This window comes from Monodelphis domestica, chromosome 4, assembly GCF_027887165.1.
Source record: "Monodelphis domestica isolate mMonDom1 chromosome 4, mMonDom1.pri, whole genome shotgun sequence".
NCBI lineage: Eukaryota > Metazoa > Chordata > Mammalia > Didelphimorphia > Didelphidae > Monodelphis > Monodelphis domestica.
This window is the reverse complement of record NC_077230.1, coordinates 226730512-226802600: the sequence shown is the minus strand read 5'-3', so window position 1 is coordinate 226802600 and position 72089 is coordinate 226730512.

Below are 72089 nucleotides of genomic sequence, written 5' to 3'. Positions count from 1 at the left end.
AGCACTGGGGATACATTATTTGTTGAGTTTCACAATTCCGTGAGGTAGGTGCTACACTTATTATCTGTGTTTGACAGATGGGAAAACTAAGGCTTAAAGAAGTGAAGAGATCTGTGAAGCAACATAATTTGTTGGATTTTAACTCAGTTCTTAATTTCAAGTCCAACTCTCCAGCCATCATGTCACACTGCTGTTCTCATCAAAATGAGTTAAGTCCATCAAATAACCCTGGGAAGCTATTCATTTATTCTAATATGGTACCCTCATTGCTCAAAACATTTCTGGAGCTTACCTTTTCCAATACCTGTGCAATAGAACACTCTCGATGTATATTCTGCCTCAGTCCTTTAGTTTCCCTGTGACTTTAGGGAAATCTCTTTACCTCTTACCTCAGTTGCTTCATCTGTGAAGTGAGGGTATGAACTAGATGGCATCTGGGATCAATTCAGGTCTAGCTATATTATCCTCCCACTTCCTCAACAAATGCAAATAAATAAAAAGCTACCTTCCCATATGAGTGGCTGTAAGCTTGATCCTGAAGAACATTTTGAAAGGGAAGCTTAGAAATATTATCGTTTTTACTTTGCTTCTATTTTATCTGCCATTCATATTGCTCTTTGTATTGGGCAGAATAGGAGAAATAATTAAGAGGGATTTGTAGGGAAGGAGAGGTAATGTTCAAAAATGACTATGATTTTTGTTTAAATATGCATGGCCGAAACTTTTTTTTTAATTGAAGAGGGACTTAAAAATTAAGGTAATGAATAGATGATTTAAAAAAAAGCACTTAGATGTTTTTTTGTCTCCTTCAAGTTTAGGGCATCCTATTCAGAGCAACTACATCCAAGGAATTCTTGAAAGAACTTGTGATGATGACTGCTGAGTTATTGTCAGTGAACTTTAATAATCATGGAGAATAAGAATGTTTCCATAGGACACAGACAAATGGGAGAGTCAGTTCTTTGCTCCCTCACTTATTAGTTCTGTACTTTCCTCTCCAGGCTGCATTCCTGGTTCTCCTGGACTTTCTATAGTCTATATATTATAAGGCCCCAGAAACCTCTTCCTCCTGGAAGCTCACATCACCCCTGGACCACATACATTAGAACTACTCTCTACCCCTGCTGCCTTTCCCTCGGATTGTCTAGTTCCTCTCAGAACCTTAATTTTAAGGAAGCCACTCAGGTCACTCATGTTTTTAATCTTCTCCAGGATGCACTCCTGACTCTCCCAGACATTTTCTACAATGTCATTGTCAGAGACCTTCATCTCTCTCTTTCTTTTCATCACATCTCCTCCTTTTTTTCAGCCTCCTTTTATGTGTTTACCTCCCCCATTATAACAGAAGCTCCTTGTGGACATGTATAATCTTTCTTTTTCCTTTTGTTTGTATTCCCAGAACTTAGCACAATGTCTGACACAATATGTAAGCATTTAACAGATGCTTCTTGACTTAATTTGACTCGATAATTTTAGGCCAAACACTTAACATCTCTGAGTTTGAGATTAAAATTTTAAGTGCCTACCATGTGTCAGGCCCTGTGCTAAGCACTAGGCACACAAATAAAAAGAAAAAATATTCCCTGACCTCAAAGAACTTACAATCTAACAGGGGAAGAAATACAGTAAAGGAAGTTGAAAAGAGGATATGCTGGAAAGGGAAATGACAGAGGGTAGCCTGCACAGGGGCATAATGAAGATCATGATAAAGTAAAAAACCAAACAGAGCACCTGGTGACAAGTGAAAAGATGGTTGGAATGTTGAGCTTCAATAGAGGGATCCTATAGGGGAGTTTTTTGCCCCACTTTCCAATCAGAGAAGCAGAAGCAGCTGAGGGTATTGATGAGGTATGAGTAGCAAAACTGAAGCAATATCTATGATGATGAATTTCCTAGTGGTGACTTTATCTGGCAGAAGTTTATCCTGAGTAGAACATGATGAAGATGATGATGGAATTGGAACCAAATATGGCAGATAGTGTGAAAAGAAGAGTGATGGTGATGATGATGATGATGATGATAATGATGATGATGATGATGATGCAATCCCTGGTGACATCTGGAACATAATTTTATAGTTACTTTGTAAGGAAAATGAGCAGTGTGATCATTAGAAACCAAGACAGGTTCAAAAAGAACAAGTTATGATACTTCCTTTCATTATTGAAAGTCTTACTAGATCCAAATAATATTATAGTTACAATACATCTAGATTTCAGCAAGACATTTGATAAATTTTCTCATAATATCCTTATGAATAAGATGTAAAGATATGAGCTAGATAATGTTTCAGATAAGAAGACACCCAATTAAATCAATGATGAGGATCAAAGTTTAGTCATTGATGAATAGACTTCAATCTGGAGGGAGGTCTCTAATGGAATATCATAGGAATCTATCCTTTGTCCTGTTTAGTTCAAAATTATTTTTCATTAATTTGGATGAAGTTTCATAAGTCATCTTCAAGAGACAACCAGATTCTTATATAGCTAATAAGGCTTAGAGTTCCTGCTTCTCTGACTCCATAACCATTTTCTTTTTCATTAGCACTAATTATTTTGCTAAGTCCTTATGGTAGACTTGCCAGGAGATGAAATCTATTTGTTTATCTTTCTATTTATCTTCATTCATTTATCTATTGACTTATTTTAAACATTCATTTTCTAAAATTTTGATTTCCAAATTTTCTACTTCCCTCCAGTGCTTCATCAACCCATTGTAAGGCAAACAATATGATACATATAAAGTCATGCAAAATGCATTTCCTTATTAGCCATGTTGCAAAAAAAAGAAAAAGAAAAGAAGAAAAATAAGGTAAAAAAGTATGCTTCAATATGCACTGAGTTCACCAAGTCTGTATCAGATCACAACTAAATCTTTCACAGTTAATCATTATTACAATATTGCTGTTGTGTACAATCTTCTCCTGGTTCTGCTCACTTCACTTTTCATCAGCTCATTTAAGTCTTTCCAGATTGTTAGAAAGCCATCTCCCTTGTCATTTCTTACAGCACCATAGTTTCCATCACAATTATATGCCATAATTTGTCCAGTCATTCTGAAATTGATGAGTATCCCTTCAATTTCCAATTCTTTGCCACCACAAAAAGGGCTTTTATAAATATTTTTGCACACATGGTCCTTTACTTTTTTCTTTGATCTTTTTGAAATAAATATCTGGGATACAAAGAACATGTAGAATTTAATAGTTTTCTGGACATAGTTCCAAATTGTTCTTTAGAATGATTCAACCAGTTCACAACCCCACCAACATTTGTTGGTAGGATTAGTTTATCCATTCCCCTCCCCCTCTAGCATTTGTCATTTTCTTTGTCTGTCATGTTAGTCAAACTAATAAGTGTGAGGTGGCATCTGAAATTTGTTTTCATCCGTATTTCTCTAATTATTAGTGACTTGGAACATTTTTTTTCATGACTATTGATAGCTTGGATTTTTTCTTGTGAAAATTTCTTGTTAATATTCTTTGACCATTTGTTAGTTGAGAAAGGTCAAATCTATTTGTATTGTTCATTCCAACTAATAAAGATCATGAGAGAAGAGACATTGGTGTAGGAAAGAGGAGAGTACTTTTCCTGAGCTAATATGTTTAAGTTTGCAAACAACAGGCAAAATTTAGAAGAATAACTAACAGGATGCATAACAGAATTAGGATCTTAAAAAAGGGATCTTATCTTAATAGTCTACAATAACAGTCTGACTCAAATAAGATAACACAAAAGATGGGTAAATATAAACTCAACATTTGCTTTAAAAATAAGAAATTTCAAAAATGAAATAAAGAGAAAAATAGATAAATTTTAAAAACAGCTAGATAGCAATTCATGAGAAAATGATCCAGGGAAGGTTGTGAACTACAAACAATATAAATCAAAAGTATAATATGACAGCCAAGACTTACGTAATATTGATCCATGTCATTTGAAATGCAGTGGCCAGAACAAAGCTTCAAGTCAGACCACATTTGGAGTACTGAGCTCAGTTATGGTTATCACATTTTTAGGTCATTGATAAACTGGCATGTAGCCAAAGGAGGATACATTGGAATGCATCCAGAATGAGGACAGGGAAACCATTATGTCTAAAAAATCAACTAAGGAAAATGGAGGTGCTTATTCTAGAGAAGAGATGAGTTAATGGAGATGTCAGGCTACCATGGAGAAGAGAGATTAGACTGGTTCAGCTAAGTTATGGAGAATAGGAGCAAGGAGTTGAAGTTATGGGGAGGTAGTTCAGCTTGATATAAGAAACGTCTCAGTAGAACTTTCCAAAAATCAGATGGCCTTTTGCAAGATACAATCCCTGATTTTTTTCAAGTGAAAGTTAGTTACTAGAGAAAGTATTTTTCCCAAACATAATAAAGGAGTTTCTTATTCAAGTACTTAGATGGTTTTTGAAATCCTTTCCAATGCCAAGACTGAATTTGCAAGTAGCAAAAGCACTACTTTTTAATTTTTTATTCTTGATTCATTTTCTTCCTTTCTGGTTGTCTATGTATTTTATTTATCCATGATACATATTTTAAATGACTAATTTGAAAGGTTGTTTGTTCATGTTCATGTCTTTATCTGGGCCAAATTAATTTTTCCTCTACTTTATTTTTCTAGTGTATATGGTTAGACTACAGATTTCATCAGGAAATATACTAGGGCTTAATGTGATTATTCTTTGTCACCTATGAATTCAAAGCATTGAGAGATCTTTCTCCCACTCCTTAAGTATATATGTTTTGGGATGGTAGAAGACTAGTTCATAGCATCTGGCTAACAGAAAACAACTTCTGCCAAGGTGAATGAGGTAAGAAATTTTTCTCACGTTTGTGATTTGCTTAATAATAAATCACTATGCTCCTCTTCAACCTCAAAAAACACAACTCACACATATATTTGGGTCCACTTTTGGTGACATCCACAAAGGTGCAATATCCATAACTAGATGGTTCTAGTTAGAGTGAGATATAGTTGTCTTTGGCCCCCTTCTACGTATGTAATTGGACTCTTCAGGTGTGTAGTTAGTTACATGATGGCATATAGTATCATTAACATTTGTATATAGAAACAACACAGGTCCAACTGGCTATCTCCAATATCTTATATTTTCTTCTGGAGTGCTATTAGTGAATTTTACTTCTCATTATCTACTTTGAATTTCCTGGCATTTTAATTGGTGGGGAGATAAAGTGCTATTTCTTGTTCTCCATTCTTCCTTTCAGGTGTTTTGGTTTTTTCACTAGTCTTAATCTTATTTAAGGAATGAACTCTTAGGATCTAGCCTGGGGTTTCATGGATTTGACACAATTTCTTATCTTATAGAATTTCATGTTTATTGAAGCAAGCAAGTGAAAATATATTTTACCTGTGTATATTTCTTTACCTGTAGATCAGGAAAAAATCTCTCAAATGTGGGTTTTGCCTTTGTGATTACATTAAGGGCCAGTGGATGTTGCTTACTGAAATGGAAGGTTAGAGTGGAGTTTTAAACAAGCAAGGTTTTATAAGAATCCTGAAGATTCACTGACTTAAGATTGCTCACCTATAATTACAGGTGAGCTAGTTATTCAAAACTTCTGTGACTTAGGGTAATGTAATAACCTCCTTTTGGGCCTTAAGTAGACATTCCAATACAAGTTTTATCTTGAGCTTTCTTTTCTCTCCTTATGCTCGTGCTTAATGATCTCATCAGCTCCTGTGGGGGCAATGATCATTTTTCATGCAGATGAATCCCAAATCTATACATCCTTTCATGTCTCTCATGTTCCAGTCAGTTCTATAATTGATATAGTCTCCTAGAATCTCCACCTAGATAGATATTATATTGCTCTCTCCAAAATAATTTATTGTCCCCCAAACCCACTACTCTTTAAAATATCTGTTTATATTGAGAGCATTCTCAATAGAATATATTGAGAGCATTATCCACAGATTCACAACATCATAGTTATCTTTGGCTATTCCCTTCTCCTCACCCTCTATAGTCAATCAGTTGCCAAGTCATACCAATTCTATCTTCACAAATCTCTCCATCCACTCTCTTCTTTTCTTTATTAAAGGATTTTTAACTGATGCATCTTGTTTTTTTTACATTACCATACTTTACCCCAGTATCTCTGCTCTCTATCTCACAGACAGAGAAGGACAAGAATGAAGAAGAAGAAGAAGAAGAAGAAGAAGAAGAAGAAGAAGAAGAAGAAGAAGAAGAAGAAGAAGAAGAAGAAGAAGAAGAAGAAGAAGAAGAAGAAGAAGAAGAAGAAGAAGAAGAAGAAGAAGAAGAAGAAGAAGAAGAAGAAGAAGAAGAAGAAGAAGAAGAAGAAGAAGAAGAAGAAGAAGAAGAAGAAGAAGGAGAAGAAGGAGAAGAAGGAGAAGAAGAAGAAGAAGAAGAAGAAGAAGAAGAAGAAGAAGGAGAAGAAGGAGAAGAAGGAGAAGAAGGAGAAGAAGGAGAAGAAGGAGAAGAAGGAGAAGAAGGAGAAGAAGAAGAAGAAGAAGAAGAAGAAGAAGAAGAAGAAGAAGAAGAAGAAGAAGAAGAAGGAGAAGAAGAAGAAGAAGAAGGAGAAGAAGGAGAAGAAGGAGAAGGAGAAGAAGGAGGAGGAGAAGGAGAAGAAGGAGAAGAAGGAGGAGGAGGAGGAGGAGGAGGAGGAGGAGGAGGAAAGAAGAAGGAGGAGGAGGAGGAGGAGAAATAAAAATCAGCACAACCAATTAATACATTGAGAAAGTCTAAAATCATAGGCAATGTGAAAGACCTGTAGGTTTCTCATCTCCTCAAAGGAGTTAATTGAGAGTGTTCTCTCATTTCTGCTTGTTTATAATTTGACAACATTCACTTTTGATAATTTTCTGGGTTTTTTGGCTCTGTACATTTCATTCTTTATCATTTTATGTAGATCTTCCCATGCTTCTCTGTATTCATCACATACGTCATTCCTTATAGCACAGTCACATTCCATTGCATTTAGGTATCATAATTTGTTTAGCACCACTTCCTCCTTCTTGCTCATACTACTCTAGCTCAGGATGTTATCACTTCTTACTTGTCTCACCTGGACTAATAGTCTTCTAATTACTGCTACTCCTGTTACTCTTTCTCCTTCCTAATACTTTACATAGCAACCAAATTAATTTTCTTAAAGCACAACTCAGACTAAGTTATTTTTCTCCTTAATAAACATTTATTAAGCACTTACTATATACCAGGGACTGAGCTATGTGCTAGCTCAAAAATCTGTAATGGCTCCTTCATGCCTCTAAGATAAAACAGGTGGTACAACCTACATTCAAATCCTGTCTCAGACAGTTTCTTGCTGTGTGATTCTGGGTAAGTCACTTAACCTTTTTCAATCTCCTTATCTATTTTTTCTAATTTTTATTTATTTTTATTTTCAGATGAAATGAGAGTTGGGGTCAGGACAGGGCACTACTATCACCCAGAGTAAGAAGAACCTGGTGTACCTGCTAGGGCCTCACACCACAAATTTATTCTTGGTGAAAGAGTTGCTCTTGGTGGCTGTGTCTACATGAGCCTAGTTGCCAATAACAACCTTTGGTGAGAGACTCAGCCTATATGGCTGACAATATGTGGATATAAGAACTAAATAAATTCAGTTCAACTTAAAACATTTCTTAAAGTGCCTACTATGTGCCAGGCATTGTGCTAGATGCTGGTGATACAAATATGTAGTTGTCTCTACATTCTTATATCTACATGATATTTAATTTTATTCTTAAAGTTACTTGGTACATATCTATTTTCATCCATTTGTGTCAATAATCTATGATCTATGTTCTAAATAATGAGGTGCGGGAAGGAATCAGTAACAACTGGGGAAATTTGGAAATATTCCTTAAGGAAGTTGGCACTTAAAACTGAGCCTTGAGGGAGCTAGAGGTTCTAAGAGAGTGAGGAGGGTGCAGGCATTGTTCCAAATATTGACATAAGCCTAGACAAAGGTAATAGAGGAGGAAGATGGAATATCATGTATAGAGAACAGCAACTAGTATGGTATTGCTGAAATAGCTGTTGCTAAAGGTGATATAAATTCCCACAAGCATCATTGTTTTCTCAAGATAAGCCCATCATTTAAAATCTCATCATCACATAGATTGACTAAACTCTGATACTCAACACCCCCCCCCAGCACCCCCAGTTGCCTCTCCCCTCTAATTGGAAGGCTGAACAATAAATTCTTCCAAAATTTTAGAGGGTTCAGAACTTTCTAGGTGACTCTTCATTTTCCATCAAGGGTCTGGGGTGGTGCCCCAACCCCTGTTTCTTCTGTATCATCTTCCCCAATACACTTTAAGTTCTTTGAGGTCAGAGACTGTCTTTCTTTTTCTTATTTGCATACCCAGGATTTCACACAGTGCCTGGCATATAGCACTTAAATATTTGTTGATTATTGAAATTATTGAGTACAGAACGGGGATTAAAATGTAATCAGGCTTCGAGTCAGATTGTAAAGGACTTTAAATACCAGATAGAGGAGCTTCTATTTTATCCTGAAGGCAAAGGAGCTTCTTAAACTTGAAAGTGAAATGGTCAGATCTTTGATTTGGGAATATAAGTTCTGTGTGGAAGACAAAATGGAGAGAAGAGAGGCAAGATGCAAGAATCTCCAATAAGCTGATGCAGACCTGGAGAAATTGAACAATATTCATTTTGACATTCTCATTATAAATGAAACCAGAAAACATAAAAAGGTGGCAGCATAATAGAAGGACACTTCACAGGTTCTTCTAACAGAGATGAATAGTGGAGTTGGCAGGGTTGGTTTCTTCTTAGGGCTAATGGTAATAGGAAATGTCGTTTCATGTGATACTTGGTCCTCTTGCCTTGTAGTGCTCATGGTGATCATCAGCAAAAAGGTTGTCATAGCCTATGCTCCATCATCTGCTGAGGAGGATGAAAAAAAACATAGCCATTCTCGAGAGAGCTCAATGAGATTGTCCTGACAAGTTGGGGATCCTTTGAATGTGCAAGTGGCAAACATGGTCAAAATTATACTGGAAAAGATATACACAGTGGATAGGAGTCAGAAAGAAACCTGGCCTAAGCTCCAGCCTCAGGAACTTAATCACTGCACGGATTTGAGGAAGTTATGTAACCTCTGCCTCAGTTTCCTTAAGTGTTAAATGAGAGCAATAGCAGCACCTACTATAAAACGACTATGGTGGTAAGGACAAAGTGACATAATATTTGTAAGGTACTTAGGGCAGGAACTGGAAGATAGTAAGTACAATATAAATGCAGGCTATTACTATTGTTCTTATTATCTAAGGAATGGAAGAAAACAGAGTTTCTATCTACTCAAAAGCAGATCACCTTATTTATCAAGTACAATCTTGTGTGCACTGACCACCAGGGAAAAGAATCCTCTTTTCAAAGACTCATAGAGCCTCTTTGCACACTTAAACAGCCAATCAAAAGACTTTGTCACCACGCAATCAGCTGACAAGAATCAGGTAATACTTATACTCACAATGAATTGAGGTAGAAAAGGACCCCTTCATTGCACACATTTCCTGATGAAAGTTCACCAAGAATCCACATAGATTGGTATCAAGCAAAAGAATATAGTGCATGGTTTAAAGACTGGGGCCAATTCTGCACCTCCTCCACCTCTTTCTCCTTTTCCTTCTCCTCCTCCTCCTCATTGCCAGCATTTGTATCACTCTTTAAGGTTTACAAGCATTTTACATGTATGGTTGTTTTTCATTTTACCTTCAGAACAATTTCATGAGATAAGTACTCTTATCATCCACATTTTATAAATGAGGAAACTGAGGCTGAGAGGTTAAACTTGTTCATGGTCACACATCTAGTGAGTATCTGAGGCAGGACTCAAACTCAAGGTCTTCCTAAATCTAAGTCCTGAACCCTCCTTACTATACCATCTAGCAGGCTCATTATCTCATCTTCTCATTACTTTGTTAAAAGCTAATGTTGCTGCTTTGTGGCTGCTGATAGATAAGTTTGGGTCTTCAGAGAGTTTATAATCCAGTGAGAAAGACCAGACATATGCTTAGGAAGTAGCTAGATGACAAGTCAATAGATGATGATTAAAAAAATAAAATACAAGTGCCCAAAGGACTGGCCCAGATGCTAAATATTATACCCTTTGTTCTCAGTTTCCCAGATCCTACATCATATTTTTTTATGTAAGATTTTATGATTTGAAGTCGACTTTACATATCATTTGATTTTTTCTGTTATTTTTTTATTTGGTCAATTTCAAACATTATTCCTTGGTTACAAAAATCATTTTCTATTCCTCACTCCTCTCCCCCCCACCCCTCCCATAGCCACTGGGTATTACCTGTGTCCTTGATCAGGACCCATTTCCATATTGTTGGTATTTGCACTAGGATGTTCATTTAGAGTTTACATCCCCAGCCATATCCCCTCAACCCATGTAATCAAGCAGTTGTTTTTCTTTGGTGTTTTTACTCCGACAGTTTTTCCTCTGAATGTGGATAGCATTCTTTCTCATATATCCCTCCAAGTTGTTCAGGATCACTGCATTGCCACTAATGGAGAAGTCCATTACATTTGATTGTACCACAGTGTATCAGTCTCTGTGTACTATGTTCTCCTGGTTCTGCTCCTCTCACTCTGCATCAGTTCCTGGAGTTCATTCCAGTTCACATGGAATTCCTCCAGTTCATTATTCCTTTGAGCACAATAGTATTCCATCACCAACAGATACCACAATTTGTTCAGCCATTCCCCAATTGAAGAGCATCCCCTCATTTTCCAATTTTTTTTGCCACCACAAAGAAAGCAGCTATGAATATTTTTGTACAAGTCTTTTTCCTTATTATCTCTTTGGGGTACAAACCCAGCAGTGCTATAGCTGGATCAAAGGGCAGACAGTCTTTTATCACCCTTTGGGCATAGTTCCAAATTGCCCTCCAGAATGGTTGGATCAATTCACTACTCCACCAGCAATGAATTAATGTCCCTACTTTGCCACATCCCCTTCAGCATTCATTACTTTCTGTTGCTGTCATGTTAGCCAATCTGCTAAGTGTGAGGTGATACCTCAGAGTCGTTTTGATTTGCATCTCTCTGATTATAAGAGATGTAGAGCACTTTTTCATGTGCTTATTAATAGTTTTGATTTCTTTGGCTGAGAGCTGCCTGTTTATGTCCCTTGCCCATTTATCAATTGGAGAATGGCTTGGGTTTTTGTACCATTGATTTAGCTCTTTGTAAATTTGAGTTATTAGACCTTTGTCAGAGGTTTTTGTTATGAAGATTGTTTCCAAGTTTGTTATTTCCCTTCTGATTTTGGTTACATTGGTTTTGTTTGTACAAAAACTTTTCAATTTGATGTAGTCAAAATTATTTATTTTACATTTTGTGACTCTTTCTAAGTCTTGCTTGGTTTTAAAGTCTTTCCCTTCCCAAAGGTCTGACATGTATACTATTCTGTGTTTGCCTAATTTACTTATAGTTTCCTTCTTTATGTTCAAGTCATTCACCCATTCTGAGTTTATCTTGGTGTAGGGTGTGAGGTGTTGATCCAAACCTAATCTCTCCCACACTGTCTTCCAATTTTCCCAGCAGTTTTTATCAAACAGTGAATTTTGGTCCCAAAAGCTGGAATCTTTGGGCTTTTCATATACTGTCTTGCTGAGGTCACTTACCCCAAGTGTATTCCACTGATCCTCCTTTCTGTCTCTTAGCCAGTACCAAATTGTTTTGATGACCACTGCTTTGTAATATAGTTTGAGATCTGGGACTGCAAGGCCACCTTCCTTTGTATTTTTTTTACATTATTTCCCTGGATATCCTTGACCTATGGCACTAAATAAATAGATAAGTTTGGGTAGGATGGTCATTTTTATTATGTTAGCTCATCCTACTCATAAGCAGTTAATGTTTTTCCAATTGCTCAAATCTAGTTTTAGTTGTGTGGAGAGTGTTTTGTAGTTGTGTTCATAGTTTCTATGTTTGTCTCAGCAGATAGATTCCTAAGTATTTTATATTGTCTATGGTGATTTTAAATGGAATTTCTCTTTCTAACTGTTGCTGCTGGGATGAGTTAGAAGTATATAGAAATGCTGATGACTTATGTGGGTTTATTTTGTATCCTGCGACTTTGCTAAAGTTGTTGATTATTTTGACTAGCTTTTTAGTTGATTCTCTAAGATTCTTTAAGTAGACCATCATATCATCCGCAAAGAGTCATTGCTTGGTCTCTTCGTTGCCAATTTTAATACCTTCAATTTCTTTTTCTTCTCTAATTGCTACTGCTAGTGTTTCTAGTACAATGTTAAATAATAAAGGTGATGATGGGCATCCTTATTTCACTCCTGATCTTATTGGGAATGCATCTAGTTTATCCCCATTGCAGATGATGTTGACCTATGGTTTTAGATAGATACTGTTTATTATTTTTAAGAAAGACCCTTCTATTCCTATACTTTCTAGTGTTTTCAATAAGAAGGAGTGTTGTATTTTGTCAAAGGCTTTTTCTGCGTCTATTGAGATAATCATGTGATTTTTGTTGGTTTGCTTGTTGATATGGTCAATTATGTGGATGGTTTTACTGATATTGAACCATCTTTGCATTCCTGGTATAAATCTCACCTGATCATAGTGAATAACCCTCTTGATCACTTGCTGGAGTCTTTTTACTAGTATCCTATTAAAGATTTTTGCATCTATATTCATTAAGGAGATTGGTCCGTAGTTTTCTTTCTCCATTTTTGACCTGCCTAGCTTTGGAATCAGTACCATATTTGTGTCATAAAAGGAATTTGGTAGAACTCCCTTTTTGCTTACTATGTCAAATAGATTGTATTGTATTGGGATTAGCTGTTCTTTGAATGTTTGATAGAATTCACTTGTGAATCCATCAGTCCCTGGGGATTTTTTCTTAGGGAGTTCTTTGATGGTCTTTTTGATTTTTCTGATATGGGATTATTTAAGAATTTCTGATATGGGATTATTTAAGAATTCTATTTCTTCTGTTAATCTAGGCAATTTATATTTTTGTAAATATTCATCCATATCACCTAGATTGGCAAATTTATTGTCATATAATTGGGTAAAATATTTTTAATGATTGCCTTAATTTCCTCTTCATTGGAGGTGAGGTCTTCCTTTTCATCTATGATACTGTTAATTTGGTTTTCTTCTTTCCTTTTTTATTAGATTGACCAGTACTTTGTCTATTTTTTTTTTCAAAATACCAGCTTCTAGTTTTATTGATTAGTTCAATAGTTCTATCACTTTTGATTTTGTTAATTTCTCCCTTAATTTTTAGGATCTCTAATTTGGTTTTCTTCTGGGGGGGGTTAATTTGTTTGCTTTCAAGTTTTTTGATTTGCATGTCCAAATCATTGACCTCTGCCCTCCATAATTTGTTAATATATGAGCTCAAGGATATAAATTTTCCCCTGAGTACTGCTTTGGCTGCATCCCCATAGAATTTAAAAGGATGCCTCATCATTGGCATTTTCTCCAATGAAATTATTGTTTCTATGATTGTTCTCTAACTAACTGATTTTGGAGAATCATGTTGTTTAATTTCCAATTAATTTTTGATTTGGCTCTCTCTGTACCCTTACTGATCATTATTTTTATTGCCTTATGATCTGAAAAGGTTGCATTTATTATTTTTTATTTTCTGCATGTGTATGCCATGTTTTTGTGACCTAGTATATGGTCAATCTTTGTGAATGTACCATGTGCTACTAAAAAGAAGATGTATTCCTTTTTGTACCTATTTATTTTTCTCCATATACCTATTAACTATTATTTTTCTAAGATTTCATTCACCTCTTTTACCTCTTTCTTATTTATTTTTTGATTTGACTTATATAAATTTGATAGTGATAGGTTCAGATCTCCCACTAGTATAGTTTTACTATCTATTTACTCATTCAATTCTACTAGTTTTTCCATTAGAAATCTGGGTGCTATACCATTTGGCGCATGCATGTTGATTAGTGATATTTCCTCATTGTCTATACTCCCTTTTATCAGAATGTATTTACCTTCCCTATCCCTTTTAATCAGATCTATTTTTACTTTGGCTTTGTCAGATATCATGATTCCAACTCCTGCCCTCTTTCTATCAGTTGAGGTCCAATAGGTCTTGCTCCAGCCTTTAATTCTGACCTTGTGAGTATCTACCCACCTCATGTGTGTTTCTTGTAGACCACATATGGTAGGATTTTGGATTCTAATCCACTCTCCTATTCGTCTACATTTTATGGGTGAGTTCATCCCATTCACATTCAAAGTTATGATTGTCATTTGTGTATTCACCAGCATTTTGATATCCTCTCCTAGTTCTGTCCTTTCTTCTTTTGCTATATCCTTTTAAACCAGTGGTTTACTTTTAATCAATCCCCCTAATCCCTCCCTTGATATGCTTCCCTTTCTGGTCCCTCCCTTTTTGTTCCCTTTTTGTTTTTTTTTAGGGTCTGTTAAGTTCCCTCCCCCCTCTCCTTCTCTCCCTTTTTGTACTCCTTTCCCCACACCCCCCCCTCAGTTTTCCCTTATCCTTTACCCTGTAGGATAAGATAGAATTCAAGATCCCAATGGATATAGATGTTCTTCCCTCTCAGAGTTGATTTCACTGAGAGTAAGGTTTAAGTATTGCCTATTAGCACTCTCTTCCTCTCCTTCTTATAAGAGTGTTTTTCCCTTCCCCTTCCCATGTGTATCTTTGTGTGAAAAACATTATTCTATTTATTTTATTTCTTCAAGTATCTCTTGGTACCATCTTTGATTTCCCCCCACCATTTTTCTTTTTTTGCATATCATCTTATAGCCCTTAATGCCCCAATTTTTTCCTATGAGTGATTCTTCTAATTTCTATAATAATGAATACGGTTTTTGAGAGTTACAAATAACATTTCCCCATATATTAACATATATAATTTTATCTAACTATAGCCCTTAAAGAAGAGAGTTTGAATTTAAAAAAAAAAAAACATTTTTCTCCTTTTCCCTCTCTTTCTTATTTACCTTTTCATGTTTCTCTTGATCTTTGTATTTAGATATCAAACTTTCCACTTAGTTCTGGTCTGGTCTTTTCTTTACAAACACTTGAAAATCTTCTATTTTGTTGAATGCCCATACGTGATGGATAGGTGATCCTTGGTTGAAGACCCAGTTCTCTTGCCTTTCTGAATATTATGTTCCAGGCCTTGTGGTCCTTTAGTGTGGAAGCTGCCAGGTCTTGTGTAATCCTGACTGGTGTTCCTTGGTATCTGAATTGTCTCTTCTTGGCTTCTTGTAGAATTTTCTCCTTAACTTGAAAGCTCTTAAATTTGTCAATTACATTCCTGGGAGTTGTCTTTTGAGGATTTAGTGTAGAGGGTGTCCTATGAACTCTTTCAATGTCTATTTTCTGCCCTTGTTCAAGAACATCAGGGCAATTTTCTTGGATGATTTCTTGTAGTATGATGTCAAGATTTCTGTTTATTTTGGGGTTTTCAGATAGACCAATGATTCTCAAATTGTCTCTCCTTCCTCTGTTTTCCTGATCTTTCACCTTGTCAGTGAGATATTTTATGTTTTCTTCTATTTTGTTAATCTTTTGACTTTGCTTTATTAATTCTTGCTGTTTTGCAAGATCATTGGTTTCCAGTTGCTCAATTCTGGTCTTTAAGGCCTGATTTTATGCTTTAACCTTTTGGTTTTCTGCTATAATATTTTTATTTTCTTTTTGAACCATTTCCCACTTCTCTTGCCAGAAGGCTTCCATTTTTTTTATAAGCTCCAATTTAAAGTCTTCCAGAGATTGTGGACAATTTCCATTTTTTTAGATGATTTTGTCTTTGTTTGAATTTCCTCCTGTATTTCCTCTGAAGCCTGGGCTTTTCCTCTATAAAAATTTTCAAGGGTCACTACCCTTTTTTTTTTTCTTGGAGGGTGTTTGTTGGTCCTGTGTGCAATTAGCCATCACTGTGGAGGTTTTACCTTCCCTTTTTAGTTAGAAATCTGAGTGAGCTGGGCAGGTTCTCTGTGTATGGAGTTAAGGAGCAAGGATTTTACCTGAGGTAAGCTCTCGAGTTTCCACAGCCATTTGCAGCTCTTCTCTGCATTACCCTACCTTCCTGGGGGCACCCACAGTCTGTATTCCCCCACTTGCTGAGATTTCAGGTGTAGCTACTCTCAGGGGTAGGTCTTTGGTGGTCTTAGTGGGCTCCCAAGGACTTAGAGGTGCCTCTTGTTCGCTCTAGAGGTGCCCCTCATTCACGCACCGATTCTGGCATGTGCTAGCTCTGACTCTGGCTCCATAGGTGGGGTGGGGGAGGGTAGATCAGCTCCCATTTGGGTGGGAGCTTTTTCACCCTCTTATAGTGTTGAAATGCCCAATCCCATGTACCTTCAATGCTGCACCCTACTGTAGGATCCCTCAGTTCTTATGAAAGTGTATTTTATGATCTTTTGAGGTAGTTTATATTTGTGGGTGCTGAGGAGAGGAAGCATCCTGCATCTAGACTGCCGCCATACTTACCCAGAAGTCTCTCATATTCAATTGAATATAACTTTACTGAACATATTCAGGCTCCCTCCTTCTTGCCATTCTGTCCTATATGACTGTTTCGGTACTGGAAAGATCTGTACGATGCCAGCTAGCGAATCATAGCTAAGCTTTTGACTTCTTCCTTTCTGCTTCTGGACTCCCCATGGGGCTGTTTGACTAGGAGAGAAGTGACCCATCATTTCAACTTTCCTAACCATCTCTTCAACTATTCTACTTTCTACCCCCTTTAAACCATAGCACAAAGGGCATGATTTATTAAAAATCCAATCATAAAAGGTTTATGTTGAGCTTGCAATTTAACAATGATAATCAGCCTTTATGTAGTACCTTAAGGTTTTTTAAGAGCTTAGACTTGTACTCAGGAAAACTGAAGTTCAAATCTTGCCTTCATTAATTTACGAGCCATGGGAACTTAGATCCAATTTAATCTGCAAATTGGAAATGAAAGTAACAACTTCAATAGGTTTTCATGTATATCAAATGAAATTATATGTGTATGTATATAAAGATAGAAAACTATGTATATATTCATATATACATATATTTGTGTACACATATCTATGTATGGATGTATATACACTCATATATTTCTCTGTATATATCCTATTCTATATATAGATATAGAGACATCTATATATCTATATATATAAGGTATATAGACATATACCTTATCTGGTAGATGGATAGACAGATGGACAAATGGACAAACAGGGATAAAATAGGAGATATAGGTCTCTATATGTGACAGGAATGTGTGTGTGTGTGTGTGTCTTTGCAAACTTTAAAGTGCTATATGGAAACTCTTACTATTGTTGCCTTCTCATCTTTTTTAAATGGGGCTTATAGAGAAGTAGTCCTTGGACAAGTCACAATTTTGCTATTATTCTTTCATATTCAGTGCTCTATAACTGGTGCGCAGGTGGATGAACTAATCACTTTTTTTGTAGTTGTATAAAATCATTACTATGCAATTTCATCTTCCACAGGCTCACTGAAAGCATCCTCAGTACAACCCTTGTAGTCTTCAGGACAATAGTGATAATATGCACCTTACTTTGTTTCCATGTGATATCAATGTCTTTGGCTAGTTCTCCACATAGTTTGCCAATTGTAAACATTTGGGGTGGCCACATCCAACAAAAACATTTCTCTTTAAGGATAATATTTCTGTAGTTTCTGGTGGTGATTACCTGGTCCTGAATTATGATCATAAATCTCTCTCTTTTCAAATATAAATCCATCCAACAGCCATTTGTTGCTTTTCATATTGTTGGCTGAATTTGTGTGCCTGTCACCCATGAAGGAACTTTTGATTTTAGACTTCTACCATTGTTTTTTTACAAGCTCCTACAGGAAGTAAGCCATTTTCAGATATATTTGACAAATCCAATAACATGTGCCTGTTATCAGCTTTCACTATTTTTCAGTGAAGTGATGTCTGCTTATTCTAATAGAATTTCTGTAGGTTTTTGACCCGGTTGTTATGTGCTTTACATTTTTATTTTATTTTATTTATATTTTATTTTATATTTTTATAAAATATTATATATTTTATTTATATTTATTTTATTATTATTCATTATCCACTTTGATCATCATAGCAACCCTGTGAGGTCATTACTCTACTACTCCAATTTTTCATATTAAAAAAAAAGAGTGGTTAAGTGACTTGCCCAGGAATTATACTTCTAGAAAGTAACAGAGTTCTTCCTGATTGTAAGTCCAGACCACCCACTACTGTGGGCTTCATCTCTCTGTGCCAAGTGAAGTTCAAAGAAATGTTAATTTAAGAAATACGCAGTGATATAGATAAATACCCAGAAGATATATGAATAGTTGAATGGATACATTCTATAACTAGTATTTGTTAAAGGTAGAATTTGAACTCAGAATTCTCCTGATTCAAAATCTAGCATTCTTTCTAACGCATCTAAGTTTCTTAAATCTCTTCCAAGATAAACTCATCCCTGCTCTAAAGCTTACATTTGAGTAATAATTCACCAGCATTTAGTGGTGATGACTGGCCTTTTCTCCCCAGTAGTAACTTCCTGGATAATATCTATGGATCTTTGGTTAAAGGCAGAACAAGTGGTCTAGAGATAGGGGGAAGGCACTGCCATTCCTGGGACTCTTGGGTTTGCCTGTCAGTCAGTAGTTGTGTTAACAATAGGTGGATCCCTTCTCCACAAAGATTTCTTCCCTCAATGGTGGTGTGGACCAGTCTGGTAGGAGTGCTAGTGACGTGGGAAGTATTGCTATTTCCAAGATTCTTGGATCCTAGGTCCTGACCTATCTCCATCAAACCTAGAACATGCTGCCTCTTGTCTTTCCTTAAGGTGCCTTGATATCCATAGAACTGCCTCACTGGCTATTTTCATTAGATGTCATTGCTTTAACCTTTGTGAAAATTTAGTATGTGAAGTATACTGCAAGTAATCCTTGGAATCATTCATAAACTGCCTATTTAAACTTGAACTAAAATGCATCCATTCTTTGTCACATGAGTGTAATAAAAAAAAGATCCTGATGTTGAGCAGCCATTCCATTTCCCAGCACTTCAGAGCCTAACTATAATATAGGGGAGACAGTTATTAGTTTGTTGGTACTGACAGACTCAACAATAATCATTCCAAGCACAGATGGGTTTCCCATGAGTAGTTGTCTACACTGGAGCCTGACTCACAATGATACAATCTATAAGAGCATGAAATTTGATATCAAATGACTCCATCTTATCACCCAGAGATGACTTTGCTAGGATGGAGTCTCCCCTATTACAGTTTTGTATGAGAAAAGCTAGTTGGCTTCCATGTTGTAGTGATGCATCTAAATTGGTTTCTTTTCATAGATTAGTAGATGTCAAGTTGGAAGGGATCTCAAATGTCATGTGGTCCAACTTTTACCTCATTCCTGAATTGTGCATATGACATCCTTGACAAAGTTTCATTCAGTCTCTGCTTGAAAAAATTTCTGCTGGCATGGAACTGGTCATGGGCTCTGGAACTGGAAAGACCTTGGAAGTCATCCAGTCCAATCCCCTTATGACAGTTACCTTCAAATATTGGTTCGAAGAGTTCCATGTGGAAGAGGGAATGATTTGTTCTTGGGGGGGGCAGAGGTCAGAATTAGGAGTAATAGGTCATAGGGAAGCAAATTTTCTCTTCTAGAATGTGTGAGTGTGTAAATTTTGTATTAGAGCTAATTGTATGTATGTGCTCCCTACCAGAATCTGTCAAATCTCATCTTTTAATCACCTCTCTTTCTCTCTTGCTACCCACATTATGTCAAGTGATTGAAATATTAGTTGGAATCCCTATTGACAATTTATTGGAACAAGGAAAAGAGCAACATGGGCATAGATGAGCAGTGCACTATTGGAAGGAATATCCGTATCCAGGCAATCATAGGCCCATTAAAGTATCTAAATATCTCCCACAGTGCCTATTACTATCTTCTCTGCATAGAGGATGCTTAATAATTTTGAATTGAATTGAATTGAATGAAACTTAAAATTGATCCTTTTTTTCTGAAGACAGTGGATATGATGGGGGAGAAAATTGGCTTTGGAGTCAAAGGACCTAAGAAAGACTTCCTACCTATGTAGACTTGGGAAAGCCACTAACATTCCAAGTCTTGGTTTCCTTTTCTATAAAATGTGGGACCAGGTGATCTTTAAGATCCCTTTCTTCTCTAGCTCTATGATCCTATGACATGCCCATAATTTCTTTAATAATTCTTTATATGCCGTGGTTTAAGGTAACTTCACCATTCTGGTTGCCTAAATCTATATAGGTTCCAGCTTGTCCATAGTATCATTTAAAATACGGCAACAATAAGTGAGCACTTTGGGTGTGATCTGATCCTTCAGAGAATAGTAGAATTATTACTACACTTTATCTGTACATTTTACTTGTTAATATAGCTCATGTTAACATTAGCTATTTTTGCAGCCAAGGCACACAATTGACATCATGTTAAACAATTTTTGGTCTTTCAAGTGAGCTTCTATCAATTCAGTTTACTCCAATATGTTATTTGTGCAGGGTTTAAAAAAATTAATTTCTGAGTCCAAGCTTTTATATACTCCCCATTATATTTCATATTGTTGCATTTGTCTCATCATCCCAGCATGTTGAGATTTGGGAGTGTCCTGATTCTATCACCCAACAAGATAAATAACCTGACTTTATGATAGCCACAAGTTCAATAAATCATTTATTTAATTCACTGAAAATAAATCAAATGTGCAACTGAACAGATCAGAGAAAAACTTCCCTCCATATTCTCAGTGATCAATTAAGCAAATATTTTTGTTTATGGCATTAGATGAGAGAATATAGTAGAACATACCAAGTTGTTGTTGCTGTTGTATTTTCATTTCAGTCATGTCTGACTTTTCATGATGCCATTTGGGGTTTTCTTGGCAAAAATATTGGAGTGGTTTGCCATTTCCTTCTCCAGTTCATTCTCTAGTTGAGGAAACTGAGGCAAACAGTGTTAAGTGACTTGCCCAGGATAACATCACTAGTAAGTGTTTGAGGACAGATTTCCAGGCTTGGCACTCCATTCACCTAGCTTCCCAGTCTCAAAGTCACTAAGAGGTGGGTTCAAGTCTCACCTCTGATGCATACTGGCCATATGATTCTGAGCAAGTCAATTTTCTGCTTTAGGTAACTCTCTAAGACTTTAAGTTTTAGAGAAAATGCCACCTGTATTGGCATAGGAAGTTTCTTCTCCTAGAGGATTCCCTGTATTAATGAAATCACAAGTCCATTTCCTAGCCCATATAACAATATAGCATTCATTAGATTAGCCACAAGATTTCTTAACTATACTATCATTGAAGTCTCATTTATTCCTATTTTCCTAATATTAGAGATGTCATTGAATGCTTTGCTGAATTCTACATATATTGTGTTCACAGAATTCCATAGTTCAGTAACCCTGTCAAAAAAATCCAACAAATTAAATCAATCCAGTATGATTTATTCATACTGAACCCATGCTGCCTTTCTACTGATTATTGCTTCTCTAAGTACTCACCAGCCTTACACATACTCATTTGAGGTCTTTGCCAGGAATTATCATGAAATTAACCCACCTATAATTTTCAGGTTCCTCCTTTGTCATCCATCTTCCCCCTCCCTATTTTTTTCACCAAGATATCATTTCCCTACTCTAGTCATCTAGCATCTCTTTCATTCATTCTGTTTACTAATTGTTTACATCTACAAGTTTTTAGTACTTCAAGGCCAAATTCATCTGGAAGAAGAGGGAAAGGTATTGAGAGCAGGCATCATCTCAGATGCATTGTGCTCTAGATCCCTCCTAATCATACTTGTGCTCTCCTTTTCAATTTGAAGATCTTTGTTCTCTCTATATGTCACCCACTAACATTATACACTTCACTCTAAGCTGTAGGCCTCCCTACTCCCACAATCAGAGAGGCAAGGCAGTTGATCTGTGGGAGCAGGAAAGAATTAGATGCTTCAAATATTCCTAATGAAGACATCAGCTTCTTTCTCAGTTTGAGAATATCTACAGACAGTAAATAAAAGAAAGTCGATTCCAAGCTACTGGGGCTGTGGCAAGTCCTAATTGGTCTTATAACATAACATATGACAATGATAACAACAAAACAATAACAATAGCTGATATTTATATGAGGCTTACTATTTGCCAGGTACTGTGCTAAGAGCTACATAATTATTATCTCATTTGATCTTCACAAAAACTATTATCTCCATCTTTTAAATGAGGAAATTGAGAAAAACAGAAGTTGAGTCATTTGCCCAAGATCATACAGCTAGTAATAGTCTGAGACCAAATTTGAACTCGTCTTCCCAACTTCAAGCCCCAGGTATTCTTGTGTTGACAGTCAGGGAGTGGAAAAGAGGAGGAAGAAAACTAGATCATTTTTGAGAAAAGGCACTATAATAATATCACCACTCAGGCTACCGTCAGAAGACTTGGATTTGATTCTAACAGTATGACTGAGACTATTACTTCCTCTGGCTTTGGTTTCTTTATAAAATGAGATCATTAAATTGAATGATTGTTAAGATTCCATAGCAAAATCTCGGATTTTGTGTTGTTCTCACTCCTTGGGAATAAAGGATTGAATACATCTTTGAAGAATCTGTTTTCTTGAGTATTTTCTTCTGTGTGTTTGTGTTTGGATTACTATTTGTTGTGTATGTACCTGGAAAAAGTCATGTTATTGAGATGTCCTACTAAATGTCTTGGGCACAAAGCACACAAAAGGACTAGGGTACACTGGTTCAGGCAAAAGTCAATGGTATTTGCATTTTGATGACACCTCAATCTTTCTCTATTCTTTTGGAAATTCCTATAACAGAAGATATAGAATTCATGTAATCAGTGATTGTAGCAAGTCTGAAACCACCCCTTTCTCATTCCTCTTCTTACTCTGGACATACCAAGAAATATCTATTTAACTCTGTTGAGCACTTTTCATATAACATGTTTTGTTCTTGGCTTTTACTTTCCTGAGGCTATTCTTACAGATTATGCTATTCTTTTTGTCTTCCTTGGTCATCTATCCACCTTCCCCATGTTTTCTTATATCAATCCTCTCCTTCCACACACATAGCATGTACTCTGCAATACAGTACCAATGTTCTCCTTGCAATTTAGTGAATGAGATAATCCATCTCCAAACTCCAGGCATGTCCACTATCTCCCACGCCTAGAATGCTCTTCCTCATTCTTTCTGCCTCCTGGATTCCAGTCCATGCTAAAATCTTACTTTCTACCAAGAGGTAACTTTCTTGACCCTCTTAATTCTAGCACTTTTTATTATTTTCAGTTTATCCCATATATAGCTTATTTGAATATAGTTTTTGGCATGTTGTCTCCATCATTAGACTGTAAGCTCCTTGAGAGTAAGCACTATCATTACCCTTTCTTTTTATCCCCAAAGTTTACAAGTATGGTGCCTACTTGCCTAGCACTTAAATATTTATTGAGTGACTGCTCCTGTTTTTGTTCCTGTCATTTTAAGATCTGACATCATTGGAAAACTTCCTGTTTGCATTAGTTTCCTTAGATTCTTCTCCTCTTTCCTTTTCAAGATTATTAACATAGTTCAGTGGAAATTACATGGCTCTGGAGTCAGAGGAACAGGGTCCAAATCCTACCTCTAATTTTTACTACCTGTGTGCCTTTGAACAAATAATTTAGGCTCCTTGAATCCTAGTTTCCTTAGCTGTAAAATGAAAGGATTAGGATAGTCTTTCAGGTCCTTTCTAGTTTTTAATATATGATTCAATGACCATGGTTGCCAACTTTTTTTAAAGAATCCCCTCTCTCTCTCTCTTTCTCTCTCTCTCTCTCTCTCTCTCTCTCTCTCTCTCTCTCTCTCTCTCTCTCTCTCTCTAAATATATATATATATATATATATATATATATATATAATTTTAAGGCATAGTTCTTTTTGGTTAATTATTTTGTTGATTACTGTTCACATTCTTTTCTTTTTAAATTTGAGTTCCAGATTCTCACCCTCCCTCCTTCCCTTCCCCAGCTCACTGAGAAAGCAAACAATATGAAATCAATTATACATGTGAAATAATGCAAAACATATTTCCATATTAACTATATCACAAAAAGGCAAGAAAATTATACTTCAGTTTGCACTCAAGAGTTCATCAGTTCTCTTTCTGTATATGAACAGCTTTTTTCATCATGAATACTTTGGAATTATCTTGGGTTGCTGTATTGATCAGAGTAGCCAAATCTTTCACAGTTGATCATTGTTACATTGCTGTTATGGCATACAATCATCTCCAAGTTCTTCTAATTTCACATTGAATCAGTTCATATAGGTTTTGCATGATTTTCTAAAACCATCCCCCTTGTTATTTCTTACAGCACAATAATATTCCACCAGTCATATGACACAACTTGTTTGATCATTCCCCAATTGATGAGCATCTCTTCAATGTCCAATTCTTTGTCACCACAAAAAGAGCTGTTGGAAATATTTTTGTACAAACAGGTTCTTTCCTTTTTTCTTTTTTCTCTCTGGGGTACAGACCTAGTAGGGGTATAGATGGATGAAAGGGTATGTGGTTTTATAACTCTTTGGTAATAGTTCCAGATTCTTCTCCAGAAGGGTTGAATTAGTCCACTACTTCACCAGCAGCTCATTAATGTACTTAGTTTCCTTCACCCTCTCCAGAATCTGTCATTTCTGATAGGTGTAGTGTGGTAGCTCAGAGTTGTTTTAGTTTTACTTTCTTAATCAATAGTGATTTAGAGCCTTTTTCACATATGTTCCATCTCTCTTGATCTGTCTTCTTTTTTAGAGAGGTCTCACAGTCAATAAACATCAGAAATGAGATTTGGACTTGGTTCCTCTATTTCCATAGCCAGTGTTCATTCCAGAGTATTCAGCTCTTCTAGTTTCTTCATCTATAAAATGAAGATATTAATAAATAACCCATCTACCTCATAGGGTTTTTGTGATGATCATAGCCTATAACAGGGTGAATAGTGATAAGGACTAAACTCATGATTTAATTGTTACAGGGAATACCTGAGTGAAGAAATTTATGCTACTAATGAAAACTGGAACTTTCTCTGAAATTTATCATCTTAAATAATTGCCTATAGCATTAAAAGGTTAAGTCATTTGCCTCAGGTTTCACAACTGGTATATGTTAGAGAGAATTCAAATCCAGGTTTTTCTAGGTGGTACAGTGGATACAGTGCTTGCTAGACCTGGAATCAGGAAGACCTGAGTTCATATTTAGCCTCTGATACTTACTAGTTGTGTGACCCTGGACAAGGGACTTAAATTTTGTTTGCCTCCATTTCCTTGTCTCTAATATGAAGAAAATAATAGCACTTAGGTTGATGTGAAGATCAAACTATATGATATTTGTAAAGTGCTTTGTAACCTTAAAGCATTATGTAAATGCTAGTTATTTTTCATGGCCAGCTATCTATTTGCCACTATGCTCTTCTGAATGATATAGAGAAATTGTTTTATATTTCATGAAGTACTGTACATGTATAAATTACTGCTATTATATAATTTGCCTCTTCTAATCTAGCAGGGATGTAAAGGAATAGGGAAAAAATTATGCAGGACAGATGAATTCTAATGGTAAATGAGAGAAAACAGAGGGAAAGGCCAAAAAATGGATCACATTTTTAGAAAACAATTAAAAGAAAAGGAGGAAGGAATTCAAGGAAAGAGATGAAGAAATGGAATAAGCAAATTTTAACTATCATTATAGTTTGTTAGAATCAACCCTGAGTTGGCTAAGGAGGTCTCCCTAGTTAGATAACCTTTTCTTTGCACTATTTATGTGATATTTCACAAATCATTTTATTTCCCCAAATCTCAGTTTCTTCATCTGTAAAAATGAAAAAGGGTTGCTCTGCAAGGTACCATTTCATTTTGGTTTGAACTATCTGGTTCTCTGATTTAGTACTCTCGTGGTTTTCAACTGATTTGCCATGAGTTTTGCTATAATTTTTGGATCTTTTGCTATTGTAGATAAAATAAAATTTATAAATAATATGTATGTATATATGCTGGGGAAGCATATATTATATTCTAAAATGTCTTAAAATTATATATATATATAAGTATGATACTTAACATGTGTATATATTTTTTTCAAGTAGAGTACTCTCAAGATAAACAAGACTTTCCTATTACAAACATCAAAACCTTTACATACATCAAATCTTGAACTTATGAGAACCCAACAAAGTGGCTGTTTTTATGGAGGGATGGGAAATTTTATATGAATGAGCCTCCCAATTCCCCTTTACTGTTGCCAAGTTAATGATTTATGGTGCCCACAATTCTTCATGGCAAAGGATACTATGTCATGAACAAAAACACCCCCAAATGGAACTTTCATTGACTAATACCACCCTGTTCTACTCAGGGTGGCCCTTTGAGCTTAGCTGATATTCTGAAAGCACAGTACATCCCATAATAATCAGGGACCAAATATTTGTTCCTTGAGTTAGTGAATGGATGAGACAAATGGTCTATATATTTCCATGTTTCTCGGTGAGAGTGATATATTTCCCCTGGGCATATCTCCTGTCTCACCTCCCATTTCTCCTCTAGGACTTTCCTGAAGTTAGGGACATTTTCTCCTTTCCTCTATATCAGTTCCCCATCTCTACCTCAAAAAACTGGACACATTATGTTTTAAATAAGTGCTGCTGACTCCCCTGATACATTTAAAGAATCCATCTTAACAGCAACAAATGTACAGGAAAAGAGGATGTGGAAGCTGGCATGTGCAATGAATCAAAATTGACCGGACTTCCAAAGGTGTCCTTCTTCACCATTCACCTGAGACCTTCTGTGCCTTGCTATCATTATCTCTCATTAGAAGCTACTCCAGAAGTACCAGGTAAGCAGTTCCCAGTCACTGATTGGATTTGTGGGGCTGCATTGATAACAGGCATTTTTTCTCTTTCAGTGATGGGCTGCATAGCAGGACATTTCAGGTGAAATTTTCAAAGGTTAGTAAAAGAGTAATTAAGGCCAGAATTGCACATCAGCGATGTGCCCAAGTTTCCAGAGCCTCTCAGAACTGCCTAATGGGTTACCAAGATAGCCTTGTGTAACTGCTGGTGTGATCAAACAATCAAAGTTTTTAGTAAAACTTTCAGGTATTTCCTCCATAATTCAAAATTTGTCTTATCATAGCGGGATTCAGAGCTGGAGGGAATTCCACATGCACATCCTCCTTTTATAAATGCAGAAACTAAGAACCTCTAATCCCAACATATGAAGTGATTTGCCAGAGGTCATACAAGTAGTGACGGCAACAGAGATGGCAGTTTAGATGTTGCCAGATCACTTAACCTACGTTCTTTCCAGACCCAGCAGTCCATGACTCCAAGACAGTATGATGCAGGGGCAGCTTTATTTGAAACTAGAGGCTCTGAGTTCAAATCTCAACCATGTCACTTACTATATACTATAACCACAGACAGGTTCTTTCTTTGTAAAATAGTATTGAACTGTTTTTCCTCTAAGGTTCCTTCCAGCTCCAAAGCCATGACTATGATTCTAGAATTCTCCAAACCTGTCTCTGCACAAGTAAAATGAGGATGATGCCTCCCATCACCTTCCTCACAGGAAATGTGCATATTTTCTCATCAATAATAAATCCCTAAGAGAGAGAGAATACTCTTGTAAAAGCACAAGGAAGCAGATTTCCTCTAGATGTTGGGCATTAGAATGGCCGTCCTATGCTAGACTCATATCAGTCCCTAATAACACCCAGGAATATCTCCATGATAGAAAATTCAAAGCTTAGGGAAATACTGAAAAGTCAAAATTCCCTTAAAAAGTAATTATGAAATGAATGATCATTTAATTTATATCAACCAACTCTTAATATATTTATAGGTATGAGTATGAAAGAAGCAAAAGGCATGACCATGACCACAATAGTTTACTTTCTGGTTCCCTAAACCCAAGTTTTGTTTTTAATTTATATCACCTCTGGGGCTGACATTCTATAAAGTTGAGAGGCAGTGTGATATTGGGTAATAAAGAGTTGGCCTTGGTGCTAGGAGGACCTTGGTTCAAGTCTTGCCTCTGATACATACTCTTCTGCCCACACTATTCCCTCTGCTTGAAAGGAGCTCCCCCACACACATTCTCTATTCCACCTACCTACTTCCTTAGGTATCCTTCTTTGAGACTCAGTTTGAATTTGATTTGCTCTATGATGCCTTCCCTTATACTCCAGGAAATGGTCTCCCCTCTCTCTGAACCATAAACCTTTGTGACTCTCATCACTTTACACTTGACACCAGATCTTGTGTTATAGTTATTTGTGTCCATGTGTCATCCCCTTTATTAAATTCAAATCTCCAAGTGGTTGAGTACCATATTTTATTATTCTTTGTATTCCTCATAGCTACTGTCATAATACCTTGTCCCAAATATGAATTCAGTAAATATTTGTAGAATATATAAAGAATTTGACAGTTTCTCTGTACACCCACTCATCCAGTTCCTTTATCCAAATTTTAAATAAGATTGATGCCTGCACTCCTCTCTGGTATGCCTCATTATTTACATTTCTTCATTCAAAGATAAGCATGTTGATCTCTATCCTCTCTTTCTTGTCTCTCAGTCACTTTCTTTTCCATGAAAAAAAAAAAAAACAATCCTACAGTGACTCATTTTAATAGCCTTTGATATCAAAGAATTGTCAAGAAAAATTTGAGAGCCTCAATAAATTATAGCTCTTGGTTCCTTTTTATTTGCCATCTGGCTTGCTCTCTCTAAAACTCTCATAGGTTTCAGTGTCCCTTGCAGAAACAATTGCCTTCTACCACCTAGGGGGCATAGTGACAGAGTGCTGGACCTGGAATTTAGAATACCTGAATTCAAAAATCTGCCTTTGACACCATTAATTGTGTGACTCTTAACAAGTCATTTATCTCTTTTGCCTTAGTTTCCTCATTTGTAAAATGGGGATGATAATGGCACCTCTCTTCCAGGATTGTTGCAAAGAGAAAATTTTGAAAAGCACTATATAAATGTGCACTATGGAGATAAATTTATTATCTATAGTTTATTCATCCTCAAGTAGTTAGTGTTCATTCCCTTTAAGAAGGATTTCACTACCATCCTAGTATAGAATTGAGTCTCTATTCATTAAGTCCCAGGATCCCTTCTGGTAAAGACACTTACAGTGGCATATACGACTGTCAATTGGCACAATGAATAGGTCTATCAACCAGCTTTCTATTTTAGTCAAGATTTTCCATTTCAATCATCATTAATTCTTTTCGGGTCTTTTGTGTTTGGTCCAGGGGACACCTCTACTTTTTTATTTGGACCTAGGATATCTTGGACACCAACCACTATTTCCTCTGGTCTCTCTTTTCTACATGATTCAAAGGTGACTTGGAAGCAAGAGAATCTTCCAATGTCTTTCTCAACAAAGACCAAGCAATGCACACATTCTGTCTCTATCACCCTTACATCTCTGATCACCACTGTGAGCACTGTGATCAGCAAATGGTCCTCTAGCTGGCTTCCTGCCTTGACTCCATTTAAAGAATCTCTTATTAAAGGCTCCATTCATGCTACCGTCTGTGGTTCAGAATGTCCTCCTGGGAATTGAGCAGTGGGCCCAGATCAGCTACAACTCTTTGCTAAATGTCTCTCAGAGCTACTGGTAGCTGACTGTTGGCACAGAGATATTGATTCTTTCTTTGAGCTGTATATCAGCTTACCTTCTAGACAGCATCTCTAAGAAACCATGAATGAAAGGCCTCTCCTGCATCCTCTGGCACACAGAAGGGACTTAGGGTAGAAAGTAATGAAGTCTTATTTTCTCCTTATGTTGTCATTCAATATTTCCTGGGTACTAGGTCCCCAGGGTTTCTAGAAATTTCATCCTAGCATTTAGTGTTTTGATGATAATTACCAATAATATTCATATTATTTTATTAATATTATCTTATTTTATTCTCACAACAATTCTAAGAGGTAGGTGCCATTATTGTTCCTATTCTACAGATGAAAAACTTCTATTTTACAAATGAGGTTAAATGACTTTTCTAGGAACACATATAATAAGTATCAGAGGCAGAATTTGAACTCAAGTTTTTCTGATTCTAGGTTCAGTGCCCTAATTAACAAGCTCAAATTTCAGTATTAGGTCTTATACTTTAGGTTTCTTATTGGGTTTTTCAATTGACTCTGAACATCTATGGGGAAAGAAAAATCTGTCCATCTATGGCATGGGATAGGGCCATTTGGCTCTGCCTCCCCCTCTTCCTGTTTGTTAGGCGACTATGGGTGTTGTACTATAACCCAGCCTTCCCAGTTCCTGTTAGTTTAGTCTCCAGGACCCTGGTAGTCCAGAGGATGGGGTACCAAACCTGGGTTATAGGCAAGGAAGTAGAGGAAAGTACCTTTTCCCAGCATGCTATGACTTTGTCAAGGCCCATTACAACTAAACTAATAGACTCTGAATCACAAATTCTCGATTTGGAAGGTTCCTCAGAAGTTACTTCATCCAACCTTTACCTGAACAAAATCCCCTCTTCATTGTGTACCTGATAAATTATCATCAAGCCTTTGCTCAATGACCTCTAACAATAGGGAATGTACTATCTCACAAGGCAGCTCGGCCCATCGTTGGTCAGTTCTGACTGTAATGAAACATGTGATATCAAAACAAAATCCACCTCTCTGCAATGTCCATACTGCTGTCCTAGTCTTCTCCCTCTTCAACATGTCAGGCCTGCAAATACTCAGAGGCATATATTAGCCCTACCATCCCATCCCCAAACCTTCTCTTCCTCAGGCTAACCATCCTCAGTGCTTTCAATTAGCTCTCCACTTACACAAGTTCATCCTCCGGCTCTTCCAGTTTTTTTTTCAAAAGAGCACTCCCCTCCACCCTGACTTGCCACAAAAAATAAAAACAACAGCAACCATCGATAATGATGGGCTGCTGCTTTTCTTCCTTGTCCTGATCACCCTTCTCTTCTAATCTCTATCCTTATCCTCACTCCACCCATTGCCCTTACTTCTAAAAAGCATTTTTGGTTTTGGATGAAGAAACTATGCTTCACATTTCCCAGATCCCCACCCATGACAAATACCAGGGATAAAAAGAAACATGGAAAAATGTATCTGAAGCCTGGAAATGCAAGGAAAGCAGGATGAAGATATCTACTTTGATTATGGGGTAGAAACATGATGTTAGAAGTTGGGAAGAAACACAGAAAAGGAAATTAGCTACTGTTATTATCTTGTTCAAATGTATACTCCTTATACAATGTAGATTGTCTGGAATATATCCCTTTATTTGGGGCTGGAACCTTATGTTTTTTGTTCCTTTAGGTTATCATTAAATTAAGAACAACAGGCACAGAACCTGGACCTATGGTTTTATTGATACAGGGAATTCCCAGGTGAGGAAACTTCTTCGAACAAGGCAAGTTGCTACCTCCTCCTCAACTTCTAGTCTTGAAGATGTACACAGATCACTGAAGGGTCAAGTGTCTTCCCCAGAAATGGTCAGAAGCAGGACTTACTTGAAGCCATGTCTCTAAGGTGAGTTTTCTATCTTTTACATCATAATATAACAACATTAATAACTTCTTGCTCTCACACTTCAAAGTTCCATGATTTTGTTGGTATGGGATTTCAGGTCACTGATGCAGAGCCTAATTCTGCCATGCCTTAGGGGACTAGACTGTCCTTATGAGTTTCTTCAGCTGAAAAATTCTTCCCCCTGAAGCTAATATTCTGATGATAAATCTCTCTGAACTTAACTAGGCTGATTCTCAAATGACAGTCACAGAATCTTTTGCCAGGTCTATACTTAGAGCTTTTCTTTATTGGTAGAAACTGACCAGCCTCATATGCCACCACCATCATTTTTTAGAACCCAGATTTCAAAGCATCATCAGACATCAGAGCAGAGTTTTAATTGTGGGATATTTTTCTCATGATTTAAACATATTTCTACTTACTTAGGAAAGAATATGGAAGTCCTTCGGAGTCTCATCTTTACTCAGAGCCTTTTCTGTTTTCTCATGCAGGTCTGGGAAAACATGGAATCTTCTCCACCATCAAAGGGAGAATCTCAGTCTTTTGTTGAGGTTAGTTTGGGGTTGTATAGAGGCCTTAAAGTCTCTCCCTCTTCCTCTCATGCCCTTGGCTCTCTGTGTCTTTAAGAAAAATGGATCAAAACATTATTTGGCCATTTGAAAGCAATTTTAATGTGGCTTAGTAAGTTTATCCGGCTCTTAAATTTTGGAGTTGGCTCCTAAATCCAAAGCAAATTGGTCAAGGTCTGTGGGATTTCATAGAACAAAGGGGCCAAAAGCACAGGCAGAATTCCATTCAATTCTACTTGATGACAGCTTTGCTCCCCTTAACCTCATATGCCTAGACTTATTTACAAAGCAAAATAGGGGAGAATAACTCATAAGTAATAGAAATCCATCTCAATTCACCCTTAATATAGCCTCCAGAGGAATAACGGAACTAGAAACTCTCAAACCACCACCCCTTCCCAACTCTGAAAAGAGGCTGTTATAACTCAGGAGAATAAATCTTCTTCATCAAAATTCCCTCAAGTTACTGAAGGTCAAAGTGACATATTGTGCAAACCCCACCAAGGACAGCTTGACTGCAAAGGGGCTCACTAGAGCTCAGGTTTTGGTGGCTTTTGAATTTTTACCTCCCACTTGGGCTAGTTCTTTCCTTGAGGTTTATCACCTCAAATCAAAAGGTTCTGGTTCTAGGTGGCACACTGGGTTGAACAGTAAGGCTTGGAAGACCTGGTTTATATCTGATCTAAAACATTTATTTAGCTGTGTAACCCAGGAAAAGCCACTCAGTGTATTCATTTGTAAAAGAACTATTTTCGACTTGACCTAGGTCCCTTCCCACTGTAAACCTATGATCTCATGATCCTTCCCCTTTTACTTCTCTTTCAGAAAGTTTAAGCTAGGGAAATAGTCAAATGTGCTTGCTTCCAAGAGGTCTCATTGTGTTTCATTTTCTAAATTCCTGATTGCCTCCGTTTAATTCCATGATGCCCTGATGTGGCCAGATCCAAAGATTGTTTTTATTTGTGCCTCACCACTATTTCTTCTTCACCACACATACTTCATTTCCCTCCCTATCAGGAGGGTCTAGATCTACCTCTCAGCAACCCAAACCATTCTTTTAGAGAGCCTGCCAAGAGCAATATTAGCAGTCCTCACAGAAAAAAAGTCAACCTGATCCAGGGCTCCCTGAATCCTCACTCTGTGAATGAAGGCCAAGCTCCAAGGAACACCATGTGTGCAAAGCTGGTGCATTAATGCCATCTGCCTCCCCACTTTCTCATCAGCTCTAAGTACTGATTTGCATTCAGGACACACTTGGAATGGTTTTAAACAGGGAATAAAAAGAACCAATACATATTTAATGAAGTTCAATAGCACTAAATTTGCTAGTATCGATCACAGAGGAAAACACCTACCACCTCAAATTTCCTGCCACTTCAGCTAGAACGCATGGTCATCCTATGTTTCTTTTCTTGGATGAAGAGCACCCCTAATTCCCATAGGATTTAAAGCCCCCTCCACTGACCAAATTCATGAATTCTTGGTATTCTTGAAATCAGAGAGAGCTAGCAAAGACCAAATGTGGGATAGGAAGAAACTTGGTCTTCTTTCCTGAGTACATTATAATCCACCTCGTAAATGCTTTTCAGACATTTCTTAGCTCTGGGCAAGTCAGATAACCTGTCTTTCATGCTAGTTTCCTCATCTATAAAAATTATAATAAGAGAATTGTTGTGAGAATCACATTCTATAATATGGATAAAATACTTGGTAACACTTAAATTAGCTAACATAGGAAATACCAAACAGGATGGTTTGGGGTTGAGACCATATACAATGAACTTGGATGGTGAAGGGCTTCAAATATGAACGGAGTTTGTTGTAGCCAGAGTTACTGAAGTTTCTTGAGCGTACTGTAGGGGACATTCTTTGGAGAACTTTGAGATGAGGCATGATGACCTCTCTGCAAATGACCAAATCAGCAAGCAACCTATGAGGTCACCAGGGAAGCTCTGGGCCATTGATTCACTCAGCCCATCCAAGATGAGCTGCTCCTGAGTGGCTGGAGTCAGGAAGGGCTCTCAGGGTAATTGATTCCCTAAGACCCCATTTCCTTGTTCAAATAAATAGCTACTCATGAAGGAAGAAGACTACACAGGCTTCTGGAGTGCAGGCCCTTTTCAAAGATGAGAATCCTCTGCATCCTAGTGATACTTAAATAATAATAGAAATAATAATTCATAGGGGTTTTAATGTCTGTAGAATGCTTTATATAGTCATCTCTTGAGGCTCAAAACAACCTTGTGAAATAGGCACTACAAATATCATTAGCTCTATTTTACAGAAGAGGAAACTGAGACTTAGGTTAAGTAACCTGCCTATGGTCACAGAGGTAGGCAAGTGTCTAAGGCAGGATTTGAACCCATTTCTTCAAGACCAACCATGTTGCTTTCCTTAGTACAGCTAGGATCACCACACTTGGTTTAAATCTTTTTGCATGGACTTTGTTATGGACACCAATATGACAGAGGATCAGAGCCAGAATCCAAATCAGGTCAAAGAGATTTTTGTAGAGAGTTACAATTCAGAAGTGAGCCTATATGCAAAGTGGAGACAGTATTGCTAGGACTCTTGAGACCAGAGGTCAAAGTCTAGGATGTCCTCTCAAACTGTAACCAGCAGAAGATAGCCACAGTCAGTGTCCAGAGACCTGTATGGGGCAGGAGGGCAGTCCAATTCTACAACTATATGAAAGGAGTTGGGCATAAGAAGCACAAAGGAAGCCTGGGTCTACACGAAAGAGATTGACCTGGTTTGAATGAGGGTTTAGATAGAGAATTACGTCAGCACAGAAAGACCATCTCCCTTTTGGTGCAGGTGGGTAGATCCAAACAGCTGCACAATCAGGGTGTGACTATGTTATTTAAAGTCAAGGCTCTTGGTATGTGTTGCTTCTTAGCGAGGGGTTAGAGAAGGCAGGAGGCTAGATTCTCAGGGGAGTTCTCAGTGATCTACCCCAACATTAGCTAGAAGACAAAGAAGGAGTCAGAGAAGAAGATGGAGGATGAGGAGGGAAGAGAGAAAAGGGTGGGAGGGAGGCAAATATAGAGACAGAGGGAGACAGAAACAGAGATAGAGAGAAGAAACAAAAAGACTGACTTTCAATCAATTCAGATAGAAAAACTGAGTATCTGAAAAGAAAGAATGTAGATAGTTTTCCAAATCCTCCTGAATTAAAATTTTGGTATAATTTAATTATCTGGTTGGGAAAATTGTAAAAACTTGAAATGCTATATACATTTACATTCAAAGATTATTCCAAATTTATTTTAAAAAACAGAAATGAATCCCTAATTAATTGCTATAATGGCTTTTATGCATCATTGCTTTCTTCAGATTTTTAAAATACTTTCATAGGTCCATGATTTCAATAACGTTGTAACTCCCTCTATTAGTGTACTGTCTCCCCACTATCAGCACCTCATGCACACATGCACACACACACATCTCATCTTGGGCATTCTTGTGTGTGTTTTCACATAAGTTCTCCAGAGGCTCTATCCAACATGCAGAGAGCCTTCTTCTTCATTATTTAATCTTAGTGATACCAGTGTACCACTTCAATTTTCCATCTTGTGTCATATTGTTACTATATGACTGAAGAAGATGTTCTTTTCTGAACACACGTATCCTTGTTGATGTTGCTCACTACACTTCTTGCATATCAGTCATCATTTATAACATTCAGAAGCCTCCATGCATCCAACATAAGTCTTTCCATTGCCTGTAGAGCTGTCATTTAATTCTTCCAAGATCATGGTGTTCCATGACTCCTAGCCAAATAGCCTCACTGAGAGATTATTTACTAGTGTTAAAGAGATCTAATAGTGTGGATAATTAAGGGGCTACTACAGAAAATTGGAATTGCCTAGGTCAGCAGATATGATGCCAAAATTCCTAAATGGCTGATACTTTTATTTTCCTGAACTGATCATGTATTTCAGTGTTATATTAACATGGCCTTTATCATCCATATTAATAAGTTTAGCTTGGGAAAATGGTATCCATGGCTAATTAAAAAATTCATGCTAATCAAGAATTGTAATTCTTCTCCCCATCAATCCATAAATCCAAATTGTTGGTGAATACATAATGGTTTAGTGTTAATATTCTTTTTTCTCTTGGTCTACCATCTGGTAAAAGCTGGGTGGGAGAGTCTTCCTAAAATGGATCACACAAATTCCCAAGAGACCACTTCTGTTTTCTTATTCTCCCACCCTGCAGATGATTACACAACAGAAGGCAAAGGGAGGAGTGAGCTTCAAGGAGAGAGTATGCTCCAAATCACTAATAATAAGAGAAAAATAAATCAAAACAGCCTAGTTTTACTTCATACCCTGCAAATTAGCAAAGGTGACATAAAATGAGGACTGTCAATGTTGAAGAGGTTGTGGGAAAATGGGCACACTAGTGCATTGTTGATAGACCTGTGATTAGTACAACCATTTTGGAAAGCAATTTGGAATTGTGCAATAAAATGATTAAAATGTCTGTGTCTTTTAGCCCAGCGATTCCACTGATATGCTGATATACCCAAAGAGGTCACTAATAAGAAGAAAATCTCTACATGTACTAAAATGTTTAGAAATAGAACTTAGAAGTGACAAAGATTTGTAAAGAAAGGAGATGCCCATTGTTTGGGAAATGACTAAGCAAATTGTGGTCCATAAAAGTAGTGGAATATTGTTATGTTGTGAAAAATGACAAAAGCAATGACTATAGAGAAGCAAGGAAAAACCTCCAGGAACTAATGCAAAGTGAAATAAGCAGAACCAAGAAAACATTATACCCAAAGACAATAAACAAAAAGAACTTCAAAACAATCAAAAGTGAATGTTGTCAAATTGCAAAGAATGAGATCTGAGATGATACCTCAAACCCTCCCCTTTGCAGAAATGCTGGTCTGTGACAGTATATGCTTTCAGATTTTTTTTGATATGTTGATGTTTTGCTGATTTTTCCTCTTTTTTTCCTTTGAAAAGTATTCGTTATGTATAATGGGCTCTTGGGAGGGAGAAATTGGGTAGTAAAAAATCGATAAAAATTAGTTTAAAAACCAACCAAACAAGAAAGAGGGGAGGCATTCAAGAATCTCAAAATTTCAAGAATTCAAGAATCTAATGAGAAGTTAAGGAAGACAAGGACTAAGAGAAGGCCATTTGATCTGTTGACTAGGAGGTTCCTGGTAATCTTTTAAGAAAGCAGTTTCAATCCAGTGATATGATCACAGTCATATTGCAAGGGATTGAAGAGCAAGTGGGTAGAGGGTAAATGGTATAGACTTTTCTGTGTAGAAGTTTGGCAATGAAAAGGAGAAGAGATAGGATAATATCTAGAGGGGATATCTGGAACAAAGGAAGGTTTTATTTTTGGAGAGGCAAAACCTTAAAGAACCATTTACATTTAGGGGTGATAGTGTGTTGTTGTTTTTGACAAAGTGAAAGGAGTCACTAAAGGAATAGGAGTAGGAGCTAGACAGAATTTCAAAGGACTAGAGAAAACCCAAATGAGGAAAGTGTCTCTATCAATTCGAAGTGACACATTTCCTGCAATTTCTGGTCCTACAGATTTATCTGAAACACTGGGAGGCTAAGTGACTTACCCAGTATCACGCAAGCTAATGGCCAAGGCAGGCCCTGAGTCTATCTTTCTGGCTCAGAGGCCTGATTTCTATCTACTACTCAAATAGAAACACTAACTATGTAAGAGGGAGGAGTATGTTCCCAGAGAAAGTGGGACAAGATAGAAACGAGAAACTGATTTTTAAAAAAAGAAGAAGAAACTGATTAATCTTAGAAAAAGAGGGATATCTGGGGCATCTGGGTGGCTCAGTAGGCTGAGAACTAGGCCTAGAGATTGGAGTTCCTGGGTTCAAATCTGACTTGAGACACTTCCTAGCTGTGCAACCCTGAGCAACTCATTTAACCCCCATTGCCTAGTCCTTATCATTCTTCTGCCATGGAACCAATACACAGTATTGATTCTAAAACAGAAGGTAAGAGTTTTTAAAAAAAGAAAAAGAAAAGAAGAGGCATTCCTTTCTCATAGGGCAAGAGCTTGAGGGATTCTCAGAGACCATCTGGTTCAGTGTTTCTTATATTAAATCATAAGAAACTAAGCCCATAGAGTTTTAGCAACTTGTTTAAGGTTTAGCCAAGTCCTTGGACTCCAAAACCAGGGCTCATTCCACTATTCCAGTGACTCTCCTCTGATTTGGGAAGGAAGGGAGGAAAGGACAGCTAAATCCACAGAAACTCCACCTTGGGATAATTAGCCTGGAAATTTTCAGACTGCTGCTTGATGTGTGGGAAATGGGAGATAATTACACCCATTTTCCTTTTCCCCTTGGAGCATGCCCATGACCCAATTCATGGCCCCATGAATAGTTTACACCTGTAATTCAATTGTGGAGTCCAACCATTATATAGGCTCTTGAGCCAAATGTGGTTTTTCTCATGAAACCCTGAAATCAGCTAAATTCTCATGGAGGTGAAAGAGTTACAGAACTATTAAAAACTATTGTACAAAAAAATATCAAACCAGCATTTTTGTTCATCAATTCAGATTTAAAATTTAATTTCATGGTACAATGAACCCATACACAGTTATATCTATTAAGGTCACCCACTCCCAGTTCTTCAGCTTATTCTGGGTATTGATGACTGTAAAACTCTTTAGGAGATAAGAATCACAGCCTCATACTCCTCGGTGCTCACAGTTTTAATATGAGTCAAGATTTTCTGGCTCTCAAATACCTGATGTTGTTTCTTTTTTCCTCCATTGGTTTTAAAAAAAATATATCTTTCTCCAGTACTCACATAAGGTTTTGAAAAGACCTGGGAGGACAGAGAAAAGGAGGTTGCTCTTAATTGAGTCCTACATTGTTTCAAGAAGTGACACATGAGTTCTGTTTGACTTTTTTTGCGTAATTTCTTCTTTTTTTATTTTTTTATCAAATTCTTCTTCAAATGCCAAGGCCAAAAGCAGCTCAGTTTTTCCAGTTCTTCTCATTAATGTAAGAATGGGTGCTTAATTCATTAAATTTTCTTTTGTCTTCTCAACAATGCAAATTTGGAATTTTGCTTTGAGGCAATCTGGTAATTAGGCAGATTTTGGATTTTGGAATAGCCTAAATTTATTCACATCTTAGATTAAATCAATGAGGCTGTAGCATACATATGTGCATACACAGATACATACATAAATACTTACACAATGCATGCAAACATTACATGCTGCACTTATCATATCCCATATGTATGATATATATTATGACACAATAGATCACATTGTATGTATGATATAACATATATATTATATATTTAAATATGTGCACAGATATACATATGTATATACACTGGGGCAGGAAGGTGGCACAAGTGGATAGAGTACCAGGTCTGGAATCAGAAAAACTCCACTTCTTCAGTTCAAATCTGGTTTCTGACACTTACTAGCTGTGTGATCCTGAGCAAGTCACTTAACCCTGGTTGTCTTAATTTCTTCATCTATTCATTGAGCTGGAGAAGGAACTAGCAAGTCATTCAAGTAACTTTTCCAAGAACACTCCAAATGGGGTCACAAAGAATTGGACATAACAGAAAAAAAGTCAGAATACATGCATATATCCACCTACAATTATGAGCATTATCCCCAAAAGATTATAATTTTGGTCCCCGACTTCCAGGTAAACATGGCGGCAGTCTAGACACAGGACTCTTCCTCTCCTCTGCACCTATAGATATAGATTACTGCAAAAGACCAAAAAAAAAACCCCAAATTCATATGAACGAAGGGCCTCTACAGTAGGGCGCAGCATTGAAGGTACATGGGATTTGGGCATTTCCACACTATTAGGGGGTGAAAAAGCTCCTGCCAAAACATGATCTGATCTACTCTCCCCCACCCTATCTACAGAGCCAGAGTGCACCAGAATCAGTGAGTGAGTGAGGGGCACCTCTAGAGTGAGTGAAGGGCACCTCTAGGTCCTTGGTAGCTGGCTAAGACCAACAAAGATCTACCCCTGAGAGCAGCTAGACCTGAAACCCCAGCAGGCTGAAGAACGCAGACCATGGGTGCTCATGGGAAGATAGTACAGAGAAGGGCAGCAAACAGCAGAAGCTGTGGAGATTCGAAAGCTTGCCTCAAGCAAAATCCTTGCTCCTTAACTCCATACAAAGAGAGCCTGCCCATCTCACTCTGATTTCTGACTAAAAAGGGAAGGAAAAACCTCCACAGTGATGGCAAATAGTGCCCAGGAAAAACAACCTCCCTCCACCAAGAAAAACAAAAAGAAGGGGTTGATTCTGGAAAATTTTTATGGAGAAAAAACCCAGACTACAGAAGAAATAGAAGAGGAAATTAAAATAAATGCACCAAAACCTTCCAAAAAATGGAAATTGTCCACAAGTTCTTGAAGAATTTAAATTGGAGCTTATAAAAAAGATGGAAGCCTTCTGGTGAGAAAAGTGGGAAATAGTTCAAAACGAAAATAAAAGTTTAAAGGACAAGAACTCCCAATTTGAGAAATAGCTGGAAGCCATGGAAAGCAGGATAAACCAAGCTGAAGAGGAAAATCAAAATATTATAGCAGAAAATCAGTCCTTAAAGACCAGAATTAGGCAATTGGAAGCCAATGATCTTGCAAAACATCAAGAATTAATAAAGGAAAGTCAAAAGACTGACAAAAATAGAAAAAAAAAACAAAATATCTCACTGAAAAGATGATGGATAAGGAAAACAGAGCATGATGAGACAATTTGAGAATCATTGGTCTACCTGAAAACCCAGAAATAAACAGAAATCTTGACATCATACTACAAGAAATCATCCAAGAAAACTGCCCTGATGTTCTTGAACAAGGGGGAAAAATAGACCTTGAAAGAGTTCATAGAACACCCTCTACACTAAATCCTCAAAAGACAACTCCCAGGAATGTAATTGACAAATTCAAAAGCTTTCAAGTTAAGGAGAAAATTTTACAAGAAGCCAAGAAGAGACAATTCAGATACCAAGGAGCACCAATCAGGATTACACAAGACCTGGCAGCTTCCACACTAAAGGACCACAAGGCTTAGAATATGATATTCAGAAAGGCAAGGGAATTAGGTCTTCAAACAAGGATCACCTATCCATCAAAACTTACTATATACTTCAAGGGGAAAGTACGGGCATTCAACAAAATAGATGTCCAAGTATTTGTAAAGAAAAGACCAGAACTAAGTGGAAAGACTGATATCCAAACACAAAGATCAAGACAAACATGAAAAGGTAAATAAGAAAGAGAGCAAAAAGGAGAAAAATGTTTTTTTTTTATTCAAACTTTCTTCTTTAAGGGTTAAAATAAGATCAAATTATTCATATTAATATATGGAGAAAATGTCATTTGTAACTCTCAAAAATTATATTCACTATTATAGTAATTAGAAGAATCATTCACAGGAAGGGATTGGGGTAATAAGTGCTATAAAATAATATGCAAAAAAATAAAAAGAGAGTAGTGATTTAAGATGGCACCAAGAGATACTTGAAGAAATAAGATAAATAGGATAATCTTTATCACACAAAGATACACATGGGAAGGGGAGGGGAAGAATATTCATAAGAAGGAGAGGAAGAGAGTGCTAATAGGTAATACTTAAACCTTACTCTCTGTGAAATCAGTTCTGAGAGGGAAGAGCATCTAGATCCATTGGGGTCTTGAATTCTATCTTATCCTACAGGGAAAGTGAGAAGGGAAAACTAAGGGGTATGGGGGGGAGGACAAAAAGGGAGAGAAATAGAGGGGGGAGGGAACTTAACAGACCTGAATTTTGGTCCCATTCCATGAACAATAAGTCAACACAAGATTCCATAGCCTGATACAACTTTCATTAATACAAGTAGAAGGTTCATTCTATAGGGAAAGTTGAAAACAGAAAAAGTAAGCAAAAAAAAATTTTTTTCCCCAGGAAAGGTTGTGGGATTAATGACAGAAAACATTCCGGATGGTCCTTATGGTGAATTGAGCCAGAGAGGCCTAGAGGGGTTTACTGCTCAAATGATTTGGATTATATTGATAGGCCTGACTTCTCTGCATAACTGGCCCTCCCTCCTCTTCTTTCATTAAGTGCCTACACTAGCATCAATAACCTTGTCCTTATTTGGAAAAGTCTTATCTGAGCAGTTTCAATTACACAGTAAATTTTGCATGTTCTCTTATTCCCCAATTTTGCAAACACTATATAACTTCATTTTGAATCTATCATCTTTAGAGTCTGTCCAGAAGGAAATTCATCTTGTTTTGGTGGAAGAACATTGTGGATTTAATTTGGCAAATGGAAATGTTGCTATGATAATGGATGCCATATTAATAAGGCTTTCTGTTCTGATCAACAAGGTCATGTTTAGAACCCACTCAAACTCTTATGGAATGAGAGAGCATCTCAGTTCCTTTGAGTGGCAGGTTATAGTTGAAGAAAATCTGACTTTAAAGGCTCTTGGACATCAATTATTCCCTCAAAACAATATTTTGATGAGGTAAGCATAAGTGATTTAGAAACACAAGGATTACATTTTCCTGAAAATCTATATGGATTTAAAAATCAAGGGAGAAGGCCCTTGGGGCAAAATGTTTTGGACATAGTCCAAATCCAAAAGTTTGAAAAATGTTTTGAGATTCTTATGAATGAACATGGAAATATTATTACCCATCAATGTTATGCTTTGAGTAGCTTTCATCTAACATCTCGGTCCTTAACTTTCCTAGAAGAGCTAGTTTTGTTCATTGAGAAGATTCATAGGCTCAGATTCAGGAGTTCTAGTTAATATGCTCTACAGGAAATGAATGGTACACCTTGCTTTTTTTCAGGGATATTTTTAGTGTTGGATTAGCCTAATCCATATCTGTACAAAATATCCTCTATGTCATACCTGACAAGTGGTCATCCTTGGCTTGCAGATATCCACTAAAGGGGGACTCCTTATTTTCCAAGGTAGCCAAATTTCCTTTGGGATAGTTCTTTTTATTATTTTTAAACCCTTACCTTCCATCTTGGAATCAATACTGTGTATTGGTTCCAAGGCAGAAGAGTGGTAAGTGCTAGGCAATGAGTGTTAAGTGACTTGCCCAGGGTCACACAGCTAGGAAGTATCTGAGATCATATTTGAACCTAGGGCCTCCCATCTCTAGGCCTGGTTCTTAATCCACTGAACCACCCAGCTGCCCCATGGGATAGTTCTTATTATCAGAATATTTTCTTTACTGCAAGGGTAAAATTGATTTTTGCAATTTTACCTTTTGTTCCTAATTCTGACCTAGAGGCAAGTAGATGAAGTACAATTTGTACAGTAAGGACCTATGCCAATTTGTGATATAGACATTAGTTTCCATTAGTCCTAATTCAGACATGCTTAGATATATGTGAAGTTCACACAGAAGCTGACAAAATATGCCAGGATGGCTGACTGACCATAAGTGGTTCCCAAATATTGAGAATTGTATTGTTTTATACTCATAAAAATAAAGAGAACTGCTTATACTTTATAAATTCATCAAACTAGAGTACCTTGGAATCTACTTCCCACTTCCATAGAAGAAGGTTGTAGTAGAATAAGAAGGAGGAAAAGGAAGAGGAGCTATGGGGAAAAGAAGAAGAAAGAAGAAAAGAAAAAAGAAAGAAGAAAGACTACTTTTGAAGAAATAAAATGAGGAGGTCTCAGAGAGAAGGAGAAATACATTGGTAAAACAGTAAATAAGACAAGTTAATATGACATTGTAAGCAGTAATACAAGGGAAAGAAAGTTGAATTTTTTTCAGGAATCTACATAGCATAGAATGGATGTTCTACTTAAGCAAGTAACTGCTATCTCTGACAATGTGTGGGCTGAACTGTCTTCTAGAAAAGACTGTAAAGAAGTTTGAGGAATTCCTTTCAACTGCTGAAGAACTGACTCATTCCTCTGTGGATTCTTGTTTCGCCAAATCATTCCTTTATATCTTGAAGTTGGAAAAAAAATAAATGAATAAATAAAAAATAAAAGAACTATATTACAGTCATACAAAAAGTCACCATACTTGGGTTCTTCTATGAGGCAGGCAAAATCAGAACACCTTTCTTGCTGGATTAAGAAGACAAAAAATGTCAAATGAGGACAATCAGAGTTTAGAGCTATTGGAACATTCTGGGAGCAAAATATACATTAATAGGATAAGGTTATATCAGGTTTAACAAGTGCTTTCTATGCAGTCGCTTATTGGGTGATATCTTACCTGAGATAATTGTAGATACAAATCATCACTTCCTAGAGAGAAAGCAATTCTTTCTTCTTTAAAAGGTCTAGTTGATTAGAGGAAAATTCATGTCCATGAGTGCATATATTAACAAATTAGGGAGGGCAGAGATCAATGAATTGGAAATGAAAATCAAAAAACTTGAGAAAGAACAAATTAAACCCCCCCCAGAAGAAAACTAAACTAGAGATCCTAAAAATTAAGGGAGAAATTAATAAAATCTAAAGTGATAGAACTATTGAGCTAATAAACAAGACTAGAAACTGGTACTTTGAAAAAACAGACAAAATAGATAAAGTACTGGTCAATCTGATTAAAAAAAGGAAAGAAGAAAGGCAAATTAACAGCATCAAGGATGAAAAGGGGGACCTCACCTCCAAAGAAGAGGAAATTAAGGCAATCATTAAAAATTACTTTGCCCAACTATATGGCAATAAATATACCAATCTAGGTGATATGGATGAATATTTACAAAAATATAAATTGCCTAGACTAACAGAAGAAGAAATAGATTTCTTAAATAATCCCATATCAGAAACAGAAATCCAACAGGCCATCAAAGAACTTCCTAAGAAAAAATCCCCAGGGCCTGATGGATTCACCAGTGAATTCTATCAAACATTCAAAGAACAACTAACCCCAATACTATACAAACTATTTGACATAATAAGCAAAGAGGGAATTCCACCAAATTCCTTTTATGACACAAACATGGTATTAATTCCAAAACCAGGCAGGCCAAAAACAGAGAAAGAAAATTATAGACCAATCTCCCTAATGAATATAGATGCAAAAATCTTAAATAGGATACTAGCAAAAAGACTCCAGCAAGTGATCAGAAGAGTCATTCACCATGATCAAGTAGGATTTATACCAGGGATGCAGGGCTGGTTCAATATTAGGAAAACCATCCACATAATTGACCACATCAACAAGCAAACCAACAAAAATCACATGATTATTTCAATAGATGCAGAAAAAGCCTTTGATAAAATACAACACCCATTCCTATTAAAAACACTAGAAAGCATAGGAATAGAAGGGTCGTTCCTAAAAATAATAAACAGTATATATCTAAAACCATCACCTAATATCATCTGCAATGGGGATAAACTAGATGCATTCCCATTAAGATCAGGAGTGAAACAAGGATGCCCATTATCACCTCTATTATTTGACATTGTACTGGAAATACTAGCAGTAGCAATTAGAGAAGAAAAAGAAATTGAAGGCATTAAAATTGGCAATGAGGAGACCAAGTTATCACTTTTTGTGGATGACATGATGGTCTACTTAAAGAATCCTAGAGATTCAACCAAAAAGCTAATCGAAATAATCAACAACTTTAGCAAAGTTGCAGGATACAAAATAAACCCACATAAGTCATAAGCAATTCTATATATTTCCAACACAGTTCAGCAGCAAGAACTAGAAAGAGAAATCCCATTCAAAATTACCTTAGACAAAATAAAATACTTAGGAATATATCTCCCAAGACAAACACAGGAACTTTATGAACACAACTACAAAACACTCTCCACACAACTAAAACTAGACTTGAACAATTGGAAAAACATTAACTGCTCATGGGTAGGACGAGTCAATATAATAAAAATGACCATCCTACCCAAACTCATCTATCTATTTAGTGCCATACCCATGGAACTTCCAAAAAATTTTTTTACTGATCTAGAAAAAACCGTAACAAAGTTCATTTGGAAGAACAAAGGATCAAAGATATCCAGGGAAATAATGAAAAAAAAAATACAAAGGAAGGGGGCCTTGCAGTCCCAGATCTCAGACTATATTATAAAGCAGTAGTCATCAAAACAATTTGGTACTGACTAAGAGACAGAAAGGAGGATTAGTGGAATAGACTCTGGGTAAGTGACCTCAGCAAGACAGTATATGACAAACCCAAAGATCCCAGCTTTGGGGACAAAAATCCACTATTTCATAAAAACTGCTGGGAAAATTGGAGGACAGTGTGGAAAAGATTAGGTCTAGATCAACACCTCACACCCTACACCAAGATAAATTCAAAATGGGTGAATGACTTGAACATAAAGAAGAAAACTATAAGAAAATTAGGCAAACACAGAATACTATACATGTCAGACCTTTGGGAAGGGAAAGACTTTAAAACCAAGCAAGACTTAGAAAGATTCACAAAATGCAAAATAAATAATCTGGAATACATCAAATTAAAAAATTTTTGTACAAATAAAACCAATGTAACTAAAATCAGAAGGGAAGCAACAAATTGGGAAACAATCTTCATAAAAACCTCTGACAAAGGTTTAATTACTCAAATTTACAAAGAGCTACATCAATTTTACAAAAAATCAAGCCATTCTCCAATTGATAAATGGGCAAGGGACATGAACAGACAGTTTTCAGATAAAGAAATCAAAACTATTAATAAGCACATGAAAAAGTGTTCTACATCTCTTATAATCAGAGAGATGCAAATCAAAACAACTCTGAGGTATCACCTCACACCTAGCAGATTGGCTAACATGACAGCAAAGGAAAGTAATGAATGCTGGAGGGGATGTGGCAAATAGGGACATTAATTCATTGCTGGTGGAGTTGTGAATTGATCCAACCATTCTGGAGGGCAATTTGGAACTATGCCCAAAGGGCGATAAAAGAATGTCTACCCTTTGATCCAGCCATAGCACTGCTGGGTTTGTACCCCAAAGAGACAATAAGTAAAAAGACTTCTTCAAGAATATTCATAGCTGCTCTCTTTGTGGTGGCCAAAAATTGGAAAACGAGGGGATGCCCATCAATTGGGGAATGGCTGAATAAATTGTGGTATATGTTGGTGATGGAGTACTATTGTGCTAAAAGGAATAATAAAGTGGAGAAGTTCCATGGAGACTGGAACAACCTCCAGGAAGTGATGCAGAGTGAAAGGAGCAGAACCAGGAAAACATTATACACAGAGACTGACACACTGTGGTACAATCGAAGGTAATGGACTTCTCCACTAGTGTCAATGCAATGCCCCTGAAAAATCTGCAGGGATCTAAAAAACACTATCCACAAGCAGAGGACAAACTATGGGAGTAAAAACATCGAGGAAAAGCAACTGCTTGACTACAGGGGGGAAGGGGATACGACTGAGAGAGACTCTAAATGAACATTCTAAAGCAAATACCAACAACATGGAAATGGGTTCGAACCAAGAACACATGTTATACCCAGTGGAATCGTGCGTCGGCTATGGGGGAGGTGGTGGGAAGGGGTGGGGGGGAGGAAAAGAAAATGATCTTTGTTTCCAATGAATAATGTTTGGAAATGACCAAATAAAATAATGTTTAAAGTGAAAAAACAAAAAGGTCTAGTTGACTCCTCTTTGAGAAATCTTCATATTTGTTGCTTAGCCTCAAATGTTCAGTCTTCTTCCCTTTCCACCTTACAATCTCCTGATAAGGGCTAAAATTTCCCATGGAAAAATATAATTTCCCATAATCCTGGAGGATAGCAACAATGATTAGCCTTTTCATAGTTCTTCCAAGTAGTATCAAGCTCTAGAATGAATTAACCTGGGATCTATGAATCATTTTTTAAAAACACTATTTTATTCATTATACTTCATTATAATTGCTTTCCTTTTTAATACTATGAATTTTGGTTTATATATTTCTAAAATGAATATGATAAAAAGTCCATAGGCTTCATCAAACTGCCAAAGGGGTCCATGGCATACACAAAAATAGGTAAAGAATACTTGCTTTAAAGTATGACATAAAAGAAGAGGCCTAGAGTGCTATTTCCATATCATTTTCCAGATTATCAGGGAGAATGAAGTATTTCATTAGAAATGGAGGGACCATTAATGTGAAAACAAAACTTATCAGAAGAGATAGAAATTCTAACTGAAATTTTAATTCTAATAGGTGGTGGAAGAATACTACAAAGAGAAGAAAGTAAAAAAGGAGTGCTGAGCATTTGGAGCCAAGTAAGATATATGAGACTATTCTTAAAGAGGAGGGAACTACTCCCTCTAAGGAAGAAGCTACTGCTTATCCTCTAAGAAATAGTGATGTGGGTCCTCAAATTATCTCAGGTGAGATATCGCCTTATAAGTTTTCAAGCAAGAAAAATCAAATAATGATCATTAGTGACTCTGCTTAATGAGAGTGAGATAGCTTTTTATTAACCTGGATGATAGGATCCCTCTTAAGATTTGTTAAAACAAACGACTACTATACATTTCTAGAGATTCACATTGGCACAAGTGCTAGGGCCAGTAAGAATCAAGAAATTATTGATAAATATTACAAAGTCATCACCAAGAAATTGAAGCATAGAAGAATAATATTTTTGTTGCTGCTATTAAAGACACAGGTTTTAGAAGGAAAGGGCAAATTTGAGAGGCAAACACTTTCTTTAAAAAATGATATGTCTGAGAAGTAGATTGAAATTATTGAACCACAGCTTAAAATTTGGTAGTAATAGTCTCCTGGCCAAGGATAGAATGAATCTGACAAGAGCCAGTAAGAATATTTGTTCAAAATTTTGTAAAACAATTTGAAGAGGTTTCATTCTGAAAAAAAAAAAAACATACAAACAAAAAAACTTCTGCATATACTTACTACCCTAGATATCTTTTAAAAAATAGTTTCAATATAGGGAAAAAATAGTGGTAAAAATTCCAAGAAATTCATAGAAAACAATATCCAGGAAAAGCTCCAGTAATAAAAGAGGTGTTTATATGTGTGTGTGTGTGTGTGTGTGTGTGTGTGTGTGCCAAGTATTGACCAAACAAAGAGAACTAGATGGATAAATATGAGAGGGCCTTCCCCCACTGACTGAGCTGAAAGCCACAATGAGAATTCTGCTGATTCAGATCCCAGGGTGAAGGCTGCAATCTCTACAGAATACCTTAATAACAGGGAAGGAAGCATAGCTTCCTTCAGTCTCCACACCTTCACATACACTTTCAGTTTCTGCTGCCAGCTGGGGAAGATCTGACTTCAGGGCTCATTAATATTCCATCAACCTAATCTAGTCAATCAGCAGAGAAGAGAAGGAAACCCCTTCAGGAAAGAATAGCCCAAGCCCACAGATCCAGCAAATAATCAGAGGAGCAAGATTAAGGCCAATGACAAGGGGCAAAGAAGGAAAAAATATGAGTAAACAACAGGAAAAGAAAAAAGAAATTACAATTGTCAGCTTCTATCCAAATAATGAACAAAGAGTAAATAGAACAGAGGAGGACCAAGAAATACCGAGCAAAAAATGCAGAAACTCCAGCTAATTGGACTCAGGCTTTAGAAGAACTCAAAACACAATTCAAAAAACAATTAAGAGAGGCTGAGGACAATAGGGAAAAGAACTTTTAAAAAGCAAAATAGGTCATCTGGAAACAAAGGCACATGAACTAACAAGATAATAGTGTCTTGAAAGCCAGAATTGACCAGCTTGAAAATGAGGCAAAACAGGTGAAAGATGACAAAGAAAATCAGACCAGAAGGAGGATGACCAAAAAGCCAAGAATGAAATTCAGTCTTTAAAAATTAGAATCCAACAACTAGAAGCAAATGACTTCACAAGACAGCAAGAGTCTATAAAACAAAATCAAAAGAATGAAAAAATTGAGGAAAATATGTAACACCTCATTGATAAAACTACAGACCAGGAAAATAGATCCAGGAGAGATAATTTAAGAATTATTGGACTACTGGAAAATCATGACAAAAGAAAAAGCCTGAACATCATTCTACAGGAAATTACCCAAGAAAACTGCCCCAACATTCTTGAATAAGAGGGGAAAGTGGAGATTAAAAGAATCCACAGATCACCTCCTACATTTAATCCCCAATTGACAATGCCCAGGATTGTTATAGCCAAATTCAAGAATGACCAGACCAAGAAAAAGATACTACAAACTGCTAAGAAGAACCCATCAGATAGCATGGAACAACAGTTAGGATAACACAGGATCTGTCTGTATCCACACTGAAGGACCAGAAGGCATGGAATATGATATTCCAGAAAGCAAGGGAATTGGGTCTACAACCAAGAATCAACTACTCTGCAAAATGGACTATATTCTTACAGGAGAAAGTGTGGTCATTTAATAAAATAGAAGATCTTCAAGCATTCCTAAAGTAAAGACCCGACTTAAACAGAAAATTTGGTGCCCAAACACAGAGCTCATGAGAAAAACCAAAAGGTAATTGAATTGAAAGGGGGACAAATTTTTAAGGGTACAGTGACAAACTGTAAAGGATGATATGTCAAAATATATATATATGTATACATATATATATATATATATATATATATATATATAACTAGGGGTAAAAAAGAGGATAATACTAAGAGAAATGGGAAAAGAGATAAAATGGGGTAAATGTATATTGCATAAAGAAGTGCATGGGGGGAAGTGGGGAGAAGACCAATACAATAGAAGGGTGAAAGAGGTTGGAGACAGTCTCTGAGAAATTTTTAATCATTACAAGTGGGAAGGGTCAGAAAGGTTCAAATGGAAGGAAAACCTCCAACTCCAAATTTAATCATCATCATCATCAAGATCAATATCTCAACATCAACAACATCATCAACAGCAACCACATCATCATCAACAACACTATCACCATCAAAAACATCATCATCATCATCATCATCGATACCATCATCAGCAACAACACCATCATCAACAACAACATCATCTAACTATCCATCTTTTCCTTGCCAAGGAAAGATTTTTTCTGGGTGGCCTACCTAATAGCATACTATGCAGAGTACTGAATGAGAGCCAAAAGACCTAAACTCTAGGCTTGAGTGCCACTATGTGTCCTTTGGGGGTAAAAATAAAATCACCTTCTTCCTGAACTCAGTTTCCTCATTTATGAGTGAAGCTTCCCTGGATTCTGCATTAAATTAATCAATTAAATCAAAGAATAAACTAGGTATATACAAGAAAAAAAAATAAATGTGAGGGGGCATATATTCATGTAAGGAAACATAGGACAGAATGTGAAGGACAGCATTTAAATGGAGATCAATGGAGGCAAAAACAAAAGTGATGCGTTCATCAGAGTATATTGTAAACCACTTAGATAGCAAGACAATCCCGATGAGAAGTTCAGAAAACGAATCACAAACTTGGACTGGAGAGGTGATTTAGTACTGAAGGAGAACTTTAGTTAAACAGACATGTGCTAAAAATTCTTGGTGTACCTAATTCAAGATAACTCACTAGTGAAGGCAATTTCTATTCTGAATCTGATTCTCACTACTCAGGAAGAATTAGTTGCTTTGGTGGAATTTTAGGAATCTAGGGGGAAAGTGAGGAAACCAGGATTTTTTTAGGCTTGTTATATAATTTCATTGATATAGGGGAACTACTGAAAAGGAAACTCTATCAATCTAAAAATGCAAATTGATAATTGCTCTGCACCTTAGAAGCCTATACCATTTTAGTCCAACAACTACTGAAGATTTTGAAAAAGTAGATTTCAAAGGGTTAAAAGAAAGAATAAATGGTAACTTTTGGCCTAAAATTCTGTAGGAGAAGTCAGCTCAGGGAGAATAGAAAGCTCCCAAGAATGAAACTCTGTGGCAAAGGTGAAAAAAAGAGGAAAATGAAAAATGTTAGAGGGTTTGCAGGAAAATATGCTCTATAATACACCATTGATGAATCTATGAATAGAAGAAATTATTTTGGAAAACAGTTTGTAACTATGATCATAAAGTCACTATACTATACATATCCTTTGACCAGCAATACCACTATTAGATATATATCCCAAAGAGATAAAAAAGAGGGAAAGTTCTATTCATAGCATCCCTAAACTGGAATTAAGAAGGAGCCACATATTGGAATAGCTACACAAATTATGCTAAATGAATGTAATTTAAAATTATTGTACCATAAGAAATTATAAAATACACAGTTTTAGAGAAAATTGAGAAGACCACTATGAAATGATATAGAGTAAAGTGAGCAGAACTAGTAGAACAATTTACACAAGGACAACATTACAGAGAAAAACAGAATTTGGAAGAATTTTAGAATTTTAATCAATGAAATAATAAACCACAATTTCAGAGGAATGGAGATGGAGCTTGCTTCTGACCACCAGCCAAGGAGATTTCAAACCTAAAATGAAGAATGGGGCACATACTTTTAGGTGTGGCCTATATGGGAATCTGATTTGCTTACTATGCATATTTGTTTTGAGGGTTTTTTTCCCCAATTACTTGATTAGGAGGAAAGAGAGAAGGGGAAGGAAGGATAATAAATACTTGTAAAAACAAACAGATAAATAAAATATACCTCCGCTTTATCTCTCCTACTTTGAAATTCTGAATATACAAAAAGAAAGTATTCCAAGGGAGAAAACAAAAGAAAAATTTAAAAAGACCAATTTGAATGATTAAAGGACTCATCAATCAACTTGGACTTTCAAAAGAAAAAGTATAGAAGATGGAAGAAAGGGCATGTAATGAAAGATGAATACAAAAATGAGACATGGTCATGTTAAGAAAAGTGACAGAAGCACCAAAATTCAGGATGAGCTGAAGATGGAAAAGAAAGTTAAAGATATGGTGGATTGGTTGGTTTGTTTTTTAAAAGCTATATTTCGAAAAAGTGAAAAATCAAAGAAGGCATGGAGCTGCCACATGGGGTATTTTGGACAACAATAACTGTCAACAGGCAGATCAGCTCAATTTTTCTTTTGCTTCCATTATGTCTGCCAGGTAGAATGATCTTAGAATAGGGCAAAAATGGCTAATAAGAAACTGATACCTGAAAAAGATGGAGAGCTCTAGCAACAGAGCAACTTGCTGAGTTAAAGTCCCATGGCCCCAATGACTTGTTTCCTGTGGTACAGTATGAATTGGATGCAATTGCTGAGCCACTTCTAGTGATCTTTGAATGATCTTGGAAAATTAGACTGCAAGACCAAAGGAGGGCAAAAAGACCAGACTTTCAAAAAAAAAAGGCAAGAGCAAACTAGAGGATACTAAAGTTGAATTCATTGCTGGCAAAATTCAATAAGATAATATTGAAGTGATGACTGGAAGACATCTAGAAACAAATAATCATCATGGTTCATTGAGAAAATATCATGCCAGAAGACCTTTATCCTTCTTTGGGGGAAAAGTAAAAGGGGAGAATGAAGTTATGAAATTGGTAAATTGTAGGAATATTATTGATGAAGTTTTCTGAGATTTTTACAAAGCATTTGATAAGGTTTCTTGTATTTCTGTGGAAAAGATGGAGTCATCTGAGCTAAATTATAGTAAACTTTAGATGCAAGGATGTGCTGGTGTCAGCTCAAATGAACTTGGGAGAGCTACTTGTTATGTGAGCATTTATAACTTGAAAATTGGCAAGTGCTACAAATCAAATCTCAATTTTTGTTTGTTATCTAGATTTGAGGAAATAATGGAGAAAATATTACCAATGTTGGGTTAAACTTAAAGCATATCATGCATACATTTTGTCCTGCCCCGCCCCCATCCCATTGTTAAACATTTACTAGCATACCACAGGTTAGATGGATTAGGACTTGGTTCAATGACCAGATCCAAAAAGCAGTAGGAGTGTATGTCTGGTCCTGAACTGTTAAAAACTTTTGTCTGTTATTTGGATAAAAGTATAGGTGGCAAGCCTATTAAATTTTTAGATAACCCAGAACCAGGAGGGTTCTTTAACTCACTAAGAGATAGAATAAGGATATGAAAATAATTTAATAGATTAGAATACTGGCCAAATCGATTATGATAAAATTTATTTGAGAAGAATGTAAAATCTTACTTGGGTTTAAAAAATCAATTTTACATGCACAAGATAGAAAAGAATATAGCTAACTTCTGGGGGGAAAAAAAGTATCTGAATCCAGCAGTAAAAAATGCTAATGTAGTTTGGGACTGCATTAAGAGTCAATTAGTATCCAGGAGTACAAGACAGACTTTTACTGGTTCAGATAATAGCTGGAATAGTGTGTTTTGTTTTGGGTGCCACATTTTAGAGAAGGCATTCATTAACTTGAGAACACATTCTGAGGGGAGCAACCAGGATGATGAAGGACCTTGAAATGATCAAACAATCCATACTCATTTATTTAGCATTTTTCATATGCCAGACACTGGGCTCATGGTCATATGAAAATCAGCTATAGAAATTGGGGCTTTTTCAACTGAAGAAGGAAGGGCAAAAGGCAGATATGATAATTATCTCTAAAGTTTTGAAAAACAAACTATCATGTAGAAGAGATTGGATCTGTTCTGTTTGTCCCTCCAAGGCATAACTAGGAAGTTCCAAAAAATATAAATTTAAACTTGATTTAAATAAGAATTTCCTAAAAAAAATTAGAGGATCACAAAAGTGAAAATGCATCCCCTGGAGAGAGTGAGTTACCCTCCCATTACGTGTTTTCAAGTAAAGGCCAAATGGTCACAATATGTCAAGAAAGATTTTCAGACATGGATTGGCCTCAGATTTCTTCCAATTCTACAATTCTGAGGTTTTCCATTGGTGAATTTCATCTGGGACCTCCGTTTTGTGGAGGGAGTCAAGCCAGCCTCCATTCTCCTGATCCTATTCCTGACTTCCAGACATCAAAACCATGCTGTTGTTGCTGCTCTCTGATCCTGAGACCTCTTCAAGCTAGAATGTTTAAATACTCCCATGAGGCCTTCTCAACCTGGAATATCCTTCTTCAAGACCTATCCCCTTCCCCAATGGATAAGTTCACCCAGAAGCCTCCATTTTGTGGAGGGGTCCAAATCAGCCTTTATTCCCCTCACAGTCCTATTTCTGACTTCTAGACTTCAAAATCATACCTTTATCCCCATTTTATCTCTCCTCCAACCCCAGTTTTTAGCTCCCTTTTCTGTGTGGTCTTTCCTTATTAGAACATAATTTCCTTGAGGCCTAAAACTTTCCTTTAACCTGTATTTATATTCCCAGCGTTGCACATGGTAAGCATTTGCTTGTTACTTTCCTTCCATTTCTGAGTCTATGACTATACTAATCATGAATAAGGAAGTTAAAGATGCAAAAGGAATTATTCCTTTGGTATCTGCCTATGTGCTCCCCTTCTTTTCTCCCTCTGGGAAAAAGGGCCTATCCTAAGTCAACTACCCTCTCTGGGGAGACTATAGCAGTGGTCTCCACTCTTTGAGAATGTGTCCTCAATCTATGTAATTAATCATTTATACATTACATATATATGATCTAGAGGGCATTAATAATTACATATATAAAACTTCCACATATATATTGAAAAGAATAATATAAATGTTAAAATTATAACATTTTATTTTAGTCATTAGAGAGCCAATAGATTTTATTGAGTAGGCCAATGACATGGCCAGAATTACCCTGTAGGAAAATTATTTTAGTAACTATACTGAGGATGGATTAGAGAGAAAAGAATCTTTGGGTAGGAAAACAAATTAGGATGCCTCTGTATTAGTCAAGGTAAGAAGTGATAAGGACCAAAAATAGGATGGTGACTATGTCAGTGCAGAGAAGATGATGGATGTGAGATGAGACGATAAAACCAAAGATTTAGAGAACAATTGGATATAAGGGGAGGGAAGTGAGGAATCAAAGATGTAAAAATGTAAAAATAAGGGACTGAAAGGTTGGCGTTGTCTTTAAAATTAATAGGGAAGTTTGGAAGAGCGATAGGTTTATGGGGAAGGATGTATGCCAGGCCTGCTTATCCTGAGACTCCTTCTACCCACTTAAAACAAAAAGGTAGAGAGGTAGGACTCTCCCCAGCCTCTACGGCAGAGTATAGAGCCCACCACTTCCAGAGAGTGCCTACTAAAGTCACTTGGTGATCCAGGGGTCAGGAGATAGATATGTTGGATTGGGCATGGAGAGCAATTTTTTCCCAATTATACATCTGCTGCTGCTCTGGTTTCGTAGGTACTAATTAGGTTAACACTTCCTAAGTGACCTATGTCAGACTCAGAAGAGGAAATATTAAAAATTTGTACATCAGAAAAAGGGGGAAGAGTGGAGGGGCTCTGGAAGATAAGGGCACAAGCCTCACCACTGGCTATTCTCCAGAGAGGATGGCATGTGGCCCATTTCCCCACTCTCCAAATGGTTCATCACATACCCCTGAGGATCAAACCATAGTCCCTTTGGAATTAAACCACAGATTCCCAGAGGCCTCAGTCCCTACTTCGAAGATCATTGGGCCATAAGAAGCCACTAAAGGTTTTTTTTTTTTTAATGACTAGCATAATCAGAAATATTCATAAGAAGAATTCTTCTAACAAAGTCATAAAGGGTGGATTTTAGGAGGAAAGAAAAGGGAATCAGGAAAAACCATGGAGATAGTCTGTAAGTAGTTGGCCATTTGGGTCAGGAGGTCAGTGGCCAAGTCAAGGCTGAAAGACAGGTTAGGAAGACATCTGCCCAGAGGTATTAATTGAAGCTAAGGGGACAAATGAGATTGCCAAGGGAGGGATTCAGAAAGAGACAAGAAGATAGCTAATGACAAATCCTCCAGTAGCTAACCCATTAAGGAGTCTAGAAGAGGATGATGGTAATTCAAAAGAGAAAGAAAAGGAGCATTTAAAGAGGTGGGAAGATGAACATTAAAGTGTTATATCTCTAAAGGCATTGGAGAATTGCATTTTCAGATTAAGAGTACTTTACAATGGTGAACGCTTTCACATGCTACCTCATTTATGTTTCAGGAGGGCTCCAGGAAACAGGGAGGGTACATATATAAAGAGGTAGTTATAACATGGTGGAAAGAGTGGCAGGCTCAGAGACCATCATTTCTTGTCCTAGCTCAACCACTTATTAATTTGGAGTCTCTAAGCTAATCACTTTTACCTCTGTAGGTTTCAGTTTAGTCTCTAAAACAGAGTTAATAAGAAGAGTCTATTTTCACTCAGCCCGTTAGTTTCTAAAGTGCTTTGGATCCATTATTTTATTTGAGCTTCCCAACAACCCCATGAAGTAGATGGAAAGTAGATGGAAGTAGAAGGAAAGGTCCTGATATCTACATTATACAAATGAGAACTGAGACAAAGAGGATGAAAGTCACACAACTAATAGAGGACCCAGGGTGCAGTGGATGGCCTTCCTAGCTTCAATGTCTGACCACGTTTTCATGGCTGTTGGAACAAATTATTCTCATCCACTTAGTCTGCTGGGGGAAGTCTTTGTGTACTTGGGATAGACATCCCCCAAATCACTGGTGGGTTCCAGTCCTGTCAGTTAACCTCGCCTTGGTTTAGCCCATCTGTCAGGACAGTTTTATCAAGGTGTGTCCATTCTGCATGCTAAGGCTTCTTGGAGCCACAGGTGAGTGTTGGGTGAAAGGTGGGCACCAAAATTGGATGAGCAGCCCTGAAAAGGGCTCAGAAAGCCCTCAAACCAGCTTTTCTGAACATGCCATTCACCCCAGCAAACTTTATGTGAATGTTAGCTATTATTAGTATTAGTGACAGATATTTCTATTTAAGTTTAACACCATGGCTCTAGTTTATGCCTTCCATTTTGTGGATGAGGAAGATGCGGTCTGGGGATATAGGATGACTTGCCTGGAACTACACAGGTAACAAGTAGCAGAGCCAGAATTTCAGCCCAGATCTTCTGCCACCAAATCCAGTGTTGTTGCAGCTGCGTCTTTCTACCTAGTTGATGGACCCCTTCAACGAACTAGTAGGACAATGGCTAAAGCCCAGAGACCTACATTGCTGTGGATTATCCATAACAACAGGTTTCCAGAGTCCAAACTATACAAATCTACTCTATGACCCCTCATTCCACATTCTGATCATTGCAAATAGCCACACTAGTTATTATTCATTATCTAGTGTACCAAGATGGTCACTAAGCATTTATTACTCTAAGTACTTACTATAAACACTTGCTTTATAGAAACAGAACTCAGCTTTAAGACAGAGGACTTGAGTTTAAACCTGAGTTCTGTCACCTCAGTTTCCTTCTCGTTCAACTCTATATCCTTTATCCTATAAGGTCCCTTCAAGCTCCATACATCTAGTAGTCTATTAAATAAACCAAATGCAGGTTATTAATCTTACTATAGCAGAACTTCAAAATATTTGCTGGCTGATTAGCTATTGTAGGGATGATGATCAATTAGTCAATAAACATTTCTTAACCACCTACCTTTGTGGTTTGTTGCTGCATTGCTTTCAATTGTATCTGACTCTTTGTGACCCCATTTGGGGTTTTCTTGCCAAAGATGACAGAGTGGTTTACATTTCCTTCCCCAGCTCATTTTATAGATGAGGGAACTGAGGCAAATGGGATAAAATGACTTGCCCACGGTCACACAGCTAGTAAGGGTCTGAGGCTGGATTTGAACTCAGGAAGAGTAGTCAGCATTCTATCTCCTAAGCCACCTAGCTGCCCTGTCTATGTGGTAGACAGTACTAAGCACTGAGACACAAAGACAAAAAGAAATAGTCCTTGCCTTCTAAGGGCAGACCAGATGTACAGAAAAATACATATAAAATATATCCAAAACAAATAATTGAATCAATCAATTGGCAATGATCAAATACCTACTATGTGCCAGCCACTGTACAAAAGTACTGCAAATATGAAAATAAAATTCAAATATTTTCTACCTTCCAGGAATTTACATTTGGAGGGGGTAAATAGATATTTTGTTGTTGTTGTTCAATTCTTTTGATCATGTCCAACTTTTTGTGACCCCACTTTTGGGTTTTCTTGGCAAAGATCTTGAAATGGTTGCCATTTTATTTCTCCAGCTCATTTTAGAAACCAAGACAAATAGAGTTAAGTGACTTGCCCAAGTTCTTACAGCTAGTAAGTATCTAATGCCATCTAACTGCTCCAGGTAACAATATGGTAACTATGAGTAAATATATAGACAATTCATAAAAATGACTCCAAGGTAGTTTGAGGAAGAAGAGCACTAGTGGTTGGTGGGGATCAGGAAAGGTTTCATCTTGAAGATAGTGCCTAAGCTGAAATCTGAAGGAAATCAGGGGTCCCAAGGGGAGGTGAAAAAGGAGGATATCCAAGGGATGGGTGACATATATATGTCTATATAAATATATATATATATATATATATATATACACACACACACATATATGTGTATATATATATATATATATATATATATATAAATACAGTATAAAGGCAAAAAAAAAAACGAGAGCTGGAATTTTCTGTGTGAGGAACAACAAGTAGGTTGGTGTGAATTAAACCAGAATGTAAGGAATATCGATATGAAATAAATGATCATTTGTGGATCTTTTTCTTGGAGCCTGCAGAGCAAGTGAGACCACTTTATTGTATTTCATTACTTCTTTTATCCACTCTGACCCTACCACCAGCTATTGCTGGAGATAGACGTAAGTTCTTGAGAGGAGGGGTCAGGGTGGCATAATAAGCCAGTAGACCCTGAAAGCCATTTTCCCACTTGCATTCTCCTTCCCTTTCAACCCAACCAGCACCCTGTCCTCAGACGACCCAGGGATTCTCATTTCTTAGGCTGCCAGTTGACAGTAAGGTTGCCAAAGGAAGCCATTTGCTCTCCTCAGATGCTCCAACTTGCAACCTGTCATCTTCCATTGCCCGTACTACTGAGAGTGGAGCCAGCAAGCCGGCAGAGAGTCTGTTGAATGAGCCTGGATCTTGCTGGAACAACACAGTTTATCATATAAACCAAGGAACAGCAATAAATCTCCACCTGCCTCTGTCACCCTTGCTCAGAAACCAAGAGGCCAAGAAGAAATGACAGAAGGGGAATTTGGGTGGTAGGGGGTATAAAGGAACCTTCATGGGCAATGATTATATCCTCTGGTCAGTATTTGCTTTGGTAGGGGATCAACTTTCACCGTTAATTGAGAAGAAATCATCTGAACTAGTAGAAGCCTCAACATGGAGTCCTAACCCATATAACAGTCCAAGATGGCATTCTTTGGCCTATGGAACTAGAGACAATTAACTGTTCACAAATACTTGAAATAATCCAAGAAAGGCAAAGAATTCAGTAACTGGGGAGGAGGGCAGAAAAAGCATCTAGAAAGATCATAGAGAGGGGAGCTCATGCCCAGAAAATCCAGGTGCACATGAAAGATCTCCCTGGAGTCTTCCTTTATCAGGGCTCAGGAGAATGATAGAAAAATAATCAGATAGCTCAGCAAGGAAATCTAAATTATTTCTAGCCAAGGCCAGGGAACAGTCAGAAGGCAAAAGCACAAAGCTGCCAAGAATTTCAGTGGGCCAGGTTTGAGCCAGCTCCTCAATTACCTCTTTCCTTATCACCCCTCTATATACTTCCCTTGATTTTAGCAATGACCAGAGATCCCAGACTAGGGAGGCAGCTCAGGTTGAATGAGCTGGAGAGGGCTTGGGAGAATGCTAAATGATCCATCATCATTCAGGGCAGCTCTGGGTAGGGAGTTAATTTAAGAAGAAGGTCTTATTTGCCAAGAGAATGAGCATTCAACTGTTCTAATTTACTAAGCAAATGGAGATGAGAAAAATAAAAAAAAAATGTGCCAGAGTGAGAGAAAATAGGGTTAAGAATGAAGAGAAACTGGGCGCTTGCTTAGGAATCAAACAAACAAAACCAGAACTCTCCCAGTTCTGGGGTCTTAGTCCAATTTTTTAATCCTTCTCTCTAACCTGAACCCCAGTACTAATCTGCCTTAGTTTCCCCAATAGCAAGGAGTTATGGTAAGAGTTAAATGAACAGATTTCTTTTTCATTTGCTAATATCTTACTTCTCTTTTCACCTTGATCAGGTTACGAGTAGATAGTCATGAGTCAAGAATGACTAGTTAGGCTGTTCAGATATTGTATTTACAGTGAAATCCCTCTTGATCTTCCTCCATTGATTATTTTCTCACATCCATCACTATTTCTTCAAAGTGCCTACAAATTGACCAAGTTTCTCTGATCAATATCTCCTTTATCCATTATTCAATTCTTTTACTACCTTAAAGCCCAATCAACGTGGGACCCCCTCTCTAGAACGCTGGTCTCTTAAGGACCCCAAATTCTTGGTAAACGTTACATGATGAGTTCCCACGACCTCTTTTGGAAGTCAGGGAAAAGTGGATGTTGCCCTCATTTTACCAGAGCCATAACTAGGGTGGGACAACAAGGGTTTTTCCCTAGGGTACTGATGACACTTTCAGTCCTTAAACAGTGTAGAAACAACTGAGTTTAGCACCTAATTAGCAAGAATAATTAGTTCAAATGGGAAGCACCAGAAACCCTCAGCTCCCAACTGCCATTCCCTCTAAGCTCCTATCCCCAGTGTTGGCTGCTATAACAATGACCTGGCAGCGTTCTGGCGGCTTCCTTCCCCAGTGCCGTCCCCCCAAGTGCACTCTCCAGCCTTGCCCTAAAATCTTTACACGGCATACCACTTCCCCACGTGTAAAAATTGCTAACAACTGCTCAGCGTCTTATAGAGTTAAAAAGAGAGATCCATAGAGGCCTGGTCCCTTATCTAAATTCACATAGCAAAGCGGCGGCTAAACCGGTATTAGAAACCAAGAGAGTGGCAAAGGGGGAAGAAAGCCACACGCTTAACTCTTGCCTTCGCTCCTCGTTACTAAGGAAAGGAAGGCAGATGGAGCCCAAGGTTCGGGCCAGAGGGAAGGATGCTGTTGTTTTTTAATTGGACCCTAACTCCAGAACAGGGAGGGTTTTGTTTTATTTTTGTTTTTGTTATTTGTTTGACTCCTAAGCCAGAGCCCAATTTCTCTTGGTTCTTAATCCTATTCTTCTCTCTTGTCACATTAAAAAAAAAAAAAAAATTGTTCCCGTCTCCCTTTGCTTAGTAATGCTCTTCTCTCACTCGGTCTCTCCTGAAACACAGGTCTGGCTTCCCCTCTAGCCCACAGAGAATCTCCCGTCAACCTTCACAGAGCCTGCAATGTGAGGGAATCAACCATGACATTCTCATGCTGCCGGCCAGTATTGGGAAAGCCATCACCTCTACATAGGACCAAGACCGTTTTAGGGGGAGGGGAGGGTGATAGAAGGGGAGGGGACCTAAATACACCACAAACCTACCCAGAATGCCTCTGGCCAACAATTTCCCCGCTGGTCTACTGGACTGGATAAATCAGTCCTCCGCTCTCTGGCCCCGCTTCATTTGAGCCTCTAAATGTTAGCCATTACCCCTCTGCTGGCTTCCGTAGAAAACACCCCCACTCGCTTATCTTGTCACAACCCTTCGAGCCCCGCGCAGGAATCTTGAGGTGTGAGGCCAGAAGAATTAGATTTTAAGAGCTCAGGGGGAGAGGGGAATGCTTGCAACCTGCTCTCAGACCGCGATTCAGAGGGAGCTGATTGGATGTCATTAGAAAGAAAATTCCAGGCCCGGGGACATAATTAACAGAAGCGTGGCCACCTGCTGTCAGGTGCCAGCATTGGGGATAATTAGCAAATGGGTACCTGAGGATGGTGAGGTTCAAGATGGAAGGGAAGCATTGAAAGAGCATTCAGAGGAGCCGGGCCAAAAACCCAAAGAATACCTTGCAAGTTCTTACTGTAGTTTGAAAAAGAAAATCAAGCGGATCCTTTATGATCCATTGATGCAATAACAGCCCTAATGTGGGTGAAATATCACCAGACCTGTCTGCTTGGAGCCCGAGGCTGACCCCGCTGCAGTCTGGAGCCAGTGTCATTGTGCCTCAAGGTCTACGCTGAGCACCATCCCTCCCCCCCCCCCAAAAAAAAAGAAAGAAAGAAAAGGGCAGCAATCGATACGGGACATGACGAAGGCCCAGGAGAGCCAAGAGGACTTGGCAGGTCAGGGCTGGAGAGAAGCAACAGGAACAAAAAAGCCCCGGAGATGTCAGCCTCAGATTTCTCAAGTAATACAAAGGATGCTGGATTTCAATGCACACTGCTTGGCTCTGTTTGGAGCATGAAAAGGGAACAAGGTGGTCAGTGTTATAGAAAAGTGGAAAGCACAGTTGACGAATGCTCAGAGCCAAATGAAAAAAGACCAAATAAATACAGAGGGTTTGAGCTAAAGGCCAGCTATAGGAACTGAATAGGGATTCCCACCAGGAAATCAACTAAGCCTTGGATCAGGGCTGGTCTATAGGTGGACTAAGCAATTGCCCATGTGGAGAGAATTCAGGATCACCAGGAAGGTTCCAGCCACCCATGTTTACCATAATGGAGTTTCATTTCTTTAAGACTTTAAGACTAGGGCCAGTTCAGTGACTGAATGGATAGAAATCCAGGTCTGGAGGCAGGAGATCCTGGGTTCAAATCTGGACTCAGATACTTCTTAGCTGGGTGACCCTGTACAAGTCACTTGACCCCCATTGCCTAGTCCTTAACATTCTTCTGCCTTAAAACCACTATTTAGTATCAATTCTAAGATGATATCTAATATTTGAGTTGATAGCTAATATCTAAGCAGATAATGGCTCAAAAAGAAGATGGGATTTAGGGCTAAACAGAGAAATTCATAGTTGGTCTTAGGGGCAATAGGAAAACTCCAAAGCTTCTTGAACTGAGAAGTGGCTCAGTCAAACCTATGCTTTAGGAATATCCCTTTTTCAGATGTATAGAGAACTGATTAGAGAGAGAGGAAAGATGAGGTAAGGAAGCCAGTTAGGAAGTTCTTGCGATAATCCAGGTGAGAAATAAGGGCATGAACTAGGGTGGTGACCAGGAGAGGAGAAAGGGAACGAGTACAAGAGAGTATGGAGGAAGATGTGACAAAGCTGCCAATTGAATGGGTACAGAGGAAGAGTGAAGAATGACTCCAAAGTTGTGAATCTGAGAGACTAGAAGGATAATGGCGATTCCCACAGACATAGGGAACTAAGGGAAAGAGATGGGCTGAGCTTGAGGTGACTATGGAGAATCCAGATGGAAAAGAGCAGAAGGTAATCAGTTAGTGTAGGATTGACTAAGAAAAAAGATGATTTGGTGCATAGACGTGGGAGTCATCTGTATAGAGATGGAAATTGAACTGATGATAGTTAATGAGAGAGCATGGGAATAGAATATGGGAAAGGGGGCAGCAGGTGACTCAGTGGATAGAGAGCCAGGCCTAGAGACAGGTCTTGGGTTCAAATCTGTCCTGAAATACTCACTTGCTAGCTATGTGGCCCTGGGCAAATCACTTAATCCCAATTGCCTAGCCCTTACAGCTCTTCTGTTTATTAATTCTAAGACAGAATATCAGGTGTTTTGTTGTTATTGTTGTTTTAATAGAATATGAGAATAGAGGAGAGGGAAGGGAGGAGGAGAGGAAATGAGGATTTAGGAGATGATGATGGCACTTCAGCAGACCACAATGTCTTAGAAGACATGCATGCCAAGGTAAAACTCACTAACCTGTAGCCAATCATACCTTTCTATCCCCAAAGTCCTGTTAGGATATTTTTCTCACTTTTCAGAACTCTATTGTCATTCCTGGACCTATGATCTCTAGATTGTTCCATCTTTCAGGCCTAGATTGGGTTAGACCTTTCATTTGGCAGTTTTTGTTTGATCTATGACTGTTTGATATTGCTGCCTTTTTATATGGCCTTTGATTTCATTTCTGTCCAAATAGCTTAGTCATAACACACACTAGCTTGGCCAGCTTCCATCAGTGCTGATCAGGAGCTGCATAGTGCCTCCATCACCTACTATTTCCTAGGTACTTGAGTGCTACCCCTGTCTTCATGATGGTGTTACACACATATACATCCTTCTTTCAAAAATATTTAATAGATCCCTATTGCCTCTGGGATAAAATAAAATCTCCTCTGGTATTTATTAAGCATCATAGTTTTGCTCCAATCTATATTTCCAGGCTGATTGTGCATCATTCTCTTATATATCCTCGGTTCCAGCCAACCGGACCTCCTTATATGTGCTGTTCTCTTCCCCACCTCCATGTCCATTTGCACAAATCATTCTTCATGCCTCAATTACTCTACTTTTGTGTCTTTCAAAATCCTGGGCTCTTTTCTTTTCTTTTTTTTTCAAAACCCTTACCTTCCACCTTAGAATCAATACTATGTATTGGTTTCAAGGCAGAAGAATGGTAAGAGCTAGGCAATGGGGATTAAGTGACTTGCCCAGGGTCACACAGCTAGGAGGTGTCTGAGGTCAGATTTGAACCTAGGACCTCCTGTCTGGTTCTCAATCCACTGAGAAAGAAAGGAAAAGAGAAGAGAAGAGAAGAGAAGAGAAGAGAAGAGAAGAGAAGAGAAGAGAAGAGAAGAGAAGAGAAGAGAAGAGAAGAGAAGAGAAGAGAAGAGAAGAGAAGAGAAGAGAAGAGAAGAGAAGAGAAGAGAAGAGAAGAGAAGAGAAGAGAAACCAAGATCTATGTTCCTTCCATCTCACTTTCCTTACTGAATTATTGAGAAAGCAAGAAAAACAAAACTCTGGTTACAAACATAAATAGTCAAGCAAAAGATTTGAAATACATGTATACACATGTATATATGTATGTGTATGTGTGGATCTGCATTTTGACCCCATCAACTTTCTATCAGGAGATGAATTGCATAATTCCTTTTGAGTCCTCTGGAATTGTGGCTGATCTAAGAGTTCCTAAGTCTTTCAAAGTTATTTTCCTTTACAATATTATTGTTATATAAATAAAATTTTCTGGTTCTGCTCATTTCTCTCAGTATCAGTTAATACAAGTCTTCTCTTAAATCCCTTAATCATTTTTAACAGTGCAATAGTATTTCATCACATTCACATATTTAAACATTTAGCTTTTTCACAAATGTAGGGCCCCGTTTCAGTTCCCAATTCTTTTTCCCACAAAAAGATCTACTAAAAATGTTCTTGTATGTATGAGTTTTTTTTTCTTCTTTCTCTGATCTCTTTCTCTCTTTGGGAGTATAGACCTAGAAGTGGTTTTGATCATCTCTTTTCTATTTCATTGTGCTATTCCTAATTTTCATTCATGTTATGATTATTATTTTTTATTTCCCTCCATTCTATTCTCCAATACTTTTCCTTCTCTTTGTTCTCACTCCTCCCCTATCACCTTTTATAAAGAAAATGAGGATGATGAGAGAAGAATGAGATCAGCACCAGTATTCTGGATTTGTTGTAATGTATATGGCATCCCTGTACTTCTTCTGTTTCCCTCATTCAGAGCACAGTGAAAAGTTCTTATCCTTTATTCTCTTCTTTTAAGCCCTTCTTTGAAACTTGTTCTCCTTACTTAAAGTTTGTTTTGCTTAAAATTAATCTCTTACTTAATCTACCTTCTCTGTTATTTCCCTCCTTTCCCCATCTGTTTCCCTGTTGAGTTAAACATATTTCTGCACCCAGCTGTATGCATATATTCTCCCCATGCTTTCAAATGAGTGTGAGGTTCAAGTTTCACCTCCCAGTCCTTCCTTCTCTAATCATATGGACCCCAATTTATTCATCCCAATTCTGTGAAAAAAATGTCCCCATCCTTCTTCTCCGCATCCTCCAATGTATTATTTTCCCCTTTTCTTTTCATTCTTATTTTAAGATCTTCAAAATGTAACATATCCTTTTTTAGGTCTTTTGACTAATTAGACTCTTTGACCTTTGACGATGATGGAATTCTACTAAGATACATTATCATCTCCACAAAAGTGCACTTTACACATTACAGTGTAAATAGTTTATCCTTCTTTGGTCCTTTATGAATACTTATTCATTTTTACCTTTTTAAGCTTCTCTTGATTTCTGTGTTTGTATTTTAAAATATTTGTCCAGTTCTATTCTTTTCCTCAGGAATGCTTACAGGTTCTCTATTTCATTTTTTAAAATGTGTAATAAATTATAAGTATTCTTATTCAAGAGAAATAAATTCTCACATTAGTCATGTCCAAAAATTTATATCTGATTATTTTTTCTCTCCTCCCCAAGAAGGTAAGAAAGATGTTATAGGTCATACACATATTATCATATTGCACATACTTTCCCTACCCTGTTCATCATGTTGTGAAACAAGGCACATATTGCTTACCAACAGAATTGTAGTTAGCTTTTTGGGGATAAGTTATTTTTGGTTGTAATCCTCTATTTTTTGACTTCTGGAATATCATATTTTAAGTTTTCTACTACTTTATGTTCATGGCTGCTAAATCTTGTGTTATACTGACTATGGCACTTGAATTTGTTTGTTTTTTTTCTAACTTGAAGAATTTTTTTTCATTTGACCTTGAAGCTCTGAATTTGGAGTTTCATTTTTGGGTTCCTTTCAGGAGAAAATCAGTGAACTCTATTTTCACTTTGCCCTCAGATTCTAAGTGGTCTGAGCCCTTTTCTTACATGCTTTCTTAAAATATAATGTCTAAGTGTTTTTTTTTTTTGGTCATGGCTTTTGGATTATGTTCTTTTATGATTTCTTCTTGACCTGTTTTCCAGGTTACTTTCCCCCCCCCATAAGATACCTCACATTTCTCCTTTTTTTAATGTTTTGGTTTAATTTTGATATTTCTTGTTGTCTCATGGAATTATTAGCTTCTACTTGGTCCATTCTATTTTCAGGTAGTTTGTTGCCTGGTCAAAATATCTAAACTTCTTATTCTAATCTGTTAATTTTCTTTCCATTTGTTTTCCCTATAGCTCTTATTTCTTTCCCATTTTTCTTCTAGTATTTTCATTTTGTTTTTATATTTTAGTTTTTTGTTTAAAAACAAAATCTTGTTTCATCTTATCTAGGAATTCTATTTGAACTTGTAACCAAAATGTGCTTTCCTGAGGTTTTCCTTATGGTATTTTGGAGTCATTATCTTCCAGGTTTTTGTGTTCAAAGTTCCATAGCCATAATATTTCTTTATAGTAAGGTGTCTGCTTCTTGTTCCAGTCTCCTTTCTGACTGTAGAGTTTGTGTTAGGGTCAGGCTTTAACAGTGGGGAATGTCTTGGCTGAGCTATTGTCCTTTTGGGTCCTTCTGCTAATTAATGGAGTTTTGAAAGTTATGTTATTGTAAGAACACAGGAAAAGCTCAGGCTGGGAACCTACAAGCTATCAGTGCCCTAGAATGATGTGATTTGGGGCAAATTCTAATCACTGATCACCTGGTCTAAGCTCCTAAACTGGGTTTGGATCTACACAAATCTTATGGGCTTTCACCTGGTTGGAAGTTCTAGTAGATTGCTGCAATCAGCCAGGTGGAAAACACTGCAGGTTCAGAGTAACAGACCTGCAGGTTTCCTTTTCACCTGAGATTTCCATCCTGGTAATATTAAAGATTTCAGCCTAGGCTGGAGGCTAGAACTGAATCCCTACCCTGCTCCTAAAGTCAAAGCCACACAACTATTGTTTTTTTCTGAACCTGCTTCTCATTCAGGATATGCTTATTGCCTAAGACTGCCCCTTAATGGAAATATAATCCCTAGACACAGAAGAATTCAGGGTTCTTCCATTTTTCCTCCCCATTTTCTTTATGCAAAAAAAGATTTTAAAAATGACTTGACTCAACCACCTCACCAAAAAAAAAAAAAAAATATATATATATATATATATATATCTGAATCTGTGACAAGGATCTAGATAGTGAATAATAGAGGTACCAGTTGGCACCTATTGCTATATTTTGTACAATATAAGACAGATTCCTTTTGCATGGATCTGGAACCTATTCTTGCCCTGGGAAATGCCTGGAAAAAGCATTTACATATTTCCTACTATATGTTAGGCACTATGTTAAGCATTTTTTTGTTTTTGTTTTTACTAATATTATCTCATTTGATCCTCACAACAACCCTAGGAGGTAACTGTTCTTATCCATTTTTCAAATGGAGGCAAGCAGGTAAAATGATTGGCCAAGGGTCAAAAAATGGGTGTCTGAAGGTTGTTCCTGACTCCAGGTCCAAACCTCTATCCACCGTCCCACAAGCTATCTTAGTGCACTGCCTCAGTATTCTTTCAGTTTCTGGGCATGAGAATGCTATTTACCTAGGCTTTGCCAGACTGTTTTCCAGTGTCCACAGATGTCTCTGTTTCCTTGGACTGACCTGGATTGAAAATATGGGATCTTTTTCTTGGATTTCCCAATCAGGACTGGAATATTGTCTATGTTTTTATGGAAAAGGTGTGGTGGCACAATGGATAGAATGCTGAAACTAGAGTCAGGAAGATTGATCTTCCTGAATTCAAATTCAGCATCAGACTTTTCCTAGCTGTATGATCTTAGGCAAATCACTTAACCTTTTGCATCAGTTTCCTCGCCTACACAATGATCTGGCAAAAGAAATGGTAAACCACTCCAATATCTTTTCCATGAAAACCCTGACTGGGGGTTGCCAAGAGTCAGACATGCATAAAACAACTTAACAACAACAACAAAATTCTGGACTAGGGTTCAGGATCCTTGTTTCTAATTTGGGCTGGCCTGGCCACCTAGTCATGTGGCTGAGAGAAAGCTATTTCCCATCTCTGGATTTCAAAGTTTCCCTGTCTACAAAATGAGGACAGTGAACAGATCATCTCTAGGGCCCTTTCCTGTTTTAAGATTTTAATATTCTGTGGAAATAGATAACATACATTAAAGCATATTGAAGAGATTAAAATGCAGGAAAAGGAAAGGGTGCTGATTCCATTTAATTCTCTAGATTATTTTGACTTAAATATCTTGTTATAACAGGGTGAGTTCTCTTACCCAGGTTTAGAAATATCCTCAATGGTTAGCTAATTCCTGGTAAAGTAAGAGGTGCCTAGAAATACTGCCTTCCACATAGATGCCAATATATAACAATTTCCTCATTTTCTTGTATAGAAAAGTTTCTATTGCTATTTAAAAGATTAATCATGTATGAAAGGGCTGGTTTCTTTCAATATATGTTCAGGGATGGTCTGAACTTGCAATTCTAAGCTCCTAAAGTATGCATTTTTTTGTCAGTTAATGTCAATAACAATTTATTAAGCCCTTACTATGTACCAGACATTATGCTAAATGTTGGGGATAACAAGAAAGATAAAAGGCATACTTTCTCTCCAGAAGTCCAAATTCTAATGGGATAGACAATATGCAAACATCTATTTATAAACAATCTTTGGACAGGATAAACTGGAAATGATCATCACAAGAAAAACATTAAAATTAAGGGGACTGGGAAAGGCTTCCTAGAGAATGGAGGATTTCTACTGGGCCTTGTAGGAAGACAAGAGAAATCAGGAGGTAGAGATGGAGAGGAAGAGGATGCTAGGTACAGTCGACAGTCAATGCTAACATCCAGGGTTAGGAGATGGAGGGCCTTCTTTGACGAACATCAAGGAGACCAGTGTCACTGGATCACAAAGTCCATGGAGAGGATTGAGTAGCAGGTGTAAAAAGATTAGAAAGGTTGGAGTAGGGAAGGTTATGAATTGCTTTCAATGCCAAAGAGGGAATTTTATATTTGATCCTAGAGGTGATAGGAAACCACTGGAGTTTACTGAGTAAGTGAGACCAGTTAGGAAGATCACCTTGACAATGGACCAACTGGAGGAGGGAAAGACTTGTGACAGGAAGATCAACCAGTAGGCTACTGCAGCAGTTCAGGTGTGAGGGCTGCACCAGGGAGGTAGCAGTATAGGAGGAGAGGTTATGCAAACACTGGCTTTAACAGGATTACAAATTATAATTGGAGATATCCAGTTATAATGTGCATCCTCTTCTCTTCATTCTCACAGCCGCTAGCCTACTTTAGGATCTAATGAGTCTCCATCTGAACTATTCCAATATCCTTCTAATTGGTCTTCCTATTTTAAAGCCTTCTGCTTTTCAATCCATCCTTTACACAGCTGCCAAATTTACAGCCCTAAAATATGTCTGAACTTGTCACTTTTTTGCTTAAAAAATGCACAATGGTTCCCCATTTCCTCTAAGACATAAAGTGCAAACTCCTCTGTTAGGCATTTAAAACCTCAGAGAATCTAACTCCCATTTATCTTTCTAGACTTATTTCACTTATTTTCTTTCACATACTCTATACTCTAGAAATTGGCCTACTAAATGTTCCCCAAATTCAGTGTGCCATCTCCAGCCTCTATACCTTTATCCAGATGATGCCTGGAACATACTCCCTCCTCTCTGCCTCTTCAAATACATAGCCTCCTTTAAAGGCTTAGAGGTCAGGTACTATCCCCCATGAAGTCTTCCTTTACCTCCCAAGTTATTCATGTTCTCTCCTTCTTCATATTACTTTATATTTATTTACCTACTTCTTTATATATATATATATATATATATATATATATACATATACACATACATACATATATAATAAAATGTAATCTCCTTGAAGGAAAGAATTATTTCATATTTGCATTTCTATTACCAGTGCCTAATACAGTTTTATATACAGAGTAAAGTCTTTAAAATTTCATGGAATTTTTAATTAAATTTTAATTAATAATTAAAAGTTTCATGGAATCAAGGAATGTTATCCTATTTCCATATTTACTTAAAAAAAAAAACCTTGTCTTCCATCTTAAAATCAGTACAATGTCTTTGTTCCATGACAAAAGAGCATTAAGGGCGGGGCAATGGAACTTAAGTGTCTTGTCCAGGGTCATAAAGCTAGGAAATATCTGAGGTCACATTTGAACTAAGGACCTTACATCTCTAGATCAGGCTGTCCTCCCACATTTCCTTAAAAAAAAATAACAGATTTAGAACAGAAAAGGAAATTTAGAGGTCCAGACCCCTACAATTTACA